At 38.2% G+C, this 72,089-nt stretch overlaps 1 long non-coding RNA gene across 1 annotated transcript; it reads left to right on the top strand.

Annotated features, from left to right (window-relative positions):
- Window positions 1-49,721: 49,721 nt before the first annotated feature.
- LOC118498438 lies at window positions 49,722-60,926 on the top strand. The gene is made up of 2 exons (XR_004900927.1): window positions 49,722-49,762; window positions 60,796-60,926. It is a non-coding gene; the product is annotated as an uncharacterized LOC118498438 (long non-coding RNA).
- The last annotated feature ends 11,163 nt before the right edge of the window (window positions 60,927-72,089 follow it).

Raw genomic sequence — 72,089 nt, 5'->3', positions numbered from 1 at the left:
CAAAAGTATGTCCCACTTTCATCCACACATCAACAATCTCTTTCTTAAGGAAAGAGATTAAGACTATTTTAAGAAAAATTAATATGAAATAAGTAATGGAAAGAAAAATTATTTTCAGAGGGTAGAGGGAGGAGAAATAAGAAAAGTAAGGAATAGAAACAAAGGGAAGAAAGAAAAGAAAATTTACATTTTAAACAAAAGCAAGGAAGAAGGCCAAATGGAGTGAACAAAGGGAAGATTATAGTATGAGTTTTAAAAATTTTGAAGAACTAGTGATAAAAATAAGGACCACATTGAAGAAAAACATCCACCACATCAATATCAACAACAAATTAGCAAAGATTAATACAAGTGGAAAAAGACTAAGAATGAAAAAAGAAAGAAAGCTTATGAGATTTCTAAAGGAAACTGATTTTGAGAGGATAGAGGGAGAAGAGATAATATGAGTGAGGGATGAAAACCAGGCTAATAGAGGGAAAAAGTAAAATTTTAAATGAAAGAAAAAAGGGCAGAAGGAAGGGAAAATGGAGTAGGAGAGGGGACCACTAAAATTTGAGATCTGAGATACAAAAATAATGAACATATAGGAATAAAGTTGAAGAAATGTAACAACCACCACCATATCAACAAGCAATGAACAAAGATGAACAAAGGTGGAGAAAGAATAAGGGTATTCCAAGAATGGGAAAAACGTAAGATGACTAATGACAATAAAGTTGGTATTAAGAGGCTGGAGTGGGGAGAAATAGAAAGAGTGTGGGATTGAAGTAATTCATAGCAGGAGAAAAATAAAATTTAAAACATAAGTAAGAAGAGGAAAGAAGAAAGCAAAATGTAGTAAGAGAGGGGTAAAATATGAGATTTGAAATAAAGTAATATAAAATAGTGAAATAATAGAAACAAACTTGAAGAAAAAAGAAAAAAAATGTTTAAAAACTACACAGGAGAAAAAATAACACAAATAATGAAGAAGACTGTGGTGGGATTTATCTTAGCAGAACCTAGTGTTTACCACTGTCTTCTCTTTCTGGATCCATCCCTTGTAATGTCAGATGGTTTCCCTTGGCCCTAGGCAGTCTCTTCCAGACTACAAGTGATCCATCCTGTGGCTGTCTCATTCAGGCTTGGCTGGTCCCCACTTTTCTTCTCTGTCAGCTTTCCATCAGCAAAAGGCCCAGGAGTGGTTCATTTAATGACCAGAAGGCACTTTTTCTGGCACTCTCACTTACCTACAGAGGAGAACTCTGGTGTGATTGGGAGGGTGGAATTCCTGAGTCACTCCTGTGTGATGCTGTTCTGTATTGAGGGAAGATAGTGGGAGTGTGTCCTTGTCCCCTCACCACACATCTTTGTCTGTCCCAGATTATTTCCAATAATGTATGGTTTCTGGTGGATTAGCTGTCCATTTCCTGTGAGAGGTCAGTCTGTGTAAGAGAGGCATCTCTTTCCTCCTTGGCACACATAATATCTCTGTATAAGAGTCAAGGCTGGGCAGGGCCCTTGAAACCCCTGTTGTGCCTGTCTGTAATTGCTCTGCTCTACTGGTTTCAGTGGATTAGGGGCAGACAAACAGTGTACATCATAGTGTCTGATAAAATTTCAGAAAGGGCCCTTTCAGAGCTTTTCCTTCTTTCTCCTGCAGATATGCACTAAGCAGGGGGCTCCTGAGCCTGGACTCACTGATCTGCAAAGCCTGCAATCCCCAGGCGGCGGGTGGGCACACCTGACCCTCAGGGGACCTGCCTGGCTGCAATGAAACAGGATTTCAGCTCCTGGCCATCCAGTCCCCAGTGCTGTTATTGCAGGAGACTCAGGCTTGAACTCCCCACTCTGCACAGGCCCTTGCTCACCAGCCATGTTGGGTTGGTCCCCACAGTCTTTTCAATATGACTCTTTCACTCGGGTTTCTTTGTTGGCAGAGCCACTGCAAAAGCACACAAGCAAGCACAGGGTTCCTGCTGAGTTTTGTGTCTTGCCTCAACTCCTGTTTTAAAAGAATTTCTTTGTGGCCTCCACACTGCAGCACCAAATCCTGGGGAGGGGCAGTTCTCCATGTATTTCACCTCCCCCCAAACACAAAGTCTCTCTTGGTCTGCCAGTGCCTTTGACAGTTTTAGATAGAGTTTCTCTCTGGAACTTTCCTAGATGGAAGACATGCTGCTTGCAGTGTATGAGAATCCTGAGTCTCCAAGACTCAGTATATCCTCCCAAGTCTCTCCTGATTAAGGTTGTGGGTTCCCTGTAAGGGAGAGGAGCAGGAGCTACTAAGCTGTGTTTTCTCTCCTCTGTTCTCTCTTCGGCTGCAGCCATCTCACATAGAGCATTTCCTTGCCTACTTATAAAATATCTTACTGGAAAATGCAAAGCATCCTCCATACTCCTTGGACTCAAACATTCATATCAGCTGAGATACTGTTGACCATTCAGATCACTTCTCAGAAGATAAGCCAAAAATCCATGCTTTGGGCACAAGCAAGTGGGTTCAGCTTCCACCTACTCCTCTGCCATCTTTCATTCTTAGTATATTACTTATTTTAGATATTGTATTCTTTACTTCTGAGTGGTTCTTTATTATGATTTTATGTCCTTTTTATGTTTACTATCTCTTTGTTTTAAGTTCTCACTGAGGTCATCCATTCTTCCCAAACGCTCCTTGAGTATTCTTACATAAGCATTATTTTGAACTCTATATTTGGTTAATTGCTTTCCTCTATTTCACCTAGTTCTTTTTCTGTAGATTTATCCTTTTATTTAGGGCATGTTTCTTTATCTCTTCAGTTTTACTGCCTTTTGTATTTGTTTCTGTGTATTAGGTAGATCTGCTCAATCGTACTCTCTTTGAAGTGTGGATTTTTGTAGCAGGTGTCCTGTGGGATCCTGTGGCACAGTCTACTTGATAACCTTAGCTGTGTGCTCCAAGAAATTCACTTGGGTAGATTGTGTGAGTCCCTCTGTTGTAGTTGAGTCTTCATTGTTGATGGCCTGTTCATGCATGTGGTTGAACCATCAGGTATTGGATTTTGAGGTTCAACACCAACCACAGTTTATGAGCTGCTGTACAGACACTGAGCACATTAAGTGTAATTCACCCCTGCAGGGTCTGGTGCTTGTTGAGACCTCCTATTTGATGTACCAATTGTGGAGCTAATTGTATCCTAATCTGATGTGGTCTAGAGCTGCTGGCTGGTCTTCTGCTTCTGGAGACTCTTGGGGGAGACTGAAGTGCAAGTCAATGTAAGTCATTGCTTATGACTGGCCTTGGGCTACCTGTTTGGAGCTACAAAAAGATCCACAGTTTATGGCTGCCTCTACTTGGCCTGGGTGTATGTGATATGTGCTAAGGCCGGCACCAAGGCTGGCTTCCACAAGCACCAAGACTGGGGCAGGTCAGCAAAAGGCTTAATGCACCCCAAAACCTGTCTTTCCCTTACTTCACTTTCTGGCTAACTGTTAGCTTACTTAAATATCTTTTGAAGGTTCTCAAGTTGCATGTGTTAGGTTCTCAGTGAGTTAAAAAGTACAGGGCTAGTGGTGTTCACTACATTGTTAAAGTCCAGTGCTGCATCAGAGACCACTCAGCAAAAGTCCCAGTGTTCACCATGGTCATCCACCTGCCAGGTGCCCACAGACCTTTGTGGTGCAGACATGTCTCAAACAGTTGTCAGGGTAAGGTTAGCACAGTTTACCAGGCCTGGACACAATAAGATTTCACCATGTGGAGGGAGTGTTTTGCACAGTGGTGATGGCACCAATCTGGAATGTGAGAGAAAAATTCACCCCACCCTAGAGCCACATACCTCAGTTTCTCTTGGATGCTACTCAGATCCCCTTGGGGGCCCAAGCTTGTCAGGGCAGGCTTCCAGGAGTGACAAGCATGGGGATAGTGGATTTTCTGTGGTTGGGAAGTATTTGTTATGCTCCCAGAAAAGGGGTAATGGTCTCTGCCCAGGAACCACACAACTTAATCTCTGACATCCCCCTGAGTGTTCCTGGACCTATGCTGAAAAAGAGCTGACTTTTCCACAGGGCATGAGGTTGACAAGCTAGTGTGATAGGTAATCAAGAGAGTGGTGTTATTGCATTCACCTATCTAATGCCTTATTGAGGGGAGTGCTCAACCCAATAAAGACAGTGTCTGTGGGTGGTGTGGGAGAGGGACTCAGCATGGAAACTCTGGCAGGTATTTCTTCAGATCTTTCCCTGAAGCCATATCACCCAGTCTCTCCTTGTAGGATTCTAGTTTACTCCAAGATACCTTCCCCATGCTGGTGGCCAGGGTGAGTGGCTGTGATGAGATTTTGTTAGTTGTCCCTTTCACAGAGCACCTGGATTTCTAATAGACTCTGATATTGCCCTTGTGGACAGAATCCCTGCTGATTTTCACAGACAGATGGGATGTGGGTGCCACTTCTCAGCTTTGGCACTCTGGGCTGGGGAGCCCAACATGTGTTTAAGACCCCATGCTCCCTAGGAGTTACCTTTGCAACTGAAATATTTTTCCAGATTCTCAGCCACTACACATTGGTATGAGGCCATCCTTTTTCAGGTTTCCAGTCTCCCTACCAATGTCTATGTGGCTTCTTCCATAAATCCTTTGTTATAAGACTTCTGTTCTGCTAGTCTTCCTTGGTTATTCAGGTTGATTGTTTTATATTTTTTGTTGCAATTCTAGTTTGGTCCTTGGAGGAGGTGAGTGTAACTTCTACCTACTCAGCCCTCATCTTGGATCTGTTTTAAGTTTTGAAATAGGAAAGTGTGTGACCTTTAAATAGTTTTTTTTTCAAGGTTGATTTGGCTATTGAGCACCCCCCAATTCCATAGAAAACTTGATGATAAACATTTTCTGTTTACTCAGAAAAGACCATTAGGATTTTGTTAGTGATTACACTGAATCTGTAAAACATGTTAGTGAGTATTTCCATGTTGACAATATTTTCTTCTAGTCTATGACACATGATATCTTCCCATTTATTTGGGATTTCTTGAATTTCTTTCAGCAGTGCTTTGTAGTTTTCAGTGTGTATGTCTTGAATCTCTGTTGTGAAGATTATTACTAATATTTTACTCAGAGATGCTATTGAAAATTGAATTGGTTTCTTAATTTCCTTTTTGGATTGATCATTTCCAATGTGTACAAGTTCAAATGTTTTGCATGTGCCCATCTTGTACAAATTGAAACTTTTGTCAGATTTGTTCATTACCTTTATTAGTTGTTTTGTGTATTCATTAGGATATATATATCATATATATTATATATGAGATGTATATCATATATATGATATATAGAGTGATATATACACAGTGTGTGTGTGTGTGTGTGTGTGTGAGTGTATGTGTGTGTATAAAATCTCTGAGAAGTGGCAATCATACAACATCTGGCTGTGAAAACCAGGAGGAATTCTACCCACCAGGGCAGAATCAGAGTCTGTTAGAAATCTAGGTGACCTCTGAAAGAAACAGCTAACAAGATATATTCATAATCAAGCTACCTATGGATATTTCATAAATACCCTTTATCACGTTAATGAAATCTTTTTTCCACTGCTAGTTTGTTGAGTGTTGTTTCATGATAGGTTGTTGAGATTTTTCAAATGCTGTTTCTCTTTTACTAAAGATAAGCACTTATTTTTTTCCTTTATTCTGTTAATTTGGTATATTACATTGATTTTCTTGAAATAATTCTATATTCCTGGAATAAATCCTACTTTCTATGGTGTATAATCCTTTTAATATGCTGCTGGATTTAGTTTACTAATATATTATTGAGGATTTTTGCATCTTTATTCATAAGGGGTACTGCTTTGTCTTCATGTAATGTCTCAGTCTGGCTTTGTTGTCAAAGAAATGCTGGCTTCATAGAATGAATTGGGAATCATTGCCATTATTTTTTGAAAGAGTTTAACAAGTATTGGTTTCAATTCTTCTTCAAATATTGCTAGAATTCACTAGTGAACCTATCTGTTGTTGAGATTTTCTTCAGATATTTTTGATTATTGATTTGATCATTTTTCTTGCTATTAGATCAGTTCAGAATTTTTACTGCTTCTTCAGTCAGGTTTGATAGTTTATGAGTTTTGTGAACTTTTAAATTTCATCTCAACTATCTAATTTCTTGGTATATAACAATTCAATTTTTTTCTTATAATATTTTTATTTCCATAAGATTGGGAATGTCCCCACTTTTGTTTCAAGTTTTAGTAATTTGAGTCTTTTTTTCTCAGTTAATGTAAGTAAACATTGTTAATTTTCTATGTCTTTACAAAAATAACTTTTATTTTGGTTGATATCCTGTATTGTTTTCCAAATATAGTTTCCTTATTATTACACCTCTAATATATATTATTTCCTTTCTTCTGCTACCTTTGGATTTAATTTCTTCTTTTTCTATGTCTTATAGTGCAAAATTAAGTTATCAATTAAAATTCTTTAAAAAAATTTTTATTTACTTTATTTTTTATTTTAAATGTTGTTCAAGAATAGGATTCTGCCTTTTACTTCAATCCCCGCCCAACCCCCAAGCCCTTCCCACCTCCCTCCCATATTTCCCCCCGCTTTGTTTTGTCCATGTGTTCTTTATACTTCTTCCTGAAAACCCTTACACTTTTCCTCTGAAATTCCCTCCACTCTCCCCGCTGGTCACTGTCAGCCTGTTCTCTGTTTCAGTGTCTTTGATTATATTTTGCTTGTTTCTTTGTTTTGTTGTTTAGGTTCATGTTAAAGGTGAGATCATATGGTATTTGTCTTTCAGCACCTGGCTTATTTCGCTTAGCATAATGCTTACTAGTTCCACCCATGTCGTCACAAAGGGTAGGAGCTCCTTCTTTCTTTCTGCTGCATAGAATTCCATTGTGTAAGTGTACCACAGTTTTTTGATCCATTCATATACTGATGGGCACCAAAGCTGCTTCCAGCACTTGGCTATTGTAAATTGTGCTGCTATGAACATTGGGGTGCATAGGTTCTTTTGGATTGGTGTTTCAGGGTTCTTAGGATATAATCCTAGCAATGGAATTGCTGGGTCAAAAGGCAGATCCATTTTTAGTTTTCTGAGAAAATTACATACTGTTTTCCATAAAGGTTGTACCAATCTGAAATCCCACTAACAGTGCACTACGGTTCCCTTTTCTCCACAAACTCTCCAACATTTGTTTGTTGCTTTGTTGATGATGGCCATCCTGACTGGTGTGAAGTGGTATCTCACTGTGGTTTTAGTTTGCAAGTCTCTGATAGCTAGTGATACTGAGCATGTTTTCATGTGTCTCTGAATCCTCTGTATGTCCTCTTTGGAGAAGTGTCTGTTCAAGTCCTTTGCCCATTTTTTAATTGGGTTACTTGTCTTGTAAGACTGGAGTCGTGTAAATTCTTTGTATACTTTGGAGATTAATCCCTTGTCTGAGGTATCATTGGCATATATGTTTTCTCACACAGTTTGTTCTCTTTTTATTTTAAAACTGTTTTCTTTAACCATTCATAAGTTTTTATTTTGATGAGATCCCCTTTGTTTACTCTTTCCTTTATGTCCCTTGCTCTAGGGGACATATCAGTAAAAATGCTGCTGTATGAAATATATGAGATTTTCCTGCCTATATTTTCCTCTAAGACTTTAATGGTGTCACGACTTATATTTAAATCTTTTGTCCACCTTGAATTTATTTTTGTGTATGGTGTGAGTTGGTGCTCGAGTTTTATTTTTTTTGCACGCAGCTGTTCAGTTCTCCCAACACCATTTGTTGAAGAGGCTATTTTTACTCCATTTTATGATGCTGCCCCTTGTCGAATATTAATTGACTATAGATACTCGGGCTTATTTTTGGGCTCTCTGTACTGTTCCATTGGTCCATGTGCCTCTTTTTATGCAAGTATCAGACTGTTATTACAGTGGCCTTGCAATACAGTTTGGTATCCGGTATTATGATCCCTCCTACTTTGCTTTTCTTCCTCAAAATTGCAGCAGCTCTTCCGGTTTGTTTATGGTTCCATATAAATTTTTGAAGTGTTTTTCCTATGTCTGTGAAATATGCCATTGGCACTTCAATAGGTATTGCATTGAATCTGTAAATTTCTTTAGGTAGTATGGACATTTTGATGGTGTTAATTCTTCCAATCCATGAACATGGTGTATGTTTCCATTTGTTTGTGTCTTCCTTGATTTCTTTCTTCAGTGTTGTGTAGTTTTCTCTATACAGGTCTTTTACCTCCTAGGTTAGGTTTATTCCTAGTTTTTTTTTTTTTTCTTTTTGCTGTGTAGAATGGGATTTTTTTCTTTCTTTTTTTTTAAGATTTTATTATTTATTTTTAGAGAGGGAAGGGAGGGAGACAGAGAGAGAGAGAGAGAGAGAGAGAGAGAGAGAGAAACATCAATGTGCGGTTGCTGGGGGTTATGGCCTGCAACCCAGGAATGTACCCTGGCTGGGAATCGAACCTGGGACACTTTGGTTCCCAGCCCGCGCTCAATCCACTGAGCTACGCCAGCCAGGGCTGGGATTTTTTTCTCGATTTCTGCTTCTGCTGTTTCATTGTTGGTATACAAAAACGCCTTTGATTTCTGGATATTGAGTTTGTATCCTGTTGTTTTGCCAAATTCATGTATTAGGTCGAGGAGTTTTTGGGCAGACTCTATAGTATTTTTTTTTTTTTTTGTGCACTATCATGTCATCTGCAAACAATGGCAGTATTGTTTCCTCCTTTCTATTTTGGATGCCTTTTATTTCCTTTTCTTGTCTGATCACTGTGGGTAAACCTTCTAATACTATGTTGAATAGAAGTGGTGAAAGTGGGCAACCTTGTCTTGTTCCTGATCTTAGTGGAAAAGATTTTAGTTTTTGCTCACTGAGTATGATGTTGGTTGTACGTCTCTCATATATCGCCTTTATTATGTTGAGGAATGCTCCCTCTATTCCCACTTTGCTGAGAGGTTTTATCATAAATGGGTGCTGTACTTTATCAAATGCTTTTTCTACATCTAATGATATGATCATGTGGTTTTCGTCTTTGCTTTTGTTTATGTGATGTATTACATTTACTGATTTATGAATATTGTACCATCCTTGCATCCCTGGGATGAATCCCACTTGGTCATGGTGTATAATCTTTTTGATGTATTGTTGAATGCAGTTTGTCAGCATTTTGTTGAGGATTTTACTGTCTATGTTCATCCATGTTATTGGCCTGAAGTGTTCTTTCTTTGTTGTGTCTTTATCTGCTTTTGAAGTTAGGATGATGCTGGCTTCATAAAAAGAGTTTGGGAGTCTTCCATAATTTTACATTTTTTCAAATAGTCTGTGAAGGATAGGAGTTAGTTCTTTAAATGCTTTATAGAATGCTCCTGTGAAACTATCAGGTCCAGGGCTCTTGTGTTTCAGGAGTTTTTTATTACTGCTTCAATTTCATCTGCTGTTTTTGGTCTCTTCAGGCTTTCTGCTTCTTCTTCACTGAGTTTTGGAAAATTATGTTTTTCTAGAAATTTGTCCATTTCAGCTAAGTTTCAAATTTCTTGGCATTTAGTTCTTCACAGTAATTTCTTACAATAATGTGTATTTCTGTGGTGTCAGTTGTAATCTCTCCTCTTTCATTTCTAATTGTATTTATTTGTGTCCTCTCTCTTTGTTTCTTGGTTAGCCTACTTAAAAGCTTGTCAATTTTGTTTATCTTTTGAAAGAATCAGGTCCTGGATTCATTCTTCCTTAGAATTGTGTTTTTAGTCACTATGTCATTTAATTCTGCTCTGATCTTGGTTATTTCCTTCCTTCTCCTTGCTCTGGGCTGTCTTTGTTGCTCTTCCGCAAGTTCTTGTAGGTGTAGGGTTAGGTTGTATGTTTGAAATGTTTCTTTCTTTTTTACGTATGCCTGTATTATTATGAACTTCCCTCTCAGGACTGCCTTTGCTCTGCCCCATAAGTTTTGGGTTATTATGAGTTCATTTTCATTTGTTTTCAGAAACTTTTTGATTTCTTCCCTAATTTCCTTCTTGACCTATTCATTGTTTAATAGCATGCTATTCCATCTCCATGATTTTTGGGTGTTTTGGGTGTTTTCCTTGTGGTTGGTTTCTACTTTCAGTCCCTTGTGGTCAGAGAAAATGCTTGCTATGATTTCAATTTTCTTGAATTTTTTGAGGCTTGTTTTGTGCCTTATCATGTGGTTTATCTTTGAAATGTTTCATGTTCATTTAAAAAGAATATGTATTTAGCTCCTTTTGAAGGGCTCTATATATCATAGTTAAGTTCATTTCATCTAGGGCCCTGTTCAATGTGACAATATTTTTGTTGGCATTTTTTTGAAAGTCTGTCCATTTTTGACAGTGGGGTGTTAAAGTCCCCTACTGTATTTGTGTTGCTGTCAATATCTTTTGAGAAGTACTCCAAAATTTTCTTTATGTGTTTGAGTTTTCCTATGTTGGGTGCATATATATTTACAATGTTTATGTTTTCTTGTTCATAGTTCCCTTGAGTATTATGAAGTGACCTAGTTTTTTTTATGGCTCATGTTTAAAGTCTATTTTGTCTGATATGAGTATTGCTACCACAGCTGTTTTTTTTTTTTTTTTTCATTTGCTTGGAAATTTTGTTTTCAGTCCTTAACTTTCAGTGTGTGCAGGTCTTTGATCCTGAGGTTGGTCTCTTGCAGGCAGCATATGTGTGGGTCATGCTTTCTTATTCATTCAGCTATTCTGAGTCTTTTCATTGGAGCATTTAATCCATTTATGTTTAAAGTTATTATTGATAGGTGCTTATTCATTTGCCATTTATCGTATCTGTGTTCCTCTCACTCTTACTTCTTTTCTTCCTTTTCTCAAATCAAACCCTTAAGCATCTCTTGCAGATCTGGTTTGGGGATGGTGTATTTTCTTAGACTTGTTTTGTCTGGAAAGCTCCTTATTTGGGCTTCCATTTTAATTGAGGGCATTCTTGGATAAAGTAGTCTTTGTTGTTGAGCTCTTGTTCTCATTACTTGGAATATTTCTTACCATTCTCTTGTGGCTTGGAACATTTCCATTGAGAAGTCAGCTGTTAACCTTATTGGGGCTTTGCTGTCTGTTATTTCCTGTTTCTCCCTTGCTCTCTTTAAGATTCTCTCTTTGTCTTGGAAGTTTGCCATTTTTATTATTATGTGCCTTTAAGCGTGTTTCTTTGGGCTCTTCTTTATTGGGACTCTCTGTGTTTCCTGGATTTTTGTGACTTTTTCTCTCATCAAATTAAGGAAGTTTTCCATCATTAGTTTTTCAAACAATTGTCTACTCTTTGTTCATCTTCTCCTTCTGGTATCCCTATTATACAGATATTATTATGTTTCATGTTGTCTTGCAGCTCCTTACCACATGCTCATTCTTTCTGACTCTCTTTTTGTTTGTTTGTTTGTTTGTTTTTCTTACTTTTTCTGGGTGTTTTTTTGTTTGTTTGTTTGTTTTCTACCTTGTCCTCCAGCTCACTGATTCGATACTCTGCTTCTTCCAGCTTGTTTGGAATTCCTTCCAGTGTGTTTTTTATTTCTGAGATTTTATTGTTCATTTATTGCTGGTTTTTGTTTATAGTTTCTATGTTCTTTGTCATGCTGAGGTAGTTCTCACTCAGCACCTTGGAGTTGTCTGTGAGTTCTTTGAATATCTTTATAACCATTGTTTTCAATTCTTTGTTTGATAGTTTGGTTACCTGCATTTCACTTAGCTATTTTGGAGCCTTCCATTCCTTTTGATTGTGTGCTATTTTTTTCTCTCCTCATTTTAGGTGACTCTTTTTGTTTCCTTCTGCACTTCCTGATATTTTGCTTTTCTAGCTGTCTTTGTAGTGTGAAGTGCCATGGTAGGAATTCTATGGGGTTCAGTGGTGTGGTCTGTTTGGTCACCTGGTCTGGATGCTTTAGGTTTGCCCTTTCTTCTGTTTGTGTGGGCTTTCTTGTTTCACTTGGGATTTTACCTTTTGGTGGTTCTTTTGTTTTTGTTTTCTTTCCTCCAGTAAGTATACTGATGTTTGCAGCTCTCATCTATTCTTGTATGTGATCAGTGGCAGAAGGTAGGCAAAATGGATTAAGGCAGCAGGAGAGTATTTTATGGGATTTAAAGAATCCTGAAACACCAATAAAAAAGAACCTATGCCTCCAATGTTCATAGCAACACAATTTACAATAGCCAAGTGCTCAAAGCAACCTAGGTGACCATCAGTAAATGAAAGGACCAAAAAAACTATGCTAAATTTACACAATGGATTTCTATGCAGCAGAAAGAAAAAAGGAGCTCCTACCCTTTGTGACAGCATGGATGGAACTGGAAAGCATTATGCTAAGTAAAATAAGCCAGGTGGTGAAAGACAGATACCATATGATCTCACCTTTAAAAAGAATCTAATCGACAAGGCAAACAAGCAATACAAATATAACCAAAGACATTGAAATTGAGAATAGCCTGACAGTTACCAGAAGGGAGAGGGGCAGGGATTTCAAAGGAAAAGGGGGAGGATTTGCAAGAACAAGTATAAAGAACACATGGACAAAAACAATTGGGGGTGGAAATGGGAGGTAGGTGGGGAGGGCTGTGGTGGTGCTGAGATGGGGGTAAAAGGCTGAAAACTGTACTTGAACAACAATCAGAATAAAAAAAAATAAAGTGCTAACAAGTTGAGAAGAGGTAGGAGATTCTTTGGATAAGTATAACATTAACTGTGATGTTTCACCCAACTAGCCACTTTTTATAAAAGGTGAAGGAGAGGTAAGTATCTGGTTAGAGGGGGTGATGATTGTAAGCTGAATCTAGAAAACTGAACACTTGTGCAACCTTAGATGAGGATATATAGTGAGAGTAAAGGATAGAAAGTAGGCATAGTGTGAGAGAGAATATAGTTAACTGCAACACTAATAATGCTTAGGATTAAAGTGAAGTGGGCTAAGATCAGGGAGGGTTTCTGTGTAGTAAGTAAAATTGTATGGAAAAACAATTATTTACAATAGTGCTGGAACAACAATAATATGACAAGAAATATATGGTTTGGATAACCAGAATAGAAAGTACTCAATCAAGAATTGTATGTTATTGGAACACGGGTGAAGTGAAAGAAGGAAAATTAAAATACAATAAACAGAGAATAAAGAAAACCAGTCAAACAATGAAATTAAACAGAGAAATAAAGTAAGGAAAACTAAACATAAGGAAGAGAAATAAAAATACTAATAAAAGCAAAGTGGTAAAAATAACAAAAAATAATACACATAAACAATAAAATGCCACCTCTATGGGATAGCAAAATGACATTTGTCTCAGTTTCTCAGTTTTTGTGGTTAGCCTTGTGCTCCCTTTTGGATATGTCCTGGACCCTATGTAGCTCCACGTGTTATTGTGTTAGTTGGGGAAAGAAAACAAGGGAAAAAAAGATAAAGAAAATAAAAAAATAAGCCTCCTGGTGACTTTAAACCTGTTCTATGAGTTTTGCTGGTCTTCCTGGATACCACAGGAAGTGTGGGACTGAGCTTTGCTTTTCTCCTTTCCTATGGTTTTGAGAAGAGGGGGACCAGGTCTGCACCACAATATTCACCATTTTCAGGCCTCTGGTGCAGGTCCTTCATGAGCTGCCAGGCTCAAATCAGCCACTCAGCTGTGCACAGCATGGGTCAACCTCTGGGTGCACAGCATGAGACAAGCCGGGCACGTGGTTCCATTTAGCCACGCAGTCATGAGTGTGCAGTGTGAGACTAACACGGTGCAGCCGGGGAGGGGGGGAAATAGGGATTTGTAATAGGGTCCAAAACTCAGGGTGTCCAGGAAATATTAGAAAAAACAATATATAGGATGTTCTCACCCCCACAAGTCTGAGCTAGGGGATGGGGCACCTGGAGCAGGGCCATTGAGAGCTGTTTTGCATAGCACCAGCTTTGCAACTAATTGCTGATATGGTCATTTAACATATTTATAACTTTTAACTGGTTTCATGCATGTGTTAAATAGCTGTGGCCATACTTTGATCTAGGGAGATGGGAGTGACTTCAATCCATGATGTAAGTGGGAGGCAACTCCCTGTGGTTACAGCACCTGTGTGAGACCTTGCAGATGATTGTCTCCATGCCATGGAGTCACACCTGCCTCGACTTACTAAGGCAGCCCAGTAAAGCTAGAAGAATACGGGAATGGTGGCAGGTATAACTGATTCTGGGAGGAGTTGGAAATGGGGGTGCAGAGGAAGATTGTGGCTGGGATTTAAACCCAGGCATGGCAGCCACGCTGGGTTTTTTTGGGACCATGCAGCTTTGGTGAAAGTTGGTACCATTCAGCTTTGGGGTTCTCCCTTTTCTCACATGGCTTAGGAAGTAGGAGAGACCTTGTGGGGAAGGAAAGGGATGAAAGGATTCCTGCTGTGGGACATGAGAAGTTGCCACATGGTTTTGGATTAACTGGAGATCGCAGTGGTGACACAGCTGATGGTGCCAGAACCAAGGGGCTGCCTGAACCCTGGACTTCTATTTCTTTTCCTGAGATATGGTACGTCAGACTGGGCAGAGGAAGAAGGAAGGACTGTGTGTTTGTGGGTATTCTAAACGACTTTAGCATTTTGATGAAGACATTAAGTCATTACTTTAAGTCTGTATATCTCTTTGAACAAATAATTCCTTTCCTTTCCACCAGTCTCTGGTAACAAGAGACATCTTTCCCTTGCAGCAGGCAAGACGAACCTAGGATGGGCTGGGGAGACCCCAGGAGCAGAAAGGGGGGTTCCATTCAGTAATAGTATATCATTCACCACCCCCCCCCCCCAGTCTGTTCTGTAACAAGACAAGCTCAGGTGTGAGGTTGCACTTGGTTGCTCAGCCTCTGGACTCATACAGATCAAATCACCCTTGGGGTGATCCAGCCACCATTCAAGAGTTCCTTACAAAGCAGCTGCCTGTGGTTCTTAACAAGTGCTCAGCTTTTCACACAGCCCAACTTTCCAACCTGTCCAGAGGCTATCTGAATCAGGGTCCAACATGGCCCTACTTCTCCCTTCTCCAGGTGTCACCTGGCACCTCAGTTTCTCTGGTGCAGGTGTCCACAGTCCCAGCGGATGTGTACTGCCTCTGTGTGCCTCCCACTTTGCCTCTATTCCCTGCAAGGACTTCCAGCATCCAGGTCCTTCCTGGTGCCAGATTGCCCTCCCTGCTCTGGTAGGGGAGGGAGCTGGTGATATAACTCCTTGTATTCTGTGGCAGGCACTAGGCCAGGGGCTGCGGCAGCTTTGGTCCTTGTGTGGATCCCAGGGACCTTACTGTCCCAGCACAGTCTCCTCACCATCTGCTTTGCAATGTCCTCTGCAATTTTTGGCCTCTAAACTTCATATAAGCTGGGATTCTATTGGCTGTTTACTCTGTTCCTCAGAAGATTGGCTAGGTGTTCCAGGTGAGCACAGGGAGAACTGGGCTCTGCTCCCACCCACCTCACCACCATCTTCCTAATTCTCATATTTTTTCATTACCATTTATCTGTGTTATATCTTCTTCCATCTACACCCACCCTGTCCCTTGCAACACTACAGTGTTGGCCATGTCCATGAGTTCATTCCCTTCCTTTTTTTTGCTACATCCCTCCAACTCCCCAACAGACCCAAGAGCTGTCAGCCGGCTCTACATCTATGACTCAGTCTCTATATTGCTCTTAGTTCATTTTGTTCATTAGATTCCACATATGAATGAAATCATATGGTATTTTTCTTTCCCTGGCTGGCTTATGTCACTTAGCATAATGTTCTCTAGGTCCATCCATACTGTTGCAAAAGTAAAATTTCCTTCTTCTTTTTTTTTTTTTTACAGCTGAGTAGTATTCCATTGTGTAAGTGTATCATAGCTATTTTATACATGTATCTATTTCACACTTGGGCTGCTTCAAAGTTTTGGCTATTGTAAATAATTCTACAATAAACATAATGGCACATGTATTCTTTTGAATTAGTGCTTCAGTGTTCTTCTATAAACTCCCAGAGTGCAATTGCTGGTCCATAAGGCAGATCCATATTTAATTGCTTTTTTAAACAACTCATCATGGTAGATTTTATTGTCCACTTTTTTCTCATGAAGAACAGGAAGTTAAAAGACATTAACTAACATACAGATTTCAGCAATCAGGACCTTGTGCAACAAAAGCCTTTCAAAAATAAGCCTAAAGCTCTAAGTCAGGAGAAAAGTTATCAAAGATTACACAAAGGTGATTACATAAAAGAATCAGTTAAGATTTATCCATGACCTAATGTTTTTTCATATATTTTTATTATTCTGATTGTGTTCAAGTACAGTTTTATATATTTTATTCCCATCCCAGCCCACTGCCCCCCCAGTTCTCCCAACCTCCCACCCATTTCCAACCCCTCCGTTCAGTTTTTGTCCAAGTGTTCTTTATACTTCTTCCTGTAAACCCTTCTACTTTTCCCCTTAAATTCCCTCCCCTCTGGTCACTGTCAGCCTGTTCTCTATTTCAGTGTCCTTGGTTATATTTTGCTTGTTTGTTTGTTTTGTTGTTTAGGTTCCTGTTAAAGGTGAGATCATATGGTATTTGTCTTTCATCCAGCATATTTCACTCAGCATAATGCTTTCCAGTTGCATCCATGCTGTCGCAAAGGGTAGGAGCTCCTTCCTTCTGCTGCATAGAATTCCATTGAGTAAATGTACCATAGTTTTGTGATCCACTCATTTACTGATGGTCACCTAGGTTGCTTCCAACACTTGGCTACTGTAAAGTGTGCTTTTATGAACATTGGGGTGAATAGGTTCTTTGGATTGGTGTTTCAGGTTCTTAGGATGTAATCCTACCAGTGGAATTGCTGGGTTAAAAGGCAGATGCATTTTTAGTTTTCTGAGAAAACTCAATATTGTTTTCCATAGTGGTGGTACCAGTCTGCAATCCCTCCAGCAGTACACTAGGGTTCTCTTTCCTCCACAACCTCTCCAACACGTGTTGTTTGTTAATTTGTTTATGATGACCATTCTTACTGGTGTGAAGTGGTATGTCGTTCTGGTTTTAATTTGCATCTCTCTGATAGCTAGCAGTACTGAGCATCTTTTCATGTGTCTCTGGATCCTCTGTATGTCCTCCTTGGAGAAATGTTTGCTCAAGTCCTTTGCCCATTTTTTAATTGGTTTGCCTGTCTTCTTAAAGTGGAGTCATGTAAGTTCTTTGTATATTTTGGAGATTAACCCCTCGCCTGAGGTATCATTGGCAAATATGCTTTCCAATACAGTTGGTTCTCCTTTTATTTTAATATTGTTTTCTCTAGCCATGCAGAAGCTTTTAGTTTTGATGAGGTCCCATTTGTTTATTCTTTCCTTTATGCCCCTTGCTCTAGGGGACATATCAGTAAAAATGCTGCTGCATGAAATATCCGAGATTTTCCTGCCTATGTTCTCTGCTAGGACTGTAATGGAGTCACAACTTATACTTAAATCTTTTGTCCATCTTGAATTTATTTTTGTGTATGGTGTAAGTTGGTGCTCGAGTTTCATTTTTTTTTTTTTTTGCACTTAGCTGTCCAGTTCTCCCAACACCATTTTTTGAAGAGGCTATTTGTACTCCATTTTATGTTGCTATCCCCCTTTGTCGAATATTAATTGACTATAGATACTTGAGTTTATTTCTGGGCTCTCTGTTCTGTTCCACTGCTCCATGTTCCTCTTTTTATGCCAGTACCAGGCTGTTTTGATTACACTGGTCTTGTAATACAGTTTGGTATCAGGTATTGTGATCCCTCCTACTTTGCTTTTCTTCCTCAAAATTGCAGCAGCTATTCTGGGTCGCTTATGGTTCCATATAAATTTTTGAAGGGTTTGTTCTGTGTCTGTGAAATATGCCATTGGTACTTTAATAGGTATTGCATTGAATCTGTAAATTGCTTTGGGTAGTATGGACATTTTGAAGGTGTTAATTCTTCCAATCCATGAACACGGTATATGTTTCCATTTGTTTGTGTCTTCCTTGATTTCTTTCTTCAGTGTTGTGTAATTTTCTGAGTACAGGTCTTTTACCTCCTTGGTTAGGTTTATTCTTAGGTATTTTTTTTTTTCTTTTTGCTATATAGAATGGAATTTTTTTCTTGATTTCTGCTTCGGCTGTTTCATTGTTGGTATACAAAAATGCCTTTGAGTTTGTATCCTGTTGTTTTGCCAAATTCATTTATTAGGTCAAGCAGGGTTTTTTTGCTGAGTCTATGGGATTTTCTACGTACAGTATCGTGTCATCTGCAAACAGTGACAGTATTGTTTCCTTCTTTCCATTTTGGATGCCTTTTATTTTATTTTCTTGTCTGATCACTGTGGGTAAACCTTCTAATACTATGTTGAATAGAAATAGTGAAAGTACACAACCTTGTCTTGTTCCTGATCTTAATGGAAAAGATTTTAGTTTTTGCCTACTGAGTATGATGTTGGTTGTATGTCTCTCATATATTGTCTTTATTATGTTGAGGAATGCTCCCTCTATTCCCACTTTGCTGAGAGGTTTTATCATAAACGGGTGCTGTACCTTATCAAATGCTTTTGCTGCATCTAATGATATGATCATGTGGTTTTTGTCTTTGCTTTTGTTTGTGTGGTGTATTACATTTACTGATTTGCAAATGTTGAACCATCCTTGCATCCCTGGGATGAATCCCACTTGGTCGTGGTGTAGGATCTTTTTTAACAAATTGTTGGATGCGGTTTGCCATTATTTTGTGGAGGATATTAGCATGTAGGTTTGTCAACATTATTGGCCTGAAGTGTTCTTTCTTTTTTTTGTGGCTTTATCTGTTTTTGCAATTATGAGTATGCTGGCTTCATAAAAAGAGTTTGTGAGGCTTCCATCTTTTTGGATGTTTTTAATGGTCTGTGAAGGATAGGGGTTAGCTCTTCCTTAAATGCTTTGTAGAATTCTCCTGTGAAACCATCAGGCCCAGGGCTTTTGTGTGTTGGAAATTTTTTGATTACTGCTTCAATTTTATCTGTGGCTATTGCTGTGTTCAGGCTTTCTGCTTCTTCTTCATTGACTTTTGGAAGATTTTATATTTTTGTAGAAATGCAACCATTTCACCTAGGTTTTCAAATTTCTTGGCATACAGCTCTTCATAGTAATTTCTTACAATCCTTTGTATTTCTCTTCTGTTAGTTGTGATCTCTCCGCTTTCATTTCTGATCGTGTTTTTGGCCCTCTCTCTTTTCTTCATGTTGAACCTGCTTAGATGCTTGTCAGTTTTGTTTATATTTTCAAAGAACTAGCTCCTGGATTCACTGATCTTGAGAATTGTGCTTTTAGTCTCTATGTCATTTAAGTCTCCTCTGATCTTGGTTATGTCCTTCCTTCTACTTGCTCTGGGCTGTCTTTATTGTTGTTCCTCTAGTTCTTGTAAATGTAGTGTTAGGTTGTTTGTTTGAAATGTCTCTATGTTTTTTTTGTGTGTGTGTGTTTAATGGTTTTATTTATTTTTTATTTCAATCATTGTTCAAGTACAGTTTTCTCCCCCCTACTCCCATTCCAGCCCCTCCACCCAACCCTCCCCCCTTCCCCCCATTACCCCCCACCCCTAGTTTTTGTCCATGTGCCCTCCAAATTTGTTCCTGTAATCCCTACCCATTCCCCCCTGAAATTCCCTCTTCTCTCCCCTCTGGCCACTGTCAGACTATCCCCTATTTCAGTGTCTTTGGTTATATTTTGCTAGTTTTTTGTTTTGTTTTGTTTTGTTTTGTTGTTTAGATTCCTGTTAAAGGTGATATCATGTGGTATTTGTCTTTCACTGCCTGGCTTGTTTCACTTAGCATAATGCTTTCCAGCTCCATCCATGCTGTTGCAAAGGGTATGAGCTCCTTCTTTCTTTCTGCTGCATAGAATTCCATTGTGTAAATGTACCATAGTTTTTTGATCCATTCATTTACTGATGGGCATCTAGGTTGCTTCCAGCACCTAGCTATTGTAAATTGTGCTGCTATGAACATCGGGGTGCAAGGGTTCTTTTGTATTGGTGTTTTAGTGTTCTTAGGTAGAGTCCCAGCAATGGAATTGCTGGGTCAAAAGGCAGATCCATTTTTAGTTTTCTGAGGAAGTTCCAAACTGCTTTCCATAATGGTTGTACCAGTCTGCAGTCCCACCAACAGTGCACTAGGGACCCCCTTTCTCCACATCGTCTCCAACACTTGTTGTTTGTTGCTTTGTTTATGATGGCCATTCTGACTAGTGTGAAGTGATATCTCATTGTGGTTTTAATCTGCATCTCTCTGATGGCTAGCGATATTGAGCATCGCTTCATGTGTCTTTGGATTTTCTGTATGTCCTCTTTGGAGAAGTGTCTGTTCAAGTCCTTTGCCCATTTTTTAATTGGGTTACTTGTCTTCTTAGAGTGGAGTCGTGTAAGTTGTTTATATATTTTGGAGATTAAACCCTTGTCTGAGGTATCATTAGCAAATATGTTTTCCCATACAGTTGGTTCTCTTTTTATTTTGATACTGTTTTCCTTAGCTGTGCAAAAGCTTTTAATTTTGATGAGGTCCCATTTGTTTATTCTTTCCTTTATGTCCCTTGCTCTAGGAGACAAGTCAGTAAAAAAGTTTCTGCGTGAAATATCTGAGATTTTCCTACCTACGTTCTCCTCTAGGACTTTAATGGTGTCACATTTTATACTTAAGTCTTTTATCCACCTTGAATTTATTTTTGTATAAGGTGTAAGTTGGTGCTCAAGTTTCATTTTTTTGCACGTGGCTGTCCAGTTCTCCCAACACCATTTGTTGAAGAGGCTATTTTTATTCCATTTTATGTTGCTGCTTCCTTTGTCAAATATTAATTGACCGTAGAGGCTTGGGTTTATTTCTGGGCTCTCTGTTCTGTTCCATTGGTCCATGTGCCCGTTTTTATGCCAGTACCAGGCTGTTTTGATTACAGTGGCCTTGTAGTATAGTTTAATGTCAGGTATTGTGATTCCTCCTACTTTACTCTTCTTTCTCAAAATTGCAGCAGCTATTCGGGGTCCTTTATGGTTCCATATAAATTGTTGAAGTGTTTGTTCTATGTCTGTGAAATATGCCATTGGTACTTTAATAGGTATTGCATTGAATGTGTAAATTGCTTTTGGTAGTATGGACATTTTAATGATATTAATTTTTCCAATCCATGAACATGGTATATGTTTCCATTTGTTTGTGTCCTCCTTGATTTCTCTCCTCAGTGTTATGTAGTTTTCTGAATACAGGTCTTTTACCTCTTTGGTTAGGTTTATTCCTAGGTATTTTATTTTCCTTTTTGCTATTTCAAATGGGATTTTTTTTCTTGATTTCTGCTTCTGCTGTTTCATTGTTGGTGTACAGAAATGCCTTTGATTTCTGGATATTGACTTTGTATCCCGCTGTTTTGCCAAATTCAGTTATTAGGTCAAGCAGTTTTTTGGTGGAGTCTATAGGATTTTCTATGTACACTATCATGTCATCTGCAAACAGTGACAGTTTTGTTTCCTCCTTTCTGATTTGGATTCCTTTTATTTCTTTTTCTTGTCTGATTGCTGTGGCTAGAACTTCCAGTACTATATTGAATAGAAGTGGTGAAAGTGGACATCCTTGTCTTGTTCCTGTTCTTAGTGGAAAAGATTTTAATTTTTGCCCATTGAGTATAATGTTGGCTGTAGGTTTCTCATATATGGCCTTTATTATGTTGAGGAATGCTCCCTCTATTCCCACTTTACTGAGTGTTTTTATCATAAATGAAATGTCTCTATGTTTTTTAAGTAGGCCTGTATCACTATGAACTTCCCTCTCAGGACTGCCTTCGCTCTGTCCCATAAATTTTGGGTAGTTGTGAAGTCATTTTCTTTTGTTTCCAGAAACTTTTTGATTTCTTCCCTAATTTCATTCTTGACCCAGTCATTGTTTAATAGCATGCTATTCAATCTCCATGATTTTGAGTGTTTTTTTTTTTTCCTGTGCTTGATTTTTAGTTTCAGTTCCTTGTGGTTGCTTCCTAGTTTCAGTTCCTTGTGGTCAGAGAATATTATTGGTATGATTTCAATTTTCTTGAATTTGTTGAGGCTTGTTTTGTGCCTTATCATGTCGTCTCTCTTTGAAATGTTCCATGATCATTTAAAAAGAATATGTATTTAGCTTCTTTGGGAAGAAGGGCTCTCATATGTATCAGTTAAGTCCATTTCATCTAGGGTATTGTTCAGTGTGACAATATTTTTGTTGATATATTTTTTTGAAGATCTGTCCATTTTTGACAGTGGAGTGTTAGAATCTCCTACTATAATTGTGCTGCTGTCTGTATCTTTCTTGAAGTCGTCTAAGATTTTCTTTATGTATTTGGGTGCTCCTATGCTGGGTGCATATATATTTACAATGTTTATGTCTTCTTGGTGGATTCTTCCCTTGAGTATTATGAAATGATCTGCTCTGTCTCTCTTTATGGCCTTTTTTTTTAAGTCTATTTTGTCTGATATGAGTATTGCTACCCCGGCTTCTTTTCCTATGTGTTTGCTTAGCAAATTTGTTTCAAGCCCTTCACTTTCAGTCTGTGTAGGTCTTTTGGTCTGAAGTGGGTCTCTTGTTGGAAGCATATGTGTGGGCCATGCTTTCTTATTCATTCAACTATTCTATGTCTTTTCATTGGAGAATGTAATCCATTTCTGTTTAAAGTTATTATTGATAGATACTTATTCTTTGCCATATTTGTACCTGTGTTCCTCTCTCCCTTTCTCTCTCTCTCCCTCTCACCCTTTTCCTTCCTTTCCTTAAAGCAGTCACTTTAGCACATTTTGAAGAGCTCGTCTGGTGGAGATGTATTCTTTTAGACTTCTTCTGTCTGGGAAGCTCCTTCTTTGACCTTCTATCTTGATTGAGGGACTTTCTTGGTAAAGAAGCCCTCATTACAGGCCTCTGGTTCTCATTACTTGGAACACTTGTTGCCATTCTCTTATGGCTTGGAGTGTTTCCATTGAGAAAGCAGCTGCTAACCTTATTGGACTCCCTTGTAGAGTACTTCCTGTTCCTCCCATGGTCTCTTTAAGATTCTCTCTTTGTCTTGGAATTTTGCCATTTTAATTACGATGTGTCTTGAAGTGGACTTCTTTGGGTTCCTCTTGATTGTGACTCTCTGTGTTTCCTGGATTTGTGTGACTTTTTCTCTCATCAAATTAAGGAAGTTTTCCATCATTACTTTTTCAAATAAGTTTTCTATCCCTTGCTGTTCTTCTTCTCTTTCTGGTATGCCTATTATACAGATATTATTACATTTCATATTGTCTCACATTTCTCTTAATCCCTCTTCATTCTTTCTGAGCCTCTTCTCCTTTTTTGTTCTTTCTGGGTGTTTTTTTTTTTTTCTATGTTGTCCTTTAGGTCAGTGATCCAATCTTTCCTCCTTTTGATTCCTTCTACTGTATTCTTCAGTTCAGAAACTGTTTTCTTTATTTCCTCTTGGCCCTTGTTGATAGTTTCTATTTCCTATTTCATGTTGATGAAGCTTGCAGTGAGTTCATTGTAGTATCCCTGTAGTTTCTGGTAATTCATTGTGAGCTCATTGAGCTTCTTGATAACCATTGCTTTGAACTCAGTATCTGAGACTTGACTTGCCTCCAATTCATTTATCATTATTTCTGAGGCTTCCTCCTTTCCTTTCATTTGAGGATTGTTTCTTTGTCTTCCCATTGTTTGTGAGACTCTGCTTCTTAAATGGATCTGTTCTGGCTCCCTTGGTTTATGGTGTGAACTTCTGTGGTAGAATACCTGTAAGAGTCATTAGAGCTGTCTCCCTGATGTCCCCAGCTCACTGGTCTTCAGGTCTGATTTATGTTGGCTCTGTGTTTGTCTTTGAGTTTTACTTGTTGTTGGGTCTTTGGTGGTTCCTTCCCACCAGCTGGTTAACTGTGGGTCACTCTGTCCACCACCTCTTGTATTTTTTTTTGTGCTGGTGTGGGCAGGTTGTGTTGAATCTGGTTCTTCCATGTGTACAAGGTTTTGAGGATTCTCTCTTACTCTTGTTCAATTGTTCATACTGGCTAGTGTCTCTAATGTTTAGTTGTATTTCTAGATAGGTCCTACACTGAGGCTTGTGTGGTTTCCACACCCTCTTTCACCTTCTTCTGTTGTTATCTGTTGGTGGTTTCTTTGTTGTTGGGTTTCCTCTTCCAGCAGGTATCCTGGTACTCACAGCTTGTACAGTCTTTTTTGTGATCAGTTGGAGTGGGGAGGCAAAATGGTTTAAGACAGCAGGAGTGTATTCTATAATGTTTACAGTAGCACCTGGTAGAGAAGAGATAGGAGATCCTTTGGCTATGTATAGTGTTAACCGTGATCTTCCACCCAACTAGCCACTTTGTAGAAAGGATGGAAAGAAGATAAGACTCTTGTTAGGGAAGGAAGGATTGTGAGTTGGATCTAGAAAACAGTGAGGTTGTGGGAGGTGAAATTCTGGGGTAAGTTGAGAGTAAAGGATAGTAAATAGGTGCAGTGTATGGGAGAATAGAGTTGACCACTACAGTAATAGAGTTCAGGAAATCTTGAACTGGGGTAAGATCTGGGAGGGGTTTTGTGGAGTATTTACAATTGTATATAACTGCAATTATTTACAATAATATTAGAGCAACAATCATATGACAAAATCTATGAGATATGGATAACAAGAATAGGGAGTATAAGACCTTAATAGTGTGCTAATGGAACAGGAATGACGTGAGGGACAGCAAATTAGCAATACACTATGAAAGAGATATCAGGGGAAACCTGTCAAATGGTACAGTGTCACAAGTCAAGCAAAGAAGACTATGCAGGAAGAAGAGGAATACAAAAATACTATAAAAATAAAAGATGTAAGAATAATGAAAAAATATTATTACACATATGCAATAACTTGCAGGTTCTCTGTAATAACAAAGTGAAATTTGTTGCATTGTCTCAGCTGTTTAGATGCCCCCTCTTTGGGTCTATCCCTGGTGCTTTTACAGTTCCAGGGTTTTTTTTCTGTCTTGTGGCTATTAATAAAAAAGCAGAAGAAGGAAGGAAGAAGATATAAAATTGGAAAGCAAGAAGTAATAAAACAAGAAAGAAGGAAAGAAAGGAAAAAGGAATTGAAAGATAAAAATAATAAAAATTAAAAAAATATTTTTTTAAAAAGTGGCTCTTGTTGGTTTCAAACTATCCAGACTGTTTTTTCTTGTCTTGCTACATGCAGCAGGCTGAGGAGCGATTGATATAGCTTTTCTTCCTTCCTGATCTGCACTCAGTCAACCTGGTGTGCACTCTCCCCAGAGCTAGTCTGTTGTCTCTCTCTGGTGCCTTGGATGTAGGATCCAAGCCTTCCTGAGATTGCACTTTCCATGGGGTTACTGCTCTTAGCTGGGGTTTGGGTGTGCATGCTTGGCAAGGCTGCCTGGGTCTCATGGGTTAGGGTGCATATCCTTCCCAGTGCTATGGGCCTTCCAGTCAAACTCATGCTACCTCAGGATCGCTGCCTGGCTGGGCGGGGATTAGGCTGGAACGATTGCTGCAGAATTACCCAAATAGTGTCTCTCTTTTCACTTTTTCTTTTTGAGAAATTCCTGCTACTGAAGCCTGCTGCTCTGTACAGAGGCCTGGCTTCTCGCACAAGCCAATTCTCCAGCACAGCCAATTCTCCAGCCAGACCGGGACTATCAGGGTCAAGGACTGTCACTGCATGACTCAACTGTCCCCAAGTGGTGTGCACAGACTCCATGGGTGCTCACAGCCCCTGTGTATTTGCCACTTAGTCCTTATTCTCCTCTCTGGGACCTCAAGCAACCAGGTCTCTCCCGGTGCTGCTTAAACCTTCTTTGGATGGGGAGGGAGCAGTGACCCAGCTCTCTCACAAGGACCCCATGGCAGACTTGGCGCATGATTTTCCTGGGGCTGCAGCCTCCCTGGTCCCTGGGACCTTATTGTCCTGAAGCACTCTCCTTACCTTCTGGTTTATCAGCACCTGCTACAATTTTTGGTCTCTTATTTTCATATATGCTGGGGTATTGTTGGCTGTTTGCTCTGCTCCTCCATAGATCAGCTAGGTTTTTCACCTGTATGTAGGGGAAAGTGGAATCTGCTCCCTCCTACCTTGTCACCATCATCCTCACTCCCCATATTTAATTTTTTCTGGTAACTCCATACTGCTTTTCACACTGGCTGCATCAATCTGCATACCTATCAACAGTGCACAAAACTTCCCCTTTCTCTACATCTTCGCCAACACTTGTGGGTTGATTTATTAATGATAGCCATTCTGGCACGTGTGGGGTGATATTTCATTTTGTTTTATTTATTTATTTATTTATTTATTTATTTATTTATTATTTATTTTTAGAGAGGGACGGAAGGGAGAAAGAGAGAGAGAGAAACATCAGTGTGTGTTTGCTGGGGGCCGTGGCCTGCAACCTAGGCATGTGCACTGGCTGGGAATCCAACCTGCGATACTTTGGTTCACAGCCCATGCTCAATCTACTGAGCTATGCCAGCCAGGGCTCGTTTTGGTTTTAAGTTGCATTTTTTTTCCTATGATTGGTGATGTTGAACATCTTTTCATGTGTGTATTGTCCATCTGTATGTTCTCTTTAGAGAAATATGAATTCAGAACTTTCGTCGATTTTTTATTTGGGTTGTTTGTTTTTTTGTCTTGAGATTTAAAAGTTCTTTATAAATTGTGAATAGTAATCACTTATCAGATATATCAGCAAATATCTCAAGTGAGGACTTTCAATGGGTTTTATATTTATTGTGTTGATGGTTTCCTTTGCTGTGAAAAAACTTTTTAGTTTGATGTAGTATCATTTGTTTACTTTTTCTTTTGTGTCACTTGCCCAAGAAGATATATTACAAAAGAATGTTGGTTTCAGAAGTGCTCGAGATTTTACTGCCTATGTTTTCTTCTAGGATTTTTATGGTTTAAAGTCTAACATTTGCTTTAATCAATTTTAAATTTATTCTTAGTCCTGGCTGGCGTAGCTCAGTGGATTGAGCATGGGCTGCGAACCAAAGTGTCGCAGGTTTGATTCCCAGTCAGGGCACATGCCTGGGTTGTAGGCCATGACCCCCAGAAACTGCACATTGATGTCTCTCTCTCTCTCTCTCTCTCTCTCTCTCTCTTTCTCCCTCTCTTCTCTCTCTGAAAATAAATAAGTAAAATCTTTAAAAAAAGACAAGGTGTCCACGTTAAAAAAAATTATTTTTGTGTGTGGAATAAGAAGGTGCTCTACTTTCATTTTTTGCACTCATTTTTTCAAAATTTCCCAACACCATTTATTGAATAAACTATCTTTAGCCTATTGTATATTTTTGCCTCCTTTGTCAAATATTACTTGATTATAAAGGTGTGACTTCATTTCTGGGCTCTATTGTTTTCCATTGACCTATATATTTGTTTTTGTGCCAGTACCATACTGTTTTGATTACTATGGCATTATAGTATAGTTTGATATTAGATAGAGTGATTCCTCCAACTTTATTCCACAGATTTTGGATTGTTGGTCCTCATTTTTATTTGTTTCAAGGTACCTTTTGATTTCTTTCATCTCATTGTTAACCCCTCCTTTGTTTAGTAATATGTTATTTGCCTTACATGTTTTTTGTGTTTTTCGGTTATCTTCTTGTGATTGATTTCTAGTTTCATAATATTATGGTCAGAGAAGATGCTTGATATGATTTCAGTCTCCTTAGCTTTACTGAGACTTTTTTGTGGTCTGATATTCACTCTATTCCAATAAACTGTTCTATGTGCTCTTGAAAATAATGCATATTCTTCTGTTTTGGGTTAAAATGGCCTGAGGATATCAATTAAATCCATTTGATCTGGAGTGTCATTTAAGGCTGCAATCTCCTTGTTGATTTTTTATTGGTAAGTTCTAGCCACTGATGCTATTAGTGTGTTAGAATCCCCTGGTATGACTGTATGTCTCTCCCTCCCTTTATGCATATCAAAATTTGCTTTACAAATTTATGTGTTCCTATATTAGGTTCATAAATGTTACTAGGGTTTTACCCTCTTGTTGAATTGTTCCTTTTATCATTATGTAGTGTCCTTTGTCTCTTACTATAGCGCTGGTTTGAAAGTCTATTTTATCAGATATAGGTATTGCTACCCCAACTTTTTCCCCTATACATTTGCATGAAATATCTTTTTTAAAAACTCATCTATTAGGTGTTAATTTTTATTTAGTATCCTCTCTTTCTTTTTTCTTCTTCAATTATTTTTAATTGTTTTTCAAGTACAGCTATCTCCATTTCTCCCTCATCACTCCTCTCCTCCACTCCTTATAGTTTTTGCCTGGCTTTATTTTTCCTTCTGAGGTAGATATCTTGAAGACAGCATATACACAGGTCTTGTTTTCTTATCTATTCAGCTACTGTCTTTTAATTGGAGCATTTGAACCCTTTACATTTAAAGTGATTATCAATATATATGTATTTATTGTTATTTTATTTTTAACATTTTTTCTCCTCCTCTTCCTCCTTGTTCTTCTTCATACAAGTTCTTTAACATTTGTTGTAATTCTGGTTTGGTAGTAATGAACTCCTTTATCTTTTTCTTGTTGGAAGGTCTTATTTCTCCCTCAATTTTAAATGATAGCCTCGCTGGGTAAAGTACTTGGTTGTAGGTCCTTGTTTTTTATAATTTTGAATATTTCCTGCCAAACTCTTCTGGCTTGAAATGTTTCTTTTGGAAATCAGATATGACAATCTCATGGGAGCTCTCTTGTAGGTAACTAACTGCCTTTTTCTTATGACTTTTAATGTTGTCTTCTTGTCTTTAATCCCTGACATTTTAATTATGGTTTGTCTTTGTGTGGGCATCATTGGGTCCATCTTGTCTGGGACTCTCTGTGCTTCCTGGAGTTCTGTCTTTTTACTTAATCAAGTTAGATAATTCTTCAGTTTTTATCTCTTTAAATAGGTTCTCAATTCTTTGCTCTCTTTCTTCTCCTTCTGTTACCTTTATGATGCAGATGTTGTTATGCTTCCTGTTCTCCCAAAGGTCCCTTAAACTATTCACATTTTTTAAAAATTATTTTTTATTTTTGCTACTTTGATTGAATGTTTTTTTAAACTTTGTCTTCCAAACTCTGTTTATCTTACCTACTATTTATTCCTTTTAGTGCATTACGTATTTCAGATATTGCATACTTTATTTCTGATTGGTCATTTTTATGGTTTCTGTATATTTTTTTCATGCTGTTGAACATCCTTATAGTCATTACTTTCAACTTTATATCTGATGAATTGCTTGTCCTAATTTCATTTAGCTCATCTTCTGGAGAATCTTCTCATTCTTTCATTTGGGGTTTGTTTCTTTGTCTTCCCATGTTGGCGGCCTCTTTGTGTTTGTTTTTATGTATTAGGTAGATGTGCAAAAACTCTGGGGCACACCTAGGTCAGACTGTGCCTATGATTGTCCCAGGGAAACCTGCTTGGAGCTATCAGCAACCCATAGCTTATGGTTTATTCTGCTGGTACCGATTGCCTTGTTAAAAGACCAAGTTTCACACCACTGCTGCCTTTTACCAGCACCAGTCCCAGGAGTTGGTCAGCAAATCAAAAGTCACCAAGGCACCTCTGGCTGCACACTGCCTGATAGGCTTAGTCACTGAAAGATCTTCTGACTGTACTCTTCAGCAGGACTTAAGCTCCACAGGATGGGTCAATAAGGATTCCTGAAGGTGGAGCTATTGCCTCCCCAAGGCTAATGCCATTTGGAGGGGAGTGCTCTGTCCTAGATAGATAGATGGCTTCTGCATAATGAGGGGATGACTGAGAATAGGGATCTTGGAGGCTGGACCTCTTAAGAAATCAATGCAAAATTTGGTGCATTGATTTCTTAAGAGGTTGGCTGTGTCTCTGGCTATCTCTCCCTGGTAGACAGAAATCCTGCTGCTTTTTTCAGCTGTATGTTATTGTGGGAGACTTTCCCAGTTCTGTTGCTCTAGGCTTGGGATTTTGGCTTGGGGTTTAGATCTTCCACTTCCCAGGAGACCCCCTTACAACAGATATATGCCTCTGGAACTTCAGCTGCTGCCCATGGGAGCATAGCCAGTCCTCTCATACTTCCACCATTTCTACCCATCTCTATCTGGCTTCTTCTATAAGTTTTTGGTCATAAAGCGCCTCTCCAACTAGTCTTCAGTTAGTTATTCATGATGATATTTCTATAATTTAGTTGTAATTCCAGTTTGGTCCTGGGAGGAGGTTAGTGTAGCTTCCACGTAATCTGACACAATCTTCAGTCTCCTGGATTATCTTAATCATTGCACATTCAGCATGACTATAATTAGGAATAGTACTTTTGAACATAATAAGTCCTTTTTCATTAAGATATTTTGTAGACTGGAGCAGTCACTGTTTTGCATGAAAATAATGCTTTCATAGAGCTATGTTGTTGTTTAATTCACCTGTCAGCATTGAGAGACTCTGGAAAATAGTTTCTTCCCAGACTGTCTACAGTTTTACCTAGATTGTAAACTTTATTTAGCAAGGGGCTTCATAGAGAGAGGCAATGAAATGTTGAGACCCAGTCAAGTCTTTTCTCATGTCAGTTTTCTATTTTTATTCATCTACCCATCTACCCTACAGTTATTTGCTGAAGGTTGCCTGTGCCAGATGTTGTTCTAAGTACTAGAGATAGAGCACTAAACAAGATGAAGTTCCTGTCACGTGGTAATGACATTCTATTGTCTAGTGTGTGTGTGTGTGTGTGTGTGTGTGTGCTGAAGACATTAACAAATGCAAACAAGTAAAATATTATATATGTACATACAATTTCAAATAGTGATAAGAACAATGAAGGAAAGAAGTTGGCTAATGGGATAGAAAGTGCACTGGGATTGAGGGCAAGGCTATACTGTTATACTTAAGGATGTCCAATTAGAAGTAATTGCAGGACATTTTAAGCAGGTGAATCATCTTATTTGAATAATGGATTGAAACGTATCACTCTGCTACACAAATGATGCTATATAAGGTGGCAAGAGTGAATGTGTGGAGATTAGAGTGCAGGTTGTGTGATAATTTAAGCCCAAGGTCATCATTATCCACCTAGGATTTTAGCAATGTAGGGGTGAGAAGTGGGTGAACTTGTGAATGTCATGAATTCTAGAGGCATAAACAACAGTATATGATGAGTTGGATATGGAATGGGGGGAAAAGATAAGAGGTGCCTGTGTTTCTGTTTTGAACGACTGGGAAGATGTTGAAAACATTTACCAAAATGAGAACAGTGGAAGGAGGAACAAATTTGGGAAGAAGATATAAAATTCTATTTTGGTCATATTTATTTTGAGATGCCTATAATAAAATGTAGAAGCTGGATTGGCATCATGACTTTGGAACCCAGGGGAGAGAAGTCTGAGCCGAAGGTGTACATTTGTGATTCATCAACATATAGAGGGAATTTAAAGCCATGGACCTGAATCAGATGCTTTGGCAATGAATATACAAGAATTAAAGAAGAGATTTGAAGTGGAAATCATGAGGCAATCTAAACATTATTGGTCAGGGAAATAAGGAGGAAGCAGAGAATACTAAGAAAGAGCAGCCAAGGAGGTAGGAGGACAAACCTACTTAGTGCCTTTCTCAGAAATCTACATGAAAAAAGTGAAGTTAGAGGAAGGAATGGTATACTGTTTCAAGTCACACTAACTAGTGATGCAGAAAGGCCTGTCCTGAGCAAGTGTGACATAAATAATAGAATGGTGGTTTACAAAGCAGGAAACTTGAGTTTTAGAAATTAACTGGAACTAACTCCATTGCCACAGTAGTAGTAATCTATTTTTCCTTACGTAGTATGTTTTAGGCATTGGCCTAAGTGTTTTAACACACTATCTCAGTGAATCATCAAAACAATGATACGGGGTATATGCTATCATTATTCCCATTTTACAGATGGGGGAGTTCAGGGTCATAGAGATAAAATCATTTGCTCAATGTCACACAGCACCATCTAAGGTGAATTATTTTCCTTTTTGGAGCCTTGGTTTCCCTCATGTGTAAAATGTTTGAGTGGATTAGTTTACATTCTGTTCAACAACAGGACATTCATCTCAAACCATAGCAGATGCAGCAACTCAACACATAAAACAGCAGAGTTGCACTATTTCAAATTTGCTGTAGGTCTGTAGTTTCATACCCTTGGCTTCTGCCCATCGTGTACTCTTTGCCCTGTGATTTGCAAACCACTGAACTGGATGTATTCAATGTGTTGTTTGGCTTTTAAAATCTCTGAATTTGGATCCTTAATTGCCCCCACCCTTATGACTAAGCATTGGCATTACAGGGATATTCGTCCGTGTTAGGAGATTCTTCTGTGCTCTGGACCACATACCACAGAGATATCAACACATGTGGGATGAAGTCATGGTCACTTGCCCTTCAGTAAACTGGCCATGATGTAAGTTCCTCAATGCCTCTATTTTGAAGTAAATATCTGGATAAGTAAGGCCCAACACCATATTTTGGAAAATAAGGTGTTCACTAAGTGCTTGATTTAAAATAATTAAGTAAGTAGTCTATTTTCCTTTTAGGAAAGACTGTCTCTACATCTTCTATTAAAAGTTAGATTTGTCCCTGTCCATGTGTTCCCTGCACCCTCTTCTAATTCTCACTACAGATATTTTATTGCCACATTGGATGGTTATTTATCACCTGATTACATCTCTCTCTCTTCTACTAGATGGAAACACATTCAAATTTCTGACCTTGACACTAGCACAGGATCTGTCCATTGTGCTCATTCAATATACATTGAATGATAGGAGACTCTCCATTTTGGAAGAGGGTGGCTTTGAGAAAGGGAAAATATTATTTTGCAGACATCAAGGGAGTTCGGTGCCCCCTGTTTATTTGGTTTTCATTGGAACATTTTGTCTCTGAGAACTTGCTTTGTACAGTGATATAAGTTGGTAATTTTTGGAGCTTATTAGTATGCCATGAAAAAAAGGAGTATGTATGTTCCACTTCTCCCAATGTGATCAGGCTGCTATGCGACACTTAGAGGAGAAAAATTTTGGGTTTGATTTTCCAACTCCAATTCTGCTAATGGAAGTGAAATACAGTCAGGCAAATACAGTCAACAGCCTGCAAAGGGAGAAGATTGACATTTGTTGTAATGTGCTGCATGGGTCAAGGCAGGGCAACAATTTAATTTCTGTCAGTGCAGAGACCTTTTGTAACTGGGAATGTAAAATACTCACTGTAAATAGCAAGTAATGTCAAGTCTGAGGATTTTGACCTGTTGGTCACAAGGGAAACCTTGGATGAAGGTATATTTTTCTCTTCAAATCCAGTATAATGGAAAAGCAGGAAAAGAAAGAGTATCCATGTTTTACTGACCTAGGTTTGAAATGGATTTCTGTGCATTATGGAGTTGTTGAGCACAGGCCATTTTGAATTGGTGTTTCAGGATTCGTATGGTGTAATCCCAACAGTGGAATTGCTGGATCAAAAGGCAGTTCTATTTTAAGTTTTCTGAGGAAATTCCATACTGTTTTCTACAGTGACTACACCAGCCTGCATTCCCACCAACAGTGCACCAGAGCTCTCTTTTCTCTATATCCCCTCCAGCACTTGTTGTTTGCTGATTTGTTTATGATGCACTTTCTCACCAGTGTGAAGTGGTACCTCATTGTGGTTTTCGTTTGCATCTCTCTGATGGCTTGTGATGCTGAGCATCCTTTCATATGTTTCTGGGCCCTCTGCGTGTTCTTTTTTGGGAAGTATCTGTTCAGGTCCTTTGCCAATTTTTAAATTAAATTGCTAATCTTCCTGGAGAGGAGTTGTGTGAATTCTTTATACATTTTGGAGATCAAACCCTAATCCTAGGCATTATCTTCAAATAATATTTTCCCATATGGTTGGTCCACTTTTCATTTTGCTAATGTTTTCTTTAGCCGTGCAGAAGCTTTTTTATTTTAATGGAATTCCATTTGTTTATTCTTTCCTTTATGTCCCTTGTTCTGGGGGACATATCAGTGAAAATATTGCTGCATCAAAAACCTGAGATTTTCCTGCCCATGTTCTCCTCTAGGACTTTTATGGTGTTGCAGCTTATGTTTAAGTCTTTTATCAATTTTGAGTTTATTCTGGTGTACGGTGTAAGTTGGTGGTTGAGTTTCATTTTTCTTTGCATGTAATTGACCAGTTCTGCTATCACCATTTGCTGAAGAGTCTATTTTTACCCAATTTTATGCTTCTGTGCCCTTTATCATATATTAATTGACCATAGAGACTTGGGTTTATTTCTGGGCTTTCTGTTCTGTTCCGTTGTCCTATGGGTCTGTTCTTATGCCAGTAGCAGACTGCTTTGACTACCATAGCCTTGTAATATAGCCAAGTGTTGGAAGCAACCCAAGTGCCCATCAGTAAATGAGTGGATCAAGGAACTATGGTACCTTTACATAATGGAATACTATGCAACAGAAAGAAAAAAGCAGCTCCTACCCTTCACACCAGCATGGATGTATATGGAGAACATTATGCTAAGTAAAATAAGCCAGGTAGTGAAAGACAAATACCATATGATCTCACCTATAAGTGGAACTGAATCAACAAAACAAGCAAGCAAGCAAAATATAACCAGAGACATTGAAATTAAGAAAAACTGACAGTAACCAGAGGGGAGGGAGGAGAGGGATAATGGGGGAAAATAAGGGAAGGGTCATCAAGGAACATACATAAATAGCACATGGACAAAGCAAAGGGGGTAGAATCAAAGGTGGGATGTGGGAATGGGTTGGGGGAAATGGAGACCACTGTACTTGAACATCAATAAAAAAAGAAATTCATTTCTGTGAATTTCTAGTGAATTTTGACGTTATTCCATTTTTCTGAGACTTAGTTACCTCTACTGTAAAATGAGGATAATGACATATACCTTGATAAATTTGTGTAGGTATTTTAGGTGGCTATATAAAGAACTTGGCACTCAGTAAATTCTCAAATTGTAGCAGCTTAAAAATTAAATTAATTTTATTTGTGCCAGAAGTGTTTGCTGCATCTCATCTTAGTGACGTGTCTTGCCTGCTAAGAACCTCAAGGAGGGTGATGATGGCACCTCTCAGGGAAGGTAAGGAAGGCCATTTCCATGCTCTTGAGTATCTCGGTACTTTCTGTACCTCTTGGTTGGTGGAGGCATATGTATTTTCATTTAATTAGCCATTCAGTTATTCTTTTCTCTTTGAAAGAAAAGATCTTCAATTGATAATTACTTTAGCACAACTTATGCTAAAAGATTAATATCTTTTATTCATTCACTCATTAGTTCTTTTCACAGCTATTCAGTAAGTGCCTACAATGAGAGAGTCCCCTTTCTAGGTATTAGAATACAAGTCGGACTAATACCCCCATTTTCATAGAGCTTACAATCTTTTTGAGAGAAAGACAGTAAATAAGGCAACTTAACTATATCATTGTATGTAATAGATAGCTCTAAGTACCAGGAGGAAAAAGCAGGAAAAGTTAATGAAAAGTGTAAAAGTTATCCTAAAATTACAGAATTTTAGTTTTAGACAGAGAAGCTAGGGACAGGACCACTGACAAGTTGACATTTGAGTAAAGGGCTGAAGAAATGGAAATATCTGGGGCAGAACATTCTAAGCAAAGGGTACAAGACAAGTGCAAAGACTTCAAGCTGGAGAATTGTGGCAGAGACCGGCCAGCAGTATTCATCTCTGCTGCAGATGCTCATTGAAACACGAGAAAAACATACACAGAGACAACCAGGTCCTGTGGAGAAATAGGGACAGAATGGCCACTCTCTCTAGTGGGGAGTGTGCCCTGTTTCCATTCCTAAGCAGATTTGTATTGAGAATACAGACTTAGTTTGTGGATTCACAGTCTGGCAGAAAAGATCAGAAGAAGTAGGTGACTTACAAAGGTGCAGACAGAACCACCGGCTGTGATTCTGGGCAGAGATTAGAGTTTTAACATTTGAAAAGAGTAACAGAGCTCAAAGGGCAGTTTTGGTTTCCTGTCTGTGCCTTCAAATTCTAATCTAATAACATCCTCTAGCAAACAGATCTCACAGGATCTTGCATATTCTATGTCCCAGGCCTGATTACCCTGGGGGTCCGCTGTTTCTGGTCTGGGCTGCATTGCCCCTGCTATTTCTGCAGGCCTGAGTTAACAGAGAAGACAAAGGCAGCCAGGAGACTTGGATTTCTCACATCTAAGAATAAGGCCTCAGGCTTTGACAAAGCTGAGGGGGCAGGGGTTGATGTCCATCACTCCTTCATTTCCACAGCCCCGAATCTCTTTCCAGAAGCCTGCACATGATCACGCCTGTCTTAGATGATTCCCTCTGTGGGAAATCTTACCCATCATCTGCTAACTGATCAAGCTTAGGAGGTCAGACACAGAACAGGCAGCATTCATGCCAGGGAAATAAGTTTTGTCTCCTTAGTGGCTCCCTCAGCCACTCAGGAGGTCTCTCAGTCAGCTTAAGTCATGGGGGGTTACAGTTTCCTGAGACCAGGCAGGGCGGTCCCCAGCAGAGAATCACTGATGCACATACAGGGTAGCAAAGGGGCCAGAGTATGGCAGGGGTTTAGTGAACAAAAAAAGCAGTAGTACTAAATAAAGCCAGAGAGATAACTGGGGAGTTGGAGGGCAGATGGAGAAGGCCTTGTGGGAAATAGTAAGTGCTTTGCCTTTTATTCAAAAAGATCTCTCTGGATACTGCATAAAGATTAGATTTGGAAGTGGAAGCAAATGTAAGGGCAGGATATCAACTTGGAAGGTGATTGCCCATTTTACCCACTGTTATCAGCAAAGAAAGTTGTATAAAGGAAAAGTTTGTCTTGGGAGGAGGACTGTGGCCTGTCAATAAGTCTGAAACAATCACTACTTGAAGAAGTATCTGCGGAGCATAAAGCAGGAGGGCAGAAAGAGATCTAAGTAAATGATCTCTCTGATCATTTAACAAACTGATTTAACAATTTTGCTGTCACCTTGGTTTTCCTGGTGGTGAGTGGGTTGGCAGGGGGTGGGGTGGTCTCACCAACCTGAAGGTGTTGCCTCAGCTCAGCTGTCATGGCTATTGTGGCAACAGTCTCATGTTGAGTTTCATCTATCTCTGGAAAAAGACCCAAACTCATGGTGAAATGCCAAATGGAAAATCCTTTCTTCTTTCTATGTTTTTGTTTTTTCATCATTTCCCACCTCAGATCTAATCTTAGGCTTTTGCCATGCACTCATCACAGGTTCTTTTTTTAAAAAAATTATTTTAATTGTTGTTCAAATACAGTTTTCTGTCTTTTACTCCCATCCCAGCCCATCCACCCATCCCTCCTCACCTCCCTCCCATTTCCACCCCCCTAGTTTTTGTCCATGTGTCATTTACATTTGTTCCTATAAACCCTTCCCCTTTTCCCCTGAAATTCCCCTGAAATCATCACAAGGTTTTTTAGTATAAACAACAGAGTGTTTGAGATCTGGGAAGTTTGTTACATATGGCATTTCCTCTTTGCATGAGGAAATGGTGGGTTACAAGTTCTGCAAGGTTCAAGCCTCTAATATTGTCAGTTTTCTTAAATTGCATTTATTTTGAATATCTAGAAATAGAAGAATGGGGCTATTTCTAAGTTTCCTTTTACCTGAGAGGTAGCCTAGGTACTAATGGAAGGCTGTCACATCCTACCTACTGCTAACTGCACCTAGAGGCAGGAAACACATTTGGCCAATTTAGTAAATAAGTAAATAAGCTCCAAAAAGGATGAGACTGTGTTACGTTCTTAGCAATAAGGAGAGCTTAACAAGGGCAAAGGCAAGGTTGTGTCACTTCAGGCAAAGCACTGTGATTGTGGCAGAACTAATCTGAGCTAATCTGTTGATCTCCACTGCCTGATATACTGCTTCCCTCCCAGAGCAGTGCTGAATGAAAACAAACAAACAAACAAACAGCTGACATGGAACAAGATGTTCCACCACCCACTATCCATAATGCTAAGCTCATCATCTGCGTCCCACCTTTCTAATACTAGGTTGCTAATATACTTAGCCCTTTTCAGGTTGTTTTTACAAATATCTCATTTCATTATTATGAGATGGGTAGGGCAGTGATTATTATGTGATTATTATGCCTATTTTTAGATGAGGAAATTGAGATTCAGAAGGGGGGAGTAGACCCATACTTTTAATCTGGACTTTATTTCTCCTTTCTAAAAATGAATTGTAGAGCTTGACACAGAATTATCAAACAGACTGTATTAAGTGTTTATTTATACTGGATGCTGTATTAGGCATGAAACAAAAAGTACATAGTTTTGTTGTCTCTAAATGCAAAAGGTATACATATTATAAATAAGAGCACAAGAATAGAACAAAACAAAACAAACATCAAATTTGGTAACATTGAATCTGGGTTGAAATATGGGTACTGTAGTGGAGAAAGAAGAGTGAGTTTGTGATATGGTCTGAGTGACATTTAGGTGATGAACCAGGACAGAGAAGTTTCTTGGGGCACAGGACTTTAGGGCTAAAACCAGGAAAAACCTACACAAAGCAGGATAAGTCATCACCCTCGATGACTATACTTTCCTGAGGGTAAAATATGGAAACAGAAAAATGTCATGAAAGAGCATTGGGCTTGTAGTTAAAAATCTAGATTAAAATTCTGACTGTCATCTACCAGCTACGTAACCTGGGGAATGGCATTGTTCTCTAGTTCATAGTTTATTCATGTAGAAAATGATATCAATAGTGTGCATCTTATAGAGTAGTAAGCATTAAATGAAATAATCTTTATAGGTAAAAATGGTAAGCTGTGTAGAATTATATGAATAAAAGGTTTTATTTGATGAAAGCTCTAAAAAAATCAAGAAAAAATGAGAGCATATTTATACTTGTTCTCATGTATATGCTGTATATATGAAATGAAACAAAATTTCAAGGAGCCTTAAGTAATTTGAAGAGTCAAGTCAGTCATCAAAATTGTCAAATTCAAAACAAGTTGGATGACTATAGAGGACACATGGACAAAACCAAGGGGAGTGGAAGCAGGGGAGGGAGGTGGAGATGGCTGGGGTAGGGGGGAGTGGTGGCTGGTAAATACAGACAACTGTACTTGAACAATAGTAAAATAATTACAAATAAATAAATGAACAAAACAAGTTGGAGACTGTACTACATATCTGTGTCTTTTATAGATCTAGAGAATAAAACAGTAGCAATTCTAGATAGCACTTATTTTTCTCCTCTACCAAACCAGACTTGATAAAGCATTCTTTTCACACTTCTGTTGATCATTTTTCCCAAATATGTGGCCATACTCCACATGAAAAATAACCACACAATATCAAAAATGGAAAGTAAAGCATTCATGTTAATTGGGAATTTTCTGTCCTGTATGATCCTACTTTTACTCCAAATCCTCAAATTTTGTTTTTGAGGGAGTTACCTGTTTTTAAAATGCATTCCCTGCATTGGCATTGGGACAGTGTAGCTAAGAAAAGGGAAGATTTAGCTTCTATAGAGGTCTTTTTATTTATTCATTTAGTCATTCAATTCATACTTATCAAGAGTCCACCAGTTTACCATCAGTGCACTCAGGCACTAGCAATACAAGTAGTGAACATGGCAGACCAAGTCCATAAGCCCTCATCAGCTTTTGTCTAGTGGGAGGAAGCAGATATTAAATATTTTTAAAAATAAATACATGATAATTACACATGTTGAATATTGCTATGAAAGAAAAGGACAGGAAACTTTGACAAAGAAAAATAAGAGTTTTCATGCAGATTAGAGTGTTTGACAGTGTAACTTTATACTTCAAGGTCTCAACTGACTTTGGATTGGAAATTAAATGCATGGTTAATACAGATTTTTTCTTTTTTCCTAAATTGCCAATGAAAAATTCAGTTTGGCAGTTTTGATATTCAGCTCTCTGTTCATAATGCTCTGCTCACTGTTTTTCAACAAATATTTATTGAGCACCTACTATGCACTAGGCATTGTTCTAGGTCTGGGATAAGGTGCAGGGAACTAGGTAGATGGAGTCCCTGTCTTCACGGCATTTATAGTCTAGTGGGGGGATAAATAAATATGAGGACCCTCCCAAAAGAGAATTATCTTCTGGAAGGCAAGCCCCTTATAGTACAGACTTCTCCTGTCAGCTGAGTGTTCTAGGAACCTGTCTGTATCAGTGTACCAGCTGGCATTGTTTTGAGAGAGTAGATTCAGCTTCAGTGAATTTTTTTGAAGGTTCTTTCAATGTGTTTGCCCATTTCATGGTAGGTGATTTATTCAGCAGTTTTTGACCAAAACCAACATGAGCTCCATGCCCCACCTTCCCTGTTCTCTTGATCTTGCCCCAAGTGACTTGATTTTGTTTGTTTCCCTGGATGAAAAAAAGTCCTCAAAGGGAAATGTTTTGCCGATGTGTAAGAGGTGAAATGAAAAATGTCAGAAGCCCTAAAAGGCATCAAAATCATTGAGTTCAAAAACGTTTTGAGCAGTGGAAAAAGCATCTTGATAGGTGTATTGAATAAAAGAGTGTACTGATGACTGAAGTTTAAACATGTAAGAATAAATCTACAAGTTTTTATAAATAAATTCTGATTTTTAGAGTTCTCCTTCATATATATCAGATGGTGAGACATGCTAAAAAGAAAAATAAAACAGGGCAAAGGGGGAACAGAAATCTGGGTTGGAAGTTAGTCACTATTTTAAATAAGGTAGTCAGGAAAGGTCTTTTTGATAAGGTGATGTTTAAGTAGAAACCTGAAGAGAAAGGGGGCCCAGACATAAGGATTTCTGGTAGAAGATCGTTTCTACATAAGGAAGAATCCATGCAAAGGGTACAAGGCTGAAGTGTGCTTTTGTGTTCCAGGGACAGTAATGAAGTCAGTGTGTCTGGATCACAATTAAGAGAAGAGAAATGCAAAAAATGAAGTAAAAAAAGTAGTGAGCCCTGGCTGGTGTGGCTCAATGGCTTGAGCTCAGCTCAATAGGTCTGTGAACCAAGGGGTTGCCAACTTGATTCCCAGTCAGGGCACATGCCTAGATTGTGGGTCAGGTCCCCAGTAGGGGGTGTGCGAGAGGCAAACCACACATTGTTGTTTCTTTGTCTCTCTTTCTACCTCCCTTCCCCTCTGTCTAAAATCAATCAATCAATTAATCAATCAATCTTAAAAAAAAAGTAGTGACATTGACCAGAAGGGGACAGGTGAATGCAGTCATGTAACCTTATTTTCATCTATTTGATTCATTTACTTTGTATTTGTATTCACCTACTTGAAAAACATGATGGCGATCTTTAAAACAATATCTCTAAAACTTGACAGGGCAATTATTCTGTCCCTATGAAGCAAAGAATATACCTTGCCCAGGAAGTTAGCATAATGCACTAATTAAGCCACCCATGTTATAGAAGTTGTCAGAATATAGTTTGATAGCTTTTCTTAGAAATAAAAATTTCAATTTTGTACATGAAAAAAATATAAAGACCATGAGATGAGAAGAATTCCAAATGTGCCCAGTACCTTGGAGTATGAGTAAAGGAATCTTGGTGCCAAGAATCAGGTATTCAATTTGTTAATTAGGTAATGTTTCTGAAATTGAAGTTTGAGGTTTCTTCAATTCTGGAAGGAGCAGATAGGATGGAGAAGGCAAATAATGTTAAAGAGAGTAAAAGACATGACCGAGAGCAAGGCAGTAGAGCTCCTTTTATCTATTCCAACCAATTGCTCTTCACTGAAATAAATTATCTCCACTACCTGCCCAAACATAGCTACTTTTATTTTACCTTTCTCACCCCTTTGAATTTGCTGAAACTCAAGAGGGAGGACATGAAAATGTTCTGTGTCGGCAGCACATGAAACAGTGATGTTGACACCTTTTTGAAGCAAAATATCCCATTGAGAATCTGATGAAATTATGAAATATATTTTCTTTTTTTAATGGACACAGTAAATATTTTATCTTATTTTTAAAAATTTTACGGATATTCTATTTTATTTTTAATTGTTTTATTGTTGTTCAAGCACTGTTGTCTGCATTTACCCCCACCACTCTCCCCCACCCCAGCCATCACCACCTCCTTCCCCTGATTCCACACCCCACACTTGGTTTCATCCATGAGTCTTTTATAGTTGTTCCTGGAAATCCTTCCCCTTCCACCCACTCCCATTATCTCTTCCTACCTCCCCTCCAGTTACTGTCAAATTGTTCTTAATTTCAATGTCTCTGGTTATATTTTGCTTACTTGTTTGTTTTGTTGATTAGGTTCTACTTAAAGGTGAGATCATATGGTATTTGTCTTTCATCACCTGGCTTATTTCACTTAGCATAATCCTCTCTAGTTCTGTCCATGCTGTCACAAAGGGTAGGAGCTCCTTCTTTCTTTCTGCTGTGTAGTATTCCATTGTGTATATGTACCATAGGTTTTTTTTTTAATTTTATTTTAATCATTGTTCAAGTACAATTTTCTCCCTTTACTTCCATTCCAGCCCACCCACCCAACCCTCCCCACTTCCCTCCCATTACCACCTCCCCCTAGTTTTTGTCCATGTGTCCTTTAAATTTTTTCCTGTAAACCCTACCCATTTTCCCCTGAAATTCCCTCTTCTCTCTGCTCTGGTCACTGTCAGTCTGTCCTCTATTTCAGTGTCTTTGGTTATATTTTGCTTGTTTCTTTGTTTTGTTGTTTAGGTCCCATAGTTTTTTGATCCATTCATTTACTGATGGGCCCTTAGGTTGCTTCCAGCACTTGGCTACTGTAAATTGTGCTGCTATGAACATTGGGGTGCATCGGTTCTTATGAATTCATGTTTCCGGGTAGGAATTCAGACTGGTACAGCCACTGTGGAAAACAGTATGAAATTTCCTTAGAAAAGTGAAAATGGAACTGACTTTTGAAATATCTGTTCAAAAATTTCTATTGACATATGAATGGAAATTTTTGCTTATTTTCATAGGTTCATGGCCTCCTGATTCTCATCCCTGTGTGCTCTAGGGAAATGTGGAATTCAGGCTAAACAATTATTTACCAAGAGATCAATCAGGGCTTTTGCTTTAATGAAAAGGCAAATGCAGAGAGGAGAGGTAGATAGCAATGAGGTAAGAAGGGAGTGGATTCCACTTCCTCCTACACATGGGAGAAAAACCTAGCCGATCTACAGAGGAACATACAGCCAACAGTACCCCAGCATATATGAAAATAGGAGATCAAAAATTCTAGTGGACATTGAAAAACCAGACTGTAAGGACAGTGCTTCAGGACAATAAGATTCCAGGGATCAGAGCAGGAACCAGGGTGGCTGCAGCCCCAGGCACGGCGCCCACTGGGTCTGCCACAGGACTGTTGGGAAAGAGCTGGGTCAGCAGCTCCCTTCCCCTGCCAAACAGGACTTGAGCAGCACCGAGAGAGACCTGGTTGTTTGAAGTGGCAGAGAGGAAGGACTAAGTGGCAAACACATGGGGGCTGTGAGCACCCACACATAGCCCTGGAAATAGTGCGAGCCCGAACCTGTGTGACCAGATGCAGCTTGTCCGGGCTTGTGCACATGCATACCAGGGAGAGTGTCCTTTGTGGAAAGCCTGGAGCCCAACCTGTGGACCTAGAGGGAGAGCGCTATCCATGAAAGGCCCGATGCTCACACCCATAAACCAGGGAAACCACGTGCTCCACAAGAGGCATGGAGACCACAGCTGTGAATGGGGGAGGGGGAGGGAGTGAGTCCACACCTGTAGAACCAGAGAGAGTGCGCTCTTAGGAAGGCCTGGATCCTGCATCTAGGGCCCTGCAGAGGGGCACCTGTGTAGTTCTGGGGAGAGTGAGTGACTAGCTTGGGGTAGAGTGTGTGACTAGACCTGGGGAGAGTGTGCATGAGGCTGACTGACTGCTGAATAGGAAGGGAGATACCAGTCCCCTCTCAGCCTGCTACAGACAGCAAGACCAGAAAAACTGGTTTGGTCAGTTTGAAACCAACAAGAGTTTTTTGTTGTTGTTGTTTGTTTGTTTGATTTCTTAAGTAATTTTTATTTATTATTATTTTTTATCTCCCAATTCCTTTTTCTTCTTTTTCCTTCTCTCTTGTTTTATTCCTTCTTCCATTCTTTCCAATTTTATCTCTTCTTCTTTCCTTCTTCTGCTCTTTTTCTTTTTCATTTTTTTCTTTTCTTTCTTTTTAAATACCCACAAGTGAGACCAAAAAAAACCCCAACTGTGAAAAGACAGAGTTGGACCAAAAGAGGGGAATCCCAACAGTTGAGACACTGTGACGAATTTCACTTTGCTATTACAGAGAACCTACAAGTTATTGCATATTTGTAGTATTATTTTTTATTATTCTTACATCATTTACTTTAATAGTATTTTTGTATTCATTTTTTTTCTGTTTAGTCTTCTTTGATTCGCTGGTTATATTGTATCATTTGACAGGTTTCCCCTGTTCTCTCATTCATGGTGTATTGCTAACTTACTGTCTTTCACTTCACTTGTGTTCCATTAGCACACTACTCAAGGTCCTATACTCCCTATTCTTGCTATCTAGATTTCATAGGTTTTGCCATATGATTGTTTCTCTAATATTATTGTAAACAATTGCTGTTCTATACAATTGTAAATACTACACAGCACCCCTCGCAGATCTTAGCTCACTTCAAGGTTTCCTGAACTCCATTACTGTAGTGGTTAACTCTATTCTCTCACACACTACACCTATTTACTATCCTTTACTCTCACCTTACCTCAGAATCTGACCTCCCACAGCCTCACTGCTTTGTACATCCAACTCACAATCCTGCCCTCCCCAACAAGAGTCTTATCTTCTTTCCATCCTTTCTAAAAAGTGGCTAGTTGGGTGGAAAATCACAGTTAACACTATACATAGCCAAAGACTGCCCATCACTTCTCTACTAGCTGCTACTGTAAATATCATAGAATACTCACTTGCTGTTTTAAAACATTTTGCCTTGCCCCTCTAATTGTCCACAAAAAAGTGTAGGTGGAAGGTGTGAAGACCGGGATACCCAAAGGAGATTGCACTATTGAATCTCACAAGTATTCTACCACAGAAGATTACACCATAAATGCAGGGAGCTAGAATAGATCCACTTAAGAATCTGAGGCTAAAAAAGAAGAGTTTCACAAACAATGGGAAGACAAAGAAACAATTCCCAAATGAAAACAAAGGAAGAAGCCTCAGAAAGAGTGCTAAATGAAATAGAGGTGAGTCAACTATCAGATATTGAGTTCAAAGCAATGGTTATCAGGAAGCTCAATGAGCTCACAATGAGCTACCAGGAACTAAAGGGAAACTACAATGAACTCACTGCAGGCTTTATCAACATGAAAAAGGAAATAGAAACTATCAACAAGGGCCAAGAGAAAATGAAGAATACAATTTCTGAACTGAAGAACACAGTAGAAGGAATGAAAGCAGGATCTATGAAGAAGATCAAATCAGTAAGCTAGAGGGCAAAGCAGGAAAAAAAAACAAACACCCAGAAAGAGCAAAAAAGGAGAAGAGGCTCAGAAAGAATGAAGAGCAATTAAGAGAAATGTGAGACAATATGAAACATAATAATACCTGTATAATAGGCATACCAGAAGGAGAAGAAGAACAGCAAGGGATAGGAAACTTATTTGAAAAAGTAATGATAGAAAACTTCCCTAGTTTGATGAGAGAAAAAGTCATACAAATCCAGGAAATACAGAGAGTCCCAATGAAGTGTAACCCAAAGAGGCCCACATCAGGAAACATCATAATTAAAATGACAAAATTCCGAGACAAAGAGAGAATCTTAAAGAGACCACGGGAGAAACAGGAAGTAACATACAAGGGAGCCCCAATAAGGTTAGCAGCTGCTTTCTCAATGGAAACGTTCCAAGACAGAAGAGAATGGCAAGAAATACTCCAAGTAATGAGAACCAGAGGACTGCAACTAAGGTACTTTACCTAACAAGGCTCTCAATCAAGATAGAAGGTCAAATAAAGAGCTTCCCAGACAAAAGAAGTCTAAAAGAATACATCTCCACCAAACCAGCTCTACAAGAGATGCTGAAGGGACTGCTTTAAGGAAAGGAAGGAAAAGAGAGAGCGAGAAGGGGGGGTAGAGAGACAGGTACGAAAATGGCAAAGAACAAGTACCTCTAAAAAATAACCTTAAATGTAAATGGATTAAATGCTCCAATCAAAAGACATAGAGTAGCTGAATGGATAAGAAACCATGACCCACCCATATGTTGGCTATAAGAGACCCACCTCAGGACAAAAGACTTACACAGACTGAAAGTGAAGGGCTGGAAACAAATTTTTCAAGCAAATGCACAGGAAGAGAAAACCAGGGTAGCAATACTCACATCAGACAAAATAGACTTTAAAAAAAAAGGGCTGTAAAGACAGACAGAGCAGATCACTTCATAATATTCAAGGGAAGAATCCACCAAGAAGACACAAACATTGTAAATATATATGCACTCAACGTAAGAATACCCAAATACATAAAGAAAATCTTAGAGGACTTCAAGAAAGATATTGACAGCAACACAATTCTAGTAGGGAATTTTAACACCCCACTGTCAAAAATGAACAGATCTTCCAAACAAAATATCAACAAAGATATTGTGGCATTGAACAAGGCCCTAGATGAAATGGACTTAACTGATATATAGAGAGCCCTTCATTCCAAAGAAGCTAAATGCACATTGTTTTCAAATGCACATGGAACATTTTCAAAGATAGACCACATGATAGGACACAAAACAAGCCTCAAAAAATTCAAGAAAATTGAAATCATACCAAGCATTTTCTTGGATCACAAGGGACTGAAACAAGAAAACAACCCCAAGGGAAAAAATCCAAAAGACTCAAACTCATGGAGATTAAATAGCATGCTATTGAATAATGAATGGGTTAAAAATGAAATTAGGGAAGAAATAAAAAAAGTTTCTGGAAACAAACAAAAATGAACTCACAACAACCTAAAACTTATGACACAATGCAGAGAGGGAAATTCATAGCAATATAGGGCTACCTAAAAAGATAGAAACATTTCAAACAAACGACCTAACCCTACACTTACAAGAACTTGAGGAAAAACAACAAAGATAGCCCAGAGCAAGTAGAAGGAAGGAAATAACCTGGAGAAGAGCATAATTAAATGGCATAGAGACTGAAAGTAGAATTCTAAGGATCCATGAATCCAGGAGCTTGTTCTTTGAAAAGATAAACAAAATTGACAAGCCTGTAAGCAGGCTCATCAAGGGAATAAGAGAGAGGCCTCAAATAAACACAATAAGAAATGAAAGAGGAGAGATTACATCTGACACCACAGAAATACAAAATATTGTCAGAAATTACTACAAAAAACTGTATGCCAAGTAATTTGAAAGCCTTGGTGAAATGGACAAATTTCTAGAAAAATCTAATGGTCCAAAACTGAATGAAGAAGAAGCAGAAAGCCTGCATAGATCAGGAACAGGAAATGAAATGGAAACAGTAATCAAAAAACTCCTGACACACAAAAACCCTGGACCTAATGGTTTCACACTGGTGTTCTGCAAAGCATTTAAAGAACTAACCCGTATCCGTCACTGTCCATTCAAAAAAATACAAAGTGATTGAAGACTCCCAAACTCTTCTTATGAGGCCAACATCATCCTAATTCCAAAACCAGATAAAGCCACAACAAAGAAAGAACACTTCAGGCCAATAACATGGATGAACATAGACACTAATATCCTCAACAAAATATTGGCAAACCACATTGAACAATTCATTAAAAACATCGTACACCATGACCAAATGGGATTTATTCCAGGGATGCAAGAATGGTTCAACACTTGCAAATCAGTAAATGTAATACGCTGCACAAATAAAGGCAAAGACAAAAAGTAGATGATCATATCATTAGATGTGGAAAAAGCATTTAATAAGGTACAGCACCCATTTATGATAAAACCTCTCAGCAAAGTGGGAATAGAGGGAGCATTCCTCAACATAATAGAGGCAATATATGAGAGACATACAACCAACATCATACTCAGTGGGAAAAAAACTAAAATCTTTTCCACTAAGATCAGGAACAAGACAAGGTTGTCCACTTTCACCACTTCCATTCAATATAGTATTGGAAGTTTTAGCAACAGTGATCAGACAAGAAAAGGAAATAAAAGGCATCCAAATCTGAAAGGAGGAAACAAAACTGTCATTGTTTGCAGATGACATGAGAGTGTAGACAGAAAATCTTATAGACTTCACCCAAAAACTGCTTGACCTAATAAATGAATTTGGAAAAAACAGCAGGATATAAAGTTAATATCCAGAATTTAAAGGCGTTTTTGTACACCAACAATGAAACAGCAGAAGCAGAAATCAATAAAAATCCCATTTAATATAGCAAAAAGAAAAATAAAATATCTAGGAATAAACCTAACCAAGAACGTAAAAGACTCATACTCAGAAACCTATACAACACAACACTAAAGAAAGAAATACCACATGATATCACCTTTAACAGGAATCTAAACAACAAAACAAAAAAACTAGCAAAATATAACCAAAGACACTGAAATAGGGGATAGTCTGACAGTGACCAGAGTGGGGAGAAGAGGGAATTTCAGGGGGGAATGGGTAGGGTTTACAGGAACAAATTTGGAGGACACATGGACAAAAACTAGGGGTGGGGGGTAATGGGGGAAGGGGGGAGGGTTGGGTGGGTGGGCTGGAATGGGAGTAGGTGGGAGAAAACTGTACTTGAACAATGATTAAAATAAAATTAAAAAAATAAAAAATCAAAACAAAACAAACAAACAAAAAAGAAAGAAATCAAGGAAGACACAAACAAATGGAAACATATACTGTGTTCATGGATCAGAAGACTTAACATCATCAAAATGTCCATACTACCCAAAGCAATGTACAGATTCAATGCAATACCTCTTAAAGTACCAATTGCATATTTCACAGATATAGAACAAACACTTCAAAAATTAATATGGAGCCATAAACGGCCCCAAATAGCTGCTGCTATTTTGAGAAAGAAGAGCAAAGTAGGAGGGATCACAATACCTGATACCAAACTGTATTACAAGGCCATTGTAATAAAAACAGCATGGTAATTGCATAAATACAGGCACATGGACCAGCAGTAAATAACAGTGAGCCCAGAAACAAACTCAAGTATCTATGGTCAATTAATATTCAACAAATGGGGCAGCGACATAAAATGGAGTAAAAATAGCCTCTTTAACAAATGATGTTGGGAGAACTGAAGAACTATGTGCAAAAAAAAAATGAAACTTGGGCACCAACTTACATCATACACAAAAATAAATTCAACGTGGATAAAAGATTTAAATATAAACTGTGACACCATTAAAGTCCTAGAAGAGACCATAAGCAGGAAAATCTCAGATATTATGTACAGCAGCATTTTTACTGATATGTCCCCTAGAACAAGTGACATAAAGGACAGAATAAACAAATGGGACCTCATCAAAATAAAAACTTCTGCACGGTTAAAGGAAACAGTTTTAAAATAAAAAAGAACCAACTGTATGGGAAAACATATTTGCCAGTGATACCTCAGACAAGGGTTTAATCTCCAAAATATACAAAGAACTTACACGACTCCACTCTAAGAAGACAAGCAACCCAATTAAAAAATGGGCAAAGGACTTGAACAGACACTTCTCCAAGGAGGACATGCAGAAGATCCAGAGACACATGAAAAGATGCTCAGTATCACTAGCTATCAGAGAGATGACAATTAAAACCAGAGTGAGATGCCACTTCATACCAGTCAGAATGGCCATCATAAACAAAGGAAGAAACAACAAGTGTTGGAGAGGTTATGGAGAAAAGGGAACCCTAGTGCACTGCTGGTGGGACTGCAGACTGGTACAACTCTATGGAAAACAGTATATAATTTTCTCAGAAAACTAAAAATGCATCTGCCTTTTAACCCAGCAATTCCACTGCTAGGATTACATCCTAAGAACCTGAAACACCAATCCAAAGAACCTATGCACCCCAATGTTCATAGCACCACAATTTACAATAGCCAAGTGTTGGAAGCAACCTAGGTGCCCATCAGTAAATGAATGGATGAAAAAAGTATGGTACATTTGTACAGTGGAATTGTATGCAGGAGAAAGAATGAAGGAACTCGTAGTCTTTGCAACAGCATGGATAGAACTGGAGAGCATTATGCTAAGCGAAATAAGCCAGGTGGTGAGGGACACATACTATATGATTTCACCTTTAACAGGAACCTAAACAACAAAACAACAAACAAGCAAAATATAGCCAAAGACACTGAAATAGAGAACAGCCTGACAGTGACCAGAGGGGAGAGGGGAGAGAATTTTAGAAGAATTTCATGGGAGAATTGGAAGGGTTTACAGGAACAAATGTAAAGGACACATGGACAAAAACTAAGGGAGGTGGAGTTAGGAGGGAGGTGGGGAGGGTTGTGTGGGTGGGCTGGGATGGGAGTAAAGGACAGAAAACTGTACTTGGATAATTATTAAAATAAAATTAGAAAAAAAAGAAAAGCACTTTTTGTTTTTTTCTGTTTTCAAGTGCTTACCATCTGGTTTACTCGAGAAATTCAGAGGGATGTCAGGCAGGGACTTTGGAGGACCCCTTTACTTTTCTTATCCTTTCATAGGAAAGGGATTTGTCTACAATGTCTGAAATAAAGTAAATAAATAAAGGAACATCTAGGGTACACCTAGGGATCCAAATCTTTCATTTTTAAATGTTCTAAAAGGAAAGATGTGATTTTTCAACCAGGTTCAGTCATAAAGATAGCTCCAGGTTGGCTTTGAATGCTGATGTCAGCATGAGGTCTTACAGAGATTTGTCTCATTGGGGATATTTTTCTTTGTCTAAAAGCTTCTTTTTTGTACATGATTTTTTAATCATCTCAGCAAATATTCAATGGAAAGAGCTCAGGGCTGAGCTAACGGCAATCATGCAGCATTTATAGAACTAGAGACTGACACGTGGTAATTATTTAGAGATGCTTCTTTTCCTCACCTCTTCACCACTCTCTTCAACCCCACCCAACAACTTCCATGGACAGACCTTTCAGTTTGTCTTGGTTCATTACCAAAGTGTGCCTTTATCACTTCTACGTTATGTAAAGAAATATCAATAATAAAGCCATTTGGGCTACTTCTCCATCACTGAAGTTAGAAGTCTGATGATTTCATGCCAATGCTGAATGTCTTTCACTATTTCCTTTCATTAACTATTGGGATAAAGAAGAAAAAGATTCAATGGTGTTTGGTATGCTTTATATGTTCCCCGGGAAGCAAACTGAGTTTAATTCATTTCTACAGTCTTATCTTTTGTTCCCCTCAGCAAAGCAGGTGTTCATATTCCTCTGATTCATTCAAAACAATGACCAATGAAGCTATTTTGCAGCAATTCTGTTCCAAATCCTGACCTCATAGTTTCTGTGATCACAAAATCTCCATGTTAACATCCATACAGCTTTACAAAAGGAATGAGAGAGAGAAAAAAGAAAAATGAAGTATCTCTTGTGGGTTAGCACAGTTTTTAATGTGCTAGTTGAGGATTTGAATAAATCCATAAAACAAAACACCATTTGGGAGGGGTATGGTTCTTTCTGTCAGATTTCCAAGCCTCCAAGGACCAGTCAGAAAGAAGAGGATAAGGTTTTATAGTATATTGCCCAGGGCACTTTCTTCTTTAGTTCAAATGAGAGTGCTATCTTCATAAGCCTAAGAAGATCAAACGCAATGATAAAAGGCTATAAATGACCCTAACGCTTTTCCAGATACAGTAATATGGTCTTTAAGGCTGTAAATGGGGCCAGAACACGGGATGGAGATTTCTAATTTTTGCCTAGTGTTCTGAAACTTGGAATATGCTGAACAAAACTTACCTCATTCTTGGCTCCAAATGTTATTAGTTGATGGCTAACATAGATTTGTAATGTACTTTAAAAGGCATTTAGGACACTCTTAATGGAAATTTGTATAATTGGGAACTTGTAGAATAAAGTTGTTCCTCACCAGACTGTAATCTCCATAAGAGTGGGAGTTGTGACTTTATGCTCACTGTTGTATCTCCAGGGTCTAGTACAGTGCTTGGTCCATGATAGCTTTTTATTATATATTTGCTGGATAAATGAATGACTTCCTTTTCTGGTAGTAATTTGATCTGATCTCCTTTATTGCTCAGCCATACAGGCGTATAAGGAAGAAATATATTGTTTTGTACATTAACCTAACTAGGTACCAGTCCTGTTAAAGAAGGTTAAAAGAGCCCTGGTTGATGTGGCTTAGCAGATTGAGTGCAGGTCTGTGAACCAAAGGGTCACTGATTTGATTCCCAGTCAGGGCACAAGACTGGGCTGCAGGCCAGGTCCCCAGTAGGGGGCACATGAAAGGCAACCACACATTGATGTTTCCTTTCCTCCCTCCCTTCCTTTCTCTCTAAAAATAAATAAATAAATTTTAAGAAGGTTGAAATAAATGGATCCTGCCTCCTTCCAAGCCCTATAAAATTTCCGAAGTCTTTTTTTTTTTATTCCTGCAGGTTTATACTAGTCTTATCTCCACTAGAGAATCAGACTCCATAAGACTTTTTGGTTCTTTACTGTACTTTTCTTCAATAATGTTCATAGTCCTTTCAAACTGAGACAGATTCTTCTGTTACAGCAAAGTCTTACTGACTTTAAGGAAGGTATCTTAGGAAATTGAATGAACTTATTCATATCTCTAGAGGTCCTTAAAGTTCCTGTAAAAAAGCCTACCAAACATTGCCATAGTCATATGAAAGAATCCAATAGCTACCAAAGTACATATTTTACAACCAGGTACAACAATTATTATGTAACTGAGGTCTAGACAGTGGAAAATGTCAAATAAACAGATCTCTTTTGCATCTTCTGCCCACTACTTTAATGAGAAAGAGTTAGCAAACTGACATCAAAAATTTATTTTTTTAAGCAACATCCAATGACTGATCAGGTCTTGGTGCATATTCACCCCGTTTCTAAATTTTATTTTGGGTGCTGGAAGATGAGAAATCACATTCTCCATTGGGACATTAAAGCTATAAACAAGGTTAAATCATTGAAGAAAAAATGGTCATTCTCAATAGAATAGATTTGCTGTTTTTTATGTTATATCCTGGTTGTTTGAAAAATCACAAATTATGTAAAGTAGAAAGAGGTTGCCCTGGCTGGTGTGGCTCAGTGGATTTAGTGCCTACCTGTGAACCAAAGGATCACTTTTCCAATTCCCAGTCTAGGGCACGTGCCTGGGTTGTGGGCCAGGTCCTGGGTTAGGTGGCATGCAAGAGGCAACCACATATTGATGTTTCTTTCCTCTTTCTCCTTCCCTTTCCCTCTCTAAAAATAAATAAAAATAAAATCTTTAAAAAATAAAGTAGAAAGAGGTAATAAATTTTCATTGCCCAGAGTAATCATTTAGGAATTATGCCATTTCTCAATCAAAATGAATAAAAGAAAGTTGATTATTGAACTACTTATATAATAGTTTTTATATTTTGATGTATTTAATAATCAAGGTTTTTTTCTCCCTGAGATAATTTGCCTGCAAGTATTTTGATTATGGATCCAAAATCCAAACAATCAGGCTTTCTGTAATCTAATATAATAACTGAGAAATATGATTTCCCATACAAATATTCATTTCTATAAAAATAAAACTCTAATGCTTGTATTTTGAATATAGGATGATGTAGATAATCCTACAGCATACATTTTTAAATAAAAATACAGAGAGACAACTAGGTACCATACTTCCAAGATTTTATTTTTTGCTTTCACTTTCAAGCAGTTTAAGATGTGTTGTCAGAAAACCAAGAATAGCAAAATTAAAACCATCAAACCAACAAATAGTGCTTAGTAAAAGTTTATTGTGCATATAAAAAGAATTGACAAGCTGGGAGCTTTCTAATTCAAAGACTAATGTGAAGCTCAGGGGCATGATGTTAGGGTAGAATGGATTAAAAAGGAAAAATGAAGGTTTTTTTTTGTGTAAGTCACTTGACTAATACAATATTTTAAAGACTTTATTTATTTATTTTTAGAGAGGGGAGGGAGAGAGAGAAAGAGAAAGAGAGAGAGAGACATCAATGTGCGGTTGCTGGGGGTCATGGCCTGCAACCTAGGCATGTGCCCTGATTGGGAATTGAACCTGCGGTGCCTGGCTCATAGCCCACACTCAATCCACTGATCTATGCCAACCAGGGCAAAAAATGAAGTTTTTTAACCCTTTTAATGACTGGGTATTATAATGGTGTTCCAAGATGGCAAGGTTCTAATTAAAAGTTGATTATCTTATGCCATTTTAAAAAGATGACAAAGTTATTTTTATGATTATTAGAAGCATTTCATTTCTACTGAAGAAGCTGAGCTTCCTGAGGAATAATTTCTACTTATTGCTTCTTGTACTATGTATAGGCTATATATTTTTTTTATTTCTTTGCATGTATTGTAAATTTTGTAGAAAGCTGGATATTTAAAAAATACTTTACTTATTTTTAGAGAAAGGGAAAGGGAGGGAGAAAGATAGGGAGAGACACATCAATGTGTGGTTGCCTCTTATGCACCCCTTACCCACCACCCAGGCCTGTGCCGACTGGGAATCAAACCACTGACCCTTTGGTTTGCAGGCTGGTGCTCAATCCACTGAGCTATACCAGCCAGAGTGAAAACTGGCCATTTTATACACATAATATATCAGATTTGAAAATCAGATTCCCCCTGCCCCAGGGTTTATTGTTGCCTTTTGTTTTTGTTTTTGCCATGTTGTTCTTGTTTGTTTAATGACTTTCCTGTAATAATTTTGTAAAGTTCGTATTCTTTGTTATGTGTGGTAACTGAAGCCTGTGCTTGGTTATCCTAGTAGTCACGTAATAAGAAAACTAAAATTTCTTTAAATTATTTGAATGAAAAAGTCTTTCAGCCTTTGTAGAAGGTCTCTGATTTGGGGTGAATGCTTTTAGCCCTGTAACAGATTATAACTCTGCCATACCCTTTTCCACCTGTTTGCATGTGTACAGCCTTAAGGTCAGCCAGAGGATGGTGATTAATGCCTTCTTAATTCACTCTTGGCAGAGTCTTACCAATTTACATGGCCTTTTAGATCCCTAGGAATATACTCAAGCACTTCAAAAGTCCCATGTGCATCTTATTTCCCCAGTTTTTCCTTTTAAGTTTTTAGGCCACCTTCTTATTTGTCACAAGTTTTATTGCTGTATTAGGCAGATATGATATTAAACAACTGCCACAAGTTGTTTTCAAGGCTCTAAGGAAAAGGCTGTTTGCACTGAGAAATGTCTGAATAAGGCCAAATAAACCGCCCCCCTTAAAATAAAAGAAAAACCCTGTGAATTGGAGTTTTAATGGAACTGTAAGACAGGTCATATAATGACATTTCTAAGTAGCAGTTCGGGGAAGCTCCAGACTCATTGTGCCTCATCCAGTGCCTCATCCACTGGGTTGATGCTCTTTACCCTGAGTGTGGGGCTGTTGGTTTTCAAGGTTACTGTGGAGCTTGGGGTAGGGGTTGCGAACAGGCCAAGTAAAATATCACAAAGTTACATTTCATAATGAAGTTCAAATATTTTTCTGGAATAAATGTTGATCCAATTGTTGAAAGGGTGGGATTAATTTCTAGAGTTCTGAAAAAGTTGATTTTCCCATTTTTTGCCAGTGTTCTCACTTGTTTTACAAAGGAGAAACATTTATGAGGCTCTTACTCTGTATTCTCACTGACATAATTCCCCAGGGGGCAATAATTACTGATCTTGTTATTAATATTTATTTAATATATGTATAGTTTTAAGTTCCGATTTCATCAAAATGAATCTTTGACTTATTGTGGATGGCTCTGTGGATTTTAGGTCAAGTTTCCAGCAGTTTTCTATTATACTGTGCTTGTAATTTTTAGTGGCCACTGCTCTTTGGGTTGGCTATTGAGTTTCAGCCCAAGAAATTATTCTGGTTATTATCTTCCTACAAAGCCTATTCTGAAACAATTCCTTAGATGGTTTCAACTGTCTTGTTTTCAGAAATTTTTCTTTTCTTTTTTTAAAAGATTTTATTCATTTATTTTTAGAGAGGGAAGGGAGGGTGAAAGAGAGAGAGAGAGAAACATCAATGTGTGGTTGCTGGGGGCCATGGCCTGCAACCCAGGCTTGTGGCCTGACTGGGAATCGAACCTGCGATGCTTTGGTTTGCAGCCCATGCTCAATCCACTGAGCCACGCCAGCCATGGCAGACATTTTTCACTGTTTAACTTTTCCTGAAGAGAGAGAAAGCAGCATTCCCCTGATGATAAAAAACTCCAGAAAGATATTTTTCTTTGGGTTATTTAACATATCATTTGTGACATGTAGGTCAAATAATTAAATTATTTAAAATCAAGTAACATAAATAAAAGTTAGTGAAGAGCACTTTTGGAGCCATTCAATCAAAATGGCATATTTAGTTCATGCTTAAAGAATCCTTCTTTTCCTAACACTTAGCAATGATAGATAAAATCAAGCAGAGGAAATGTAGAAAACCCAGCTGTACTCAAGATGAACATCTTCACAATGAGAAACTGGACAGAAACACACACACACAAAAATAAAAGTAAGGTTAATATCATAGGTCTATTGCACTCATGCTACAGATGTAGGTAGGAGTGGATGGGTGATCAACTATTTTGCAATGGCAGAGACTAAAAGTGCTGCCTAGGAAGATGAATATTTAGAATTAGGCTTGCTACTCAGAGGCAGGCTCTGGTACTAGTCTTTTCTGCATTGAGGGCATTGGGGGTGGAATTAGTCTTTTCTGCACCTATTTATTTATTTATTTACTTTTATTTTTGCTTTATTTTTTTATTGTTGTTTGAATATAGTTGTCTCTATTTTCCCACCACCACTTTCCCCCTCCCCACTCACCTCCACCTCCCATCCTTAATCCTACCCCTCTTTGGCTTTGTTCATGGGTCCTTTATACATGCTCTTTGTGAAGAAGTTGAAAAGAGCTTCACCTTTGCTTGGGGTTATGACTTGATTAAAGTTGTATATCAAGGAAGTAGAAGGAAGCAGACACATCCTAGCATCTAGGACTTGAGCTCAAACCCCGTCTAGCTAAAAACTTACATCTGTAATATTATCACCTGGTTCTGAACTGTAGGGTGACAACAGAGGTTTTTGTAAGCAAAGGAAATTAAAAAATGTACTAGACAAAAAGGGTCAATGAAAGAGAAAGACACATTGATCTCACTCAAGTTGATCCTGCAAACAAACATTCCATGATGGTGGGGGAAAAGTCTAAGTAAGGTAACCAGTAAAATCAACAATCAGGAAATTAATTAGTCGTGACTAAATAAAAATAAGAGCAATCACTAAATGATGTTAAAATATGTTTGTTTAAAATCATCAAATATGCATAAAGACATCCATTAAAAAACACAACAAAATTCTAGACCATGTATAAATTAAGCAAAAGATAATTAGAAATCTTGGAAATAAAAATATAGAAACTGAAATTTTAAATGCTAAGTAAATTCTAGGCTGCAGACAATAGTAGAAAGCAGATTTGTCACTGACAGTGCTGAAGAATGTATGGATCTTGAGTTCCATAACCAGAGAAACTACCACTTATGAATGAGTGGTAAATAAAGACATTTGAGATGTAAAAAAGAACTAAAAGAATTTACCACTTTCAAAATCTCTTAATTTTTTTTGAGAAAAACAAATTTGAAGGATTTTATTACCTGAAATCAAGACATTATGAATGTATTATAATTAAAACAACTTGATGTTGGTGCAATGATTAACAAATAATCTAGTGAAACAGACTAAAGATATAAACCCACATATCTATGGTCACCTTATTTATGACACAGTGTTGCTGCTGTAAGGAAGGGATGTTTTTCAATAAAATAATGTAATATTAATATACATGTGGCCAGAAATAAATCTTTACTTTTGTCATTGACACTGTTACAGATGTTGCCCATTTCCTACATTTTGACCCACTCTACCTAAGCCCAGCCCTCCCAAATAGCCTTCACCACATTGCTGTGTATGTCCAGGGTCTATGCATACATGCATACAAGTTCTGTGGATAATCTTTTCCAATGTCCCCCATCCACCTTCCCTCTGAGATCTGTCTGTTCCATATTTCCATGCTTTCAATTTCATTTTGTTTGTCAGTTTGTTTTGTTGATTAGATTACAAATGTGAGTGAGATCGTATGGTAGTTGTCTTTCTCTGACTGGCTTATTTTGCTTAGCATAATAGTCTCCAGGTACATCCATGATGTAGCAAAGTGTAAGAGTTTCTTCTTTTTTACATTGGCATAGAATTCAATTGTATAAATGAATCAAAGCTTTTTAATGCACTCACCTACTGATAGGCACTTAACACTGTTTCTAGCACTTGCTTATTGTAAACAACACTGTTATGAACATAGGGGTGCATATATTCTTTCAAATTGGTGTTTCAAGATTCTTAGGATATATTCCCAGAAGTGGAATTGCTGGGTAAAAAGAAAGTTCCATTTTTAATTTTTTGAGAAAACTCCACACTGTTTTCCAGAGTGGTTGCACCAGCCTGCATTCCCACCAATAGTGTACTAAGGTTCTCTTTTCTCCACATCCTCACCAGCATTTGTTGTTTGTTGATTTATTGATGGTAGCCATACTGGCAGGTCTGAGGTGATATTGCATTGTGGTTTTAATTTGTATTTATCTGATGGTTAGAGAAATTGAGCATCTTTAAAAATGTCTATTGGCTATCTATATGTCCTCTTAGGAAAAATATCTATTCAGGCCCTCTGGCCATTTTTTAATGGGGTGGTTTGTTTTCTTGGTGATGTCTGAGTTCTTTATTTATTTTGGGAATTAACCCTTTATCAGATGTATCATTGGCAAATATATTTTCTCATATAGTGTGGTCCCTTTTCATTTTGTTGATGGTTTCCTTTGCTGTACAGAGGTTTTTAGTTTGATATAGTCCCATTTGTTTACTTTTCCTTTACTTTCCTTGCCCTAAAAGATACATCAGCAAAAAATATTGCCACAAGAGATGTCTGAGACTACTGCCTGTTTTCTTCTAGAATTGTTATGGGTTGTGACTTACATTTAACTTTTTTTAACCATCCATTTTTATTAATGTCCTTTTTAATAAACAATGAAACTTGCTCACTAGGGATTTAAAATATTAGAAAACAACTGAATTATTTAAGTAAGAACTAACTGTACTACACAGAGTGACTACCCGGCATATTTAGAGAGAACTAGTTTATTCATGTTCTTTTTAAAAATTACATTTAATTGATTATGCTATTACAGTTGTCCTGATTTTTCCCTTTGACCCCTCCACCCAGCACCCCTTACTCCTTCAGGCAATCACCCCACCATTGTTCATGTCCATGAGGCATGCATATGAGTTCTTTGGCTATTCCCTTTCCTATACTGTACTTACACCCCCATGGCTATTCTGTAACTACCTATTTGTACTTCTTATTCCCCTCACCTCTTCATTTATTGTCCCCTTTCCCCCTCCCATCTGTCAACCATCTGGTAACTAACTTCTTTTCTTTTGTTTCTTTTAAGAGTCTCTCTTTATCTTTAACCTTTGGCCTTTTAATTATGATGTATCTTGGAGTGGACCTCTTTGCATCCATCATAGTTGGGACTCTCTGTGCTTCCTTGACTTGCACGTCTATTTCCTTCATTAAATTAGGGGAGCTTTCTTTCACTATTTTTTCAGGTAGATTTCTAATTTCTTGTTTTTTTCTTTTCTTCTTTGGGCACCCAAATAATGCAAATGTTGGACCTCCTGAAGTTGTCCCAGAGTCTGTTTATACCATCCTCATTTTTGGGGGGATTCTTTTTTCTTCTTGTTGCTCTGATTGGTTGTTTTTGTTTTCTTGTGTTCCCAATTATTGATTTGATTCTCAGCTTCATCCACTGTACTGTTGTTTTCTTGTATTTTTTTCTTTATTTCAATTAGTGTATTCTTAATTTATGCCTGGGTCTTTTCTATGCTGCTGAGGTCCTCACTAAGTTCCTTGAGCATCCTTATAATCAGTGTTTTGAACTCTGCATCTGAGAGATTGCTTATCTCCATTTCATTTAGCTCTTTTTCTGGAGTTGTGATCTGTCATTTCATTTTGACCATGTTTCATTGTTTCTACATTTTGGTAGCCTCCCTGTCTTTGTCTCTATCTATTAGGTAGAGCTGCTTTGACTCCATGTCTTGGTAGTGTTGCATAATGTAGTAGGTGTATGGCAGGATGCAGTGACACAACCTCCCCATCAACCAAGCTGGGTACTCAAGGTGCACCTTTTGTGTGGTCTGAGTACACCCTCCTCTTGTAGTTGAGCCTTGATTGCTGTTGGAAGATTGATATAAAGGATTACCCAAGCCAGTCAGCTGTAAGGTTGGCTGTGGCCACTGACCACCAATCTCCACCTTCTGTGGAGGATTAACTGTGCAGGGGCAGGGTGGTAGTGCTTTGACATTCTCTGTAGCTGTCCACTGGGTGCATTGGTCCTGGGGTTTTTCAGGTGGTACAGGTTAAGGTCAGCCCCCACCTGTGTTTGCCCGGGGCACCCTGCCTGAGCTGTAAAGCAATCTGAGATGACTGCTACTTGTGCTGGGCTTGGAGATTCTCAGGTGAAGCCAAGCTATGACTCTAATCTGGCTGCTGCTAGGGCTCACTGCAGATAGCAGTTGCTTGTTTGATAGGATTTAGGAGCTAAGACCAGCTATTCTTATGGAAAATCAGCATGAGTGGGCTTGTAAGTTGGGTGGGACAGAGTCTCTGTGGATCTCCAAGGTGGGTCAAAAAGTATTAACCAGGTTGATGGAGTCAAAGATACAGCACCAGCCTGCAGTAATATAGGTGGGAATATAGACTGGTGCAGCCACTGTGGAAAACAGTATGGTATTCCTTCAAAATATAAGAATGGAATTGCCTTTTTACCCATCAATTCCACTGCTGGGATTATACCCTAAGAATCCTGAAACACCAATTCATAGGAACCTATGCATCCCAATGTTCATAGCAGCACAATTTACAATAGCTAAGTGCTGGAAGCAACCTAAGTGCAATTGTGGTACATTTACATAATGGAATACTACACAGCAGAAATAAAGAAGGAACTCCTACCTTTCACCACAGCATGAATGGAACTGAAGACTATTATGCTAAGTGAAAAAAGCCAGGTAACCAAAGACAAATACTGTATGATCTCACCTATAAGAGGAATCTAATAAACACAATAAACAAATGAACAAAATAGAACCAGAGGCATGGAAACAAGTAACAAATTGGCAGGGACCAGAGGGGAGGGGGATTGGGAGGCAAGAAGGTGAAGGGTCTAGTTAAAGAACAATTATAAATGAACCATGGACATGGAAACCAGGGTGAGGATTGCCTGTGGGAGTGGTGTGGGTGGGGCAGGGGATAACAACAGGGTAAAATTGAGACAACTCTAATAGGAGAACAATAAAAAATAATGAAAAATGAAATAAAAAAGAATTTAATCTTCCTACTAGGAGGTACTGACTTGATTTTCCCTGTAAGGACCATACTGCCTTTGTGTTTAGTGTAAATCAATTTGTGTTCCTTCTAATTATATACCTGCAAAAGTTTCTAATTTTTATAAAACTTTGAAATCATGCCAGTAAGCTAAATGTTGAATGTATGTAAAATAGCATTTGGTAATTGTGCTAGAAAAATACATTATTGGTGAAAATATTACTGTATGGAATATCTGAGATTTTTCTGCCTACTTTCTCCTCTGGGACTTTTATATTGTCATGGCTATTTCAGTATTTTATCCATCTTGAGTTTATTTTTGTGTATGGTGTAAGTTGGTGGCCTAGTTTCATTTTTTTTTTTTGCATGTAGCTGTCCAGATCTCCTAACACTATTTGTTGAAGAGGCTATTTTTACTCCATGTTATGTTTCTTTTCCCATTGTGGAATATTAATTGGCTGTAGATACTTGGATTTATTTCTGGGCTCTCTGTTCCGTTCCATTGATCTATGTGTCTGTCCTTATGTCAGTATCAGAGTGTTTTGATTACTGTGGCATTGCAATATAGTTTGATATCAGGTATTGTATTCCTCCTACTTTGTTCTTCTTTCTAAAAATTAGTCTGAGTCATTTATTGTTCCATATAAATTTTTGAAATATGATCTCACATATAAGTGGAACTAAATCAACTAAACAAATAAGCAATCAAAATATGACCAGAGAAATTTAAATAAAGAACAAACTAACCATAAACGGGGGGGCAGAAGAATAATGGGGGGAATAAGGGGAGCATTTTCAAGGAACATGTATAAAGGACCCATAGGCAAAGCCATAAGTGGTAGGATTGAGGGTGGGGCTGCAGACAGGGCAGGGGGAAAATGGAGACAACTGTGCTTGACCAACAATAAAAAATGTATTATTGGTTAAAAAATAGTTATTATTTGGGTGGTAAAGATATCATTATGACCTCTTGTGGGCCTCAGACCCTAATGCCTGATTGAAATAGAATATATTGGTTTTTGAAAATCAGTATATTGTGACTTGAACTGCTATGTGTTTTCCTTCCACAAAGGTACATCAGAACTGTTACTGTTAGGGCTATGCACATTTAAACATTTTTATGTTATTATTGTCAAAGAAAAAGTATACTGAATTTATAGAAAGCAAATATTCTTCTAATTAACAAAGTTTAAAATTTTATTTCTACCAATCAAAATACAATAGATTTTGAATAAAATATCTACAAAAAGCTTCTTATTTTTACACCTATAAATCTCCACACCTTTTTTTAAATTTAAGGTATTTTTATTTGTTTTGTTTGCTGTTAATAGATGTTCTTTTAGAATCCTTATAAGATCAATGAGATGCTTTTTTTGAATTTGGTAGCCTGTAACATTTTTCAACTGATATTAAAATGGAAAATAAAAAGCATATAAAGAGAGAGAAAGAAGAATTCAGTCTTCCCAATTTGATTGATAGATTCAGTGTGATTCCACTCAACATCCTGGTATTTTTTTGTAAATATTGACAAAGTGGTCCTAAACGTTATGAAAAGAGGCAAAAGATGTATAATAGCCAATCTAATATTAAAGGAGAACACAGTTGGAGAACTGAAACCACTTGACTTCATAATAAGGAGCTACAGTGATAAAAATGATACATTATTGGCAAAAAAATTTGACAAATAGATCAATGGAAAATAATGGAGAACCCAGACACAGATTCAAGTAAATATAGTCAACCAATCTTTGACAAAGATTCAAAAGCAATAAAATGGAGCAAAGATCATCTTTTCTACAAATGGTACTAGAACAACAGGTCACTGACATTCAAAGCAATGAATCTGGACACAGACATTGTACCATTTACAAAAATTAACTCAAAATGAATCACAGACCTAAATGTAAAATGCAATACTATAAAATTCCTGAAGATAACATAGGATAAACTGTAGATGACTTTGGATTTGGTGATGCTTTCTAAATATACAACACCAAGCAATTGAATAAGACAAATCAGTTTGTCCAACACTAACTAAAGGACTAATAATATGGTCATGAAATAAATGACTGATAAGCTGAATTTCATTAAAGTGAAAAATTATGCTCTGTTAACACTATCAACAGAATGAAAAGACATGGCGCCTAATTGGAGAAAATACAGATCTGGCAGAAGTAACGCCTGCTTGATTGTGGTTGGTAGGGTAATAATATGGTTGTAATAATTTATCGTTTTAACTTGAACATTTCACCTAAAATGTCATATGGTGTGCTTGAGTGTGATATTGTTATGCTACAGAATTACATGCTTATGATTTTGTAGTAAAAAGGGGTGTGTTTTTGTACTGGACCCTGTGTTTGCAAAAGACATATCTGATATAGGATTTTTATCCAAAATATATAAACTTTAAAAATTCAACAATAAGAAGACAAACAAAAAATGGCTCAAACATTAACAAAGACCTTTCCATAGAAGATATATAGATAGTACAAGAGCATATGAAAAGGTACTCCACATCATATGTTATCCAGGAAATGCAAATTAAAACAATGAGACAGCACCACAAGCCTGTTAGAATGGCCAAAATGCAGAGTACAACAAATATCAAATGCCAGTAAGGATGTGGAACAATAGGAAATCCCATTCATTGCTTGTGGAAAGGCAAAATAGTATGGCCACTTTGGAGGATATTTTCTTAAAAAATAATAATAAAAATAAATCTACTTTTACCAGCAATCACATTCCTTGGTATATTTCCAAATGACTTGAAAAGTCATATCCACACATAAACCTGCACTTGAATAGCAGTATTATTCTTAATTGACAAAACTTGAAAACAACCAAGAGGTCCTTCAGTTCATGAATGCAGAACTATGTTACAGCCAAAGAAATGAGTTTTCAAGCTATGACAAGACAGAGAAATGTGAAATGCATATTTCTAAGTGAAGGAAGTCAGTCTGACTGACTGTCTAGAGTGTAAAAAGGTTACACTCTATATTCCAAGTAAAAGATATTCTGGAAAAGGCAACTTTATGCAAACAGTAAAAATATCAGTGGTTTTCAGAGGTAAAAGAAGAGGGAGGGGTGAATAGGTAGGGCATAGAGGACTATAGGGCAGCAAAAATGTTCTGTATGATACCATAATCATGGATATATATCATTATATATTTGTTTAGACTGATGAGTGAAAAACGTAGTGGACTTTGAGTTATAAGAATGTGTCAGTATAGGTTAATCAGTTCCAACAAGTACAAGGGGGGATCCAAAATAAACCAGAATTATCTTCTGGAGGGGAAGCCCCTTGTAGTACAGGTTTTCCCAGCTAGGTGAGTGTTCTTGGAACCCATCTGTATCAGTGCATCAGCTGGCATTTCTGTGAGAGATTGTGTTCAGCTTCAGTGAATTTTTTTGAAGACTCAACATGTTTGCCATCACCGTGATGGGTGATTTATGAGTGCACCTGCCCATACCACACTGATTGTTTGGCAATTTTTGTCCAAGTAACTTTTTTTGTTTCCTCAAGTGAAAAGTCCTCAAAGGGACATATTTTGCCAATGTGGAAGAGATGAAAGAAAAACATGGAGGAAATACAAAAAAGCATCAAAATTGACATGTTCAAAACTGTTTTGAGCAGTGGAAGAAAAGGGGGGTGCTTTGAAAGTGACTGAAGTTTAAATATGTAAGAATAAATACACACAAAGAAGAAGATGGCAGCGAGATAGGTAGGAGTGGAGTCCACTTCCCCCTGCGCATGGGGGAAACACCTAGCTGATCTTCTGAGGAACAGAGTGAACAGCCAATGGTATCCCAGCATGTCTGAAGATTGGAGGCCAAAACTATAGAGGACATTGAAAAATCAGACAATAAGGAGATTGCTTTGGGATGATTAAGGTCCCTGGGACCAGTGTGGGGACCAGGGTGGCTGCAGCCTCAGGCCTAATGCAGGATTCTTGTAAGAGAGCCAGGTCAATGGTTCCCTCACCTGCCAAACAGGAGGTTTGAGCAACACCAGGATGTACCCAATGCTTGAAGTCGCTTGGGGAAATAAAGGCAAAGTGGCAAATGCACAGAAGTCATGTGTACCACTGAGGCTGTGGACACCAGCTGGGTCATTATCAGAGAAATTTGGGAGCTGGGTGACACCTGGAGAAGGGAGAAGAATTGGGCATTGACAGACCCTGACCCGCACAGCCTCCAGTCTGGTTGGAAAGTCGGGCTGTGTGAGAGGCCAGGAGCTTGTTTGGAGTGGCAGGCTTCAACAGGAGGAATTAAAAAAAAAAGAGGCTCTAGGTGGCAATTTAGTGAGTTCTCACCCAGCCACTGACCCCTTCTCCCCTGGCTGCACCTCTGCAGCCTCTGCAGCCTTGGCCACAGGCCTGCCCCTGTCACCCAGACTTCAGTCAAACCCCTACCCTTCCTCCAGCCACAGTGGTGGAAGACACCTGCCCATATCTGCAGTGCCAGCAGCATGTGACTCAGCTGCCACTGCACCACACTTGCAGCCCTGGAGCCTGCATGCATCCAACCCTGCCACCCCCAGTGGCTGTGCCCCTCACCCCCACTGCCACAGCAGCAGAGGCCATGCTCCCAGGCCTCCGCAGACCCCACCACCCTCACCACAGTATCGGTACGGGGTAGGGGGGGAGACCATGCCCACATGCTGGCCACCTTAGTGGCACATACCCATGCCCCTCCCACTATGGGCCAGACTGGCTCCCTAAAAGGAAGATGGAGGAACCCCTTCCCTCAGAGGAGAGCAGCAAGGCTCAGAGAGTTAGCAGTCCCCAGAAAGACTTAGTGGGGTAGCTGAACTACCCCAAAGAGACTTTGAGACTCCCTAGCACATAGGACAGCAAAGAGCCAGAAGGTGGTGTGTGAGTTGCCCCTAGTTGGTGCACCTCAAGGATAGCACACTTGTGGATTGAAGGTATAGGCCTGATGTGGAAGGGCCCTGGTGGCCCTGGAACGAACTGAAGAACTGGGCTGGAGGCTGTGCAATTGCAAAGAGCATGGCTCAGATCTGACACCCATCTGAGCAAGACCACAGGAAGGAAGAAAAGCAAAACACAACCCCCTCAGCTGCACCCAGGTCTTCCTGGGTGCAGCAGTTCTGCCTGCTGCACCCAGGAAGACCAGCAGAACTATTTTGGCTGGTTGAAAGCCACCCGCAGGCTTTTTTTTTTTCTTCCCCCCTCTACCCCCCACACTCAACAAGTCAGACAATAAGACCTGGAGCAGTGAAAGGACCAGGGTCAGACTCAAAGAAGGGTCATCCCCAAAACTGAGAAACTGAAACAAATTTTACTTTGCTACTCCAGAGAAATTGCAAGTGATTGTTTATTTGTATTATTACTATTTTTCATTATTTTTAATTCTTTTATTTTATTAGTATTTTTAAAATTTCTCTTCTTTCTGTTTAGTTTTCTTTGTTTTGTTTGTTTAACTGCATTATTGGACTGGTTTTCCTTGTTCTCTCATAGTGTATTTTAATTTTCCTTCTTTCACTTCACTTGTGTTCCAAGAGAACACTACTCTAGGTCATGTATTATCTATTCTTGTTATTCACATCACATAGATTATGTCATATGAATGTCACTCCACTACTATTGTAATTAATTGCTGTTTCATACAATTGTAAATACTAAACAGCACCTCTCCCAGATCTTAGCTCACTTCACTGGTTCCGGAACTTAATACTGTTGTGGTTAACTCTATCCTCTCACACACTACACCTATTTTCTATCCTTTACTATCACCTTACCTCAGAATCTGAACTCCCACAAGCCCACTGCCTTCTATATCCAATTCACAATCCTTCTCCCCCCTCAAAAGAGTCTTATCTTTTTTCCATCCTTTCTAAAAAGTAATTAGTTGGGTGAAATATCATGGTTAACACTATACATATCCAAAGGATCTCTTATCTCTTCTCTGTGGGTTGGTACTTTAAATACCATAGGATACACTCCCATTGTCTTAAGCCATTTGCCTTCCCCCTCCAACAGATCACAAAAAAGAGTAGGTGGGAGCTGTGAACACCAATATACCTGATGGAAGAGGAAACCCAACAACAAAGGAACCACCAACAGATAACAATGGAAGAAGGTGAAGGAGGGAGAGGAAGCCACACTAACCTCAACCCAGGACTGCTCTGGAAATACAACTGAATGGTGGAGAAATTACTGAGAACAAAAAACTGAACAAGAGCGAGAGAGAACCCTCAAAACCTTGTACACACAGAAGAACTAGCTTCAACACAACCTGTCCACACCTGCACAGCAGAATACAAGATGTGGTGGATGGAGTGACCCTCAGTTAACCAGCTGGAGGGAAGGACCCACCAGAGAAAGACTCAAAAATAAGCAAAACCCAAATACATACAGAGAGCCAACATAAACAACAGCCCAAGACCAGCTAGCTCAGAAGATCAAGGAGGTTGCACCACTGAATCCCACAGGTCTTCTACCATAGAAGTTCACAGCAGAAACCCAGGGAGTCAGAACAGATTAATTTAAGAAGCAGAGGCTAACAAGAAGAGTCTCACAAACCATGGGAAGATTCACCAATTTACACAATACAATCATCAACTTGCATCATACACAAAAATAAGTTCAAGGTGCATAAAATACTTAAATATAAGTTGTGGCACCATAGAAGTCCTAGAAGAAAACATAAGCAGGGAAATCTCAGATATTCTATGCAACAATATTTTCACCAATATGTCCCCTAGAGCAAGGACATAAAGGGAAGAATAAATCAATGAGACCTTATTAGTTAAAAAGCTTCTGCATAGCTAAAGAAAACAGCATTAAAATGAAAAGAGAACCAACTATTTTAGAAAACATATTTGCCAATGACAACTCAGACAAGGTTTTGATCTCCAAAATATATAAAGAACTTACAGGAGTCCAGTCCAGGAAGACAAACAACCTAATTAAAAATTGGCAAAAAACCTGAACAGACACTTCTCCAAGGAGGGCATACAGAGGGCCCAGAGACATATGAAAAGATGCTCAGCATCACTAGCCATCAGAGAGATGCAAATTAAAACCACTATGGAATGCCACTTCACACCAGTCAGAATGACCATCATAAACAAAACAACAAACAAGTGTGGAAGAGGATGTGGAGAAAAAGGAACCCTAGTGCACTGTTGGTGGGAATGTAGGCTGGTGTAGCCACCGTGGAAAACAGTATGGGATATCCTCAGGAAACTGGAAATGGAACTGTGTTTTGACCAGGCAATTCCACTGCTGGGATTATATCCTCAGAATCCTGAAACTCCAATCCAAAAAAACCTATGCACCCTAATGTTCATAAGCCAGGCAGTGAGTGCCAAATTCATATGATGCCACATTTTAGTGGAATGTAATCAACAAAACAAACTGGTACAGAAAATATAACCAGAGACATCAAAATTAAGAATGAACTGACAGTAATCAGAGAGGAAAAATGAGGCAATGATGGGGAAAAGGGGAAGGGTTTTCAGGAACAACTATAAAGGACACTTGGACAAAGCCAAGGGTGATGGAAGCAAGGGAGGGAGTTGTGGATGGCTGGGGTTGATGGAGAGTCATGGGGGATAAATGCAGACAATTGTATTTAAACAACAATAAAATAATTTTTAAAAGTATATATACACAATTTTTTAAATAAATAAATTATATTTTTGCATCCTCCCTCGTATGTCACCCTGGTTTGGGAAGGTATTGATTTCAAGGGAGGCTATGCATGTGTCAGCTTAGGTGGTACATGGGGAAACTCTACCTTTCTCTCAATTCTTCTGTGAACGTACAACTTTTCCTAATAATAGTTTTGAAAAAATAAGTACTACTTAAGTTTGTATGGTAACAGATAAAAACTGGATTCCAGGAGGAGTGGGGCACAATAAATAGTGATAAGGGCAGGAACAATAAAATATGCTGAATACTTAAATTAGCCATGAAGTGTATAAGATAATGACACCAGTGCATTTATAATAGAAAATATAACTAAAATTCTAGAAAGCAATCACAGGAAAATGTAGATATTCAGTGTTATTGAGCATACTAATGTCTTTGCTTGTTTGAGAAGATAGAGTCACTGGATAACTTTAGGCTTTGTTAGATAAGTCTGTACTTAATGTTTGTTAAAAATTTAAATATATCCACTAAAAGTTTAAACAAAACATAATTTGCAACCAACAGGGGTTAAATTAAATAGAGCAAACTTTGTCAGCTCAACAACAGTTAGGAATGGATAAAAACAAAAACCAAATAAAAATTTTAGTAAAATACCAAAAACAGATGGCAGGAACAGGTAAAAAGAAATCATTAATCACAATCAATGTAAGTTAAACAACACTTGTAAGAAAGGACATGTCGGGTTTAATTAACAAATAATAAAATGTAACCATACACCCATTATAAGAGACACAGCTAAAAGAAAAGCACATAGAGAATAAAATAAAGAAATTAAGAAAAATAAATGAAGCAAATACCAGGCAAAAGAAAAGCTGCAGTGGAAAAATTAATATCAGACAAAATAGAGTGTAAGCCAAGTAGCATTAATGGTGATAAAGAAGGAGACTACCTAGTAATAAAGGAACAAGATATTTCCATATAAACTATTATTAATAAGAGAATTCAGCAAGTTATCTAGTTACAAGATAAATACTAAAAAAATCCAGAAAATACTATTCAATGGCAAATAAACTTAGAAAAATCCATTTTATAAAAGTGAGAGAAACTGTCATATTATTAAATGATCTAATGAAGGAAGTAAAAGTAGTCCTCAAGTAAAAGATGTGGATGTAGCATTTTAATAACTATAAGACTTGAGGTCGTAAAGACCTAAATAGGAAAAGCAAAACTATACATTTTTTAAGTGAATGTATAACCTCAGAGCAGGGAGGGATTTCATAAACATAGCATAAGAAGGACAAATCATAAAGGAAAATATTAATAAATGCATGTGCATCAAAAGACAGTTCACAGAATATAAGATGTTTGCTGTGCATTTAGCTGGCAATAATGATCCAGAATCATATACACATTGTAAGAAAAGTGCTAACAACCCAATTTGAAAAATTAGAAATTAGAAATGTATATAGGCAGGCAATTCACAGAAAAGAAAACCAGAATGGTTAAGAAACATGCTCTTCTTCATTAGCTAAGGAAGAAATGCAAATGAAGACATTTTCAGATACCAACCACTCTTCACCTGCCACAATGACAAATTTTTAAAAATCTGATGTTCCAAATATTGTGAATGTGGGGAAAATGGTACTAAGGCAATGCAAATTGACACAGACGTTTTTGGGTTTGCCAATGTCTAGTCAAACTAAAGATGTTCACATCACATAATTTTGCTATTAGTAAAAGTATATTTATTCCTCACTTTGAACATCCTACTGATATAGCACTTTTGGCCTCTCTCTGCCCCTTCAATCACTCCTCCTCAGAGGACAGAAGTGATTGATTTTTATTGGTGAATTTGGGAGGAACAGAGTGAGGGAGGAACTTCACTCTGTGAGGTCCAGCCCTTCCATTATTCTTTCCTCCTGGGAAGCTTGGGTGGGGCTTAGCACTCGTTCCCCTGTACTCCCTTATGTTTTAAGTTTTCCTGTTGCTTATGATATGGGTGAATGTAAATTTGCCTATAAAATTAGACAGTAGCCCTGGCTGGTGTGGCTCAGTGGACTGAGTGCCAGCCGGGAAACTGAAGTGTCACTGGTTTGATTCCCAGTCAGGGCACACACCTGGGTTGAAGGCCAGGTCCCCAGTAGGGCACACATGAGAAGCAATCACATGTTGATGCTTTTCTCCTTCTCATTGTCCCTTCCTTCCCCTCTATCTAAAACTAAATAAATAAAATCTTAAATAAAAATAACAAATTGTTTTAAAATAAAATTAAATAAAATTAGAAATTATACTTAGCTACAGACACGAACAAATTCTCTGATGTTATCTTTATTTGTTAATAATAATCCTAGTTATCCTTAAATTAAAAACATCTGGATTGATTGATAACCTCAATGAGGGAGACCCTGGGAGATGCTGTTTATTGGGAAGCTCCTCAACACTCAAAACCCATCAATCTACTTTACATATAGAAATATAGAAAATATTTACTAGAATGTGTATGGCAGCTTTGTAAGAGTGAACTAGAAAACCATCTCCATTTTCCCTAATAGAAGAATGGATAAATACAATGAACTAGATCTACATGTATTGACAAGTCATAAAACACATGGAGTGAAAACAGCTGCAGGATGACATGTAGTATGTGAGAACATTTATATAAATGTTTAAAGCACACAAAATGATACCATATATTGTACAAACACACAAGAAGAGGGAAAGTAAAAAGAAACTTTTTGAATGATTATACCTGTTTAAAAACATGGGTTCACCTCTTGTGGGGATGGGTAAGAATGGAAGTAAAATCAGTGAAGCATACAAAGAGAATTTCAACTGTATATGTAAAGATGTGTTTCTGAAAAAGAACTAGAGCAAAGTTGGCATTGCATTAAAATATGGTCAATCTGGGTGGTGGGCACATTATTATCTGTTATATTTTTTCTGTACTTTTCTCTATGTTTTAATCATTTAATAACAAATGAGATACCCCAGAATATCAGTTTTACTATACTAAACTTAATTTTCACCGAAATATTT

The sequence above is a fragment of the Phyllostomus discolor genome, chromosome X (assembly GCF_004126475.2).
Source record: "Phyllostomus discolor isolate MPI-MPIP mPhyDis1 chromosome X, mPhyDis1.pri.v3, whole genome shotgun sequence".
In the NCBI taxonomy this organism is placed as follows: Eukaryota; Metazoa; Chordata; class Mammalia; order Chiroptera; family Phyllostomidae; genus Phyllostomus; species Phyllostomus discolor.
Note: the sequence above shows the minus strand (reverse complement) of the source record. Positions and strands in the feature narration are given on the sequence as shown.